The sequence below is a fragment of the Hevea brasiliensis genome, chromosome 13, assembly GCF_030052815.1.
Source record: "Hevea brasiliensis isolate MT/VB/25A 57/8 chromosome 13, ASM3005281v1, whole genome shotgun sequence".
NCBI classification, from domain to species: domain Eukaryota; kingdom Viridiplantae; phylum Streptophyta; class Magnoliopsida; order Malpighiales; family Euphorbiaceae; genus Hevea; species Hevea brasiliensis.
In genome coordinates this window covers 76,584,891-76,656,979 of record NC_079505.1, presented here as the reverse complement: position 1 = coordinate 76,656,979, position 72,089 = coordinate 76,584,891, and the positions used below count along the sequence as shown (strand labels likewise).

Here is a 72,089-nt window from a genome sequence, read left to right as displayed (position 1 = left end):
GGGTGTATGGTGTTAGGTACGCGCCTATAATTTACAGGATCTGTCAAAAGAGGGTTTTCTGTGTGTATCAACTCCAGAAGAGATTAACTCTCTGGGTGGATTGATGGTGATCCTGATATATTCTTGGAAAAGCTTTGCATATCTTGGGTTGATTTTTTATTAAAGACCGATGAACTGGTTTTTAGTTTGCTTATCTTTTATGGTCTGTGTTAACTTCTAAATTACTTTCATTAATTTAAAATTGTACTTGCTGATTTTCTTTATTTATGTTAAATAGTTATTTTTAATTAAAAAATATTTAATTAAAAAAAATTAATTTCTGGATATGGTTATATATATATATATATATATATATATATATACTTTACTTACTGGATCAGTTAAAATTTAAGTGAATTATTTTCAAAATTATTTAAAATCTTTTAAATCATACTATGAATTGAGATTTAAATTTTATAAGAGTCTTACTTTAGCACTCCAAAGTTGAAGCTCTACAACAAAATAACTGCAGAAAAATTAAAAAAAAATTCAGTTTTACTTTTAAGTGGGTTTTTATTTAATAAGGTGAATTATTATTTAATTTTTATATTTTAATAAAAATAATTATTTAATTTTTATATTTTATTTTTATAAAATTTTTTAATCATTCTGTTTATTTTTTTCATTAGTCAAAATTAATTAAGTTATTATTTAATTTATTTATTTAAATAAAATTAATTAATTAATTATTATATTTAAAAAAAATTAATCTTTATAATTTAACTCTTTTAATTATTAAATTTTATAATTATTTTTTATGCTTAAGTTATCTTAATTTTCTCTCGTTTAATTTAATTTTTCTCTTATCTTTTCTTTTATTTCTCTTATCTTTACTTATTTTTATTTATATATATATTTTTTTACACTCGCATACATTAGAAAATTCAAGAATGTAATTAAAAAAAAGAATATTGTAAATGTTAAAAAAAATGAAGTTTATAGATATTTTTCAAGGTATTAGAAGAAAATTAGATGAAATGATATTTTTAAGAGGTTTATTTAATTTTGCATTAGAAATAGAAGATTATGTCAGAAAAATAAATAATATTATAAGAAATTAATAATAATGTTTTATATTTTTATGTGAAAATATGTTTTCATAAATTTAGAACTAAAAAAATAATAAAATAATACTTTTAAAACTCAATTTATTTTTCTTCTAATAATATTTTATTATAATTTTTAATACATAATTATTTATGTAAAATTCATTTAATAATAGTTTTATACTTTATAAAAAAAATTGAGTTCCTTATTATATTTTCGATTTTCTGAGTTAATGTAAAAATAAAATTGACATTAAAAAAATATGATTTATAATATTTTTATTTTTTAACATAAAATTTTCATTTTTGATGCAAAAACACACTTTAAAGTAAAATGGTTATTTTTATTGCAATATTTTCTCTTTCGGAAAAGCTTTCTGTAGTAACTTTTTTGGGAGAGAATTTCTCTTGTTTTTTATTTATAAAATTTATTAAAATATTTTTATAAATTAGAAAATTATTAAAGAAATTATTTTTGGAATCTTTATGATTTTCTTAATTTTTTTAATGTGAAGGTTTTTATTTTTATTAAAAAAACTGAGTATTAAAAATATTATTTTATTATTTTACTTTTGAAGTCATGAAAAAAATACTGCATCTCAAAATTACGAAAAAATTATTTGTAAATTTCTAATAATAGTCTTTGTTTTTCTGACTTAAAATCAAGAAAGTAATAATTTTAATAAGAAAAATTAAGAATGTTATAAGAAATTTAAAAATAATTTTTTATTTTTTTGTGAAGTAAAAATATTTTTTTCTTGATTTTAGAAATAAAATATGATAAAATAATATTGTTTTTAATACTTAGTTTATCCTTTTATTGAAAATAAAAATTTTACGTTAGAAAAATTAAGAAAATTTTGAAAGAGTTTAATAATTATTTTTCATCATTGTTTAACGTGTAAATTTTTTTTTAATAAATTGTACAAGTAAAAAATATTAAATAAAAGCAAAATTACTTTAAAAAGGTGCAGATTGTTTGTCAGTTATTTTGGTTAATAATCTCTCATCTATTGTTTATCGCTATAATTAGCGAACATTAATTAGAAAATCATGATTAAATTAAATTTTTTTTGTTTTTCAAAAATTTTTAAAAGTTTTAAAAAACATATTTCTTTGTTGGGAGGGAAAAAAAAAAGAAGAAGAGAGCAAAATTCATTTTTTTTTTAGTTAATCGGAAAGAAAATAAAAAATTAAAGGGGAAAAATAATTTAATTTTTATGTTTTTTATATTTTATATTTTATTTTTTATTCATGGGAAAAAATAAATAATAAAAAATAAGAATAATTTTTTTCTTTTATTTTTCTTATTGAAAACAGTATAAATTAAAAAAAGATAGTACCGATGAGTATTGTGGGCTAGGCAGATTATATTAGATTCAAATAAAGGCTTAATCAGCCCATTGGAAGGATAGGCCATGACCCAAATTACAAATGGCTTAGCTACTAATACCAATCCCAACCCACAATTAAGTCTAAGCCCATTAAAAGGAAAAAAAAAACCTAGCAGAGGCTGGTATTGTGCCTAGATCCCCAACCCAAAAAGAAGGTGCAACGGCGCCGCTTTTACCATGGACAAATGAGGAGTTGTGCCCCATCGGATTGTCATTCTCCAAGGAAGGTTTAATCTTCTGAAGCGTACCGCCTGGGGCCTACTCAAAGAGAAAACCCCAAGCAACAACCACATCCAAATGATTGAATAAAAGCTAGGCAAAGAGTAGATAAACGGCCATGGAAGAAAGAAGCCACAAGCAAGTCAGCCCATTCAAATGCGGCTGCCATGATAGAGCTCCATAGCCACTTGGCTTGAGGATCTGCTGCCAGAACCAAGTCCACGCAAAGATCCTTGGAGGTGTCATCGCCAAGAAAGGTAAGGCCCTCCCCGTTGAGCAAATCAAAGTAAATCCCAATCTCAAAGCACCAATGGCCAACCCACTGCCCAGATCCACCAAAGAAACTCTGTGTTCTGCTCATGATCTGACAATATATATATATATATACACTCGTACCCAACAGTTGGGGGGGCGGAAGGGGCAGGGGAAGGCTTTGATTGAGGCTGAAGAAATCCAAAGGTAAGCAAACTTGCAAAACCAAGCAGAGAGAACCCTCTCTCTCTCTAGAAACCGAGTGCTACATATTTCTCATTATTGTTATGAGATATATTGTACTGATGTCTTATTTATTTATTTTTTTATCTGAAAATGATATTCATTAAGAGATTAAGCAGATATGGTTGTCCTATCCTTTTCCAGAAGGGAAACTAAAGGAGCTGGGGATTAGTAACCCAGCCAGCATATAAATCACCCTTGCTAGTGTTACAAGCTAACCAGTTGGCACAATGGTTTGCTGAACAGGGAAAGTGACAAACATTCACAACTTGTAATAAGAGAACAGAAACAACTTAACCTCCTGAATAATGGCCATAATCTCTCAAGCAATGGACTCTGGAGAAGAGGAAATAAAATTTTTAAGTTGAAGAGAATCCAATTCAATGTACAATCAACCAAATTCCTACTAGCAGCAAACTAAATCGCCGCCCAAAGACCAATGCCTTCCTCCGCAAGAGGAGAAATTCAAACTTTGCAGAAAAACCATTTCATAAGAGAGCCCGCAGAGTCCCTGATTGAGAAATCAAAAGCAACCTCTGATGAAGAGCCAATAAAAGATACATCAACATTTATCTTTAGTTTATCCGGATCTAAGGGAGACCAAAGAGATTAAGCAAGAGCTCTGGATGAAAATAAAAGCAAAGAATAAGGTTGTGGAATGGTCAAGTGAAGCAGTTCACCAATCCCATTCTTAGCTCTTCTAAGAGTGATAACTGGATCTAGTCACACATCAATGAAAACAGCATTTGATGTCTTACACTACGTGTTTACACAATAGGATTCAATATTCATCATATATTTTTAATAATTAAAAAAATTTTTAAAATAATGTGCACATACATCATTTTTTTAAACTTAAAACTATTAACATAAAAATAGTGTTAGGTTTTTTTTTTCTTAAAACTATATTCTTATATTGTGCAAAAAGTCTGTTCATGATTTTCAAAGTCTCTAGGGCTTTGCCGTGAAGGATATGCTTTGCCAACGTTCTTGTTCCTACGAAAGCCTACCAATGAAAAGATACTAAAACTTGGAGTGGTTTTGTTTGCAAGAATTTTGAGTGCTTAAATAAAAAAAAAAAAATGAATATGTAATGTGTTAGTTGCATTGCATTGGCTTAATGGGTATGAGAATCAATTAATAGTTTGTCAATGCTAAAAAGTAAAGAGTGATTTTCTTACTAATGACTTGAATGAGTTTTATTTTAATAGTAATAAATTTTGAAAGATTTAAATTTTATTTGATAAAAAATAGCTAAGAATATTGAAAAATTAAAGGTATATATTGACATTTGAAGATGCTTGGACATATATAAATGTCCCTTTATTCTTAAGGCTAAACTTTGATGTACAAAGAAAATGAAAAAATTTATCAAATTATTTTTTTAAAGTGATTACTTGTTTTCAATGTTTAAAACTTTTTTAAAAATTAAGTCTACATTTATTTAAAGAAAAATAATTTGCATATATAAAATATTTGAAATATTTTTTATGAAAATATTTTTTAATTATTTAATTATATATATATATATATATATATATATATATATATATCCATTTGACCCTAGATCTTAGAATTGAAATAAATCACAAAATCTTGGTGATTTTCTCTATTTAATAAACAAGAAATTCACTTTGAAAGTATCAACTCTGCAATTATCTCTGAGTATACGCTTTAACAGGAATTTTCCACTATCATCCTGAAAAGTTATGCATGTATAAGACTTTTAAAATCTGAAAATATTTTTAAAAATAACAACTAAAAATAATCAACTACTTTTAGAAAGTAATTAGCAACTTTAACGTTAGTATCAAAGTCAGTCATTTTCTGAGTGCACAGAAGTAAAACTAGCACAATAATTTTGAAAAATAGTTTGTTACCTTTGTGACTTGATAGGCTTCATGGTTGCAGAAAAAAAAAAAGTAAAAAATAATGGCTAGTTTTCTGTCGAATCAAGATCCGTTTGACATGATTTCTCTCTCGAACGGTTATATTTAAAAAACTTTACATATAATTAGTTATTTTATCTATTGTTGGGTTATAAAAGCAAAGAATTTTCAATTCAAAGAGGAGTTTAAAGTTTTCATTTTGTCAAAACCCTAGAATTGATCTTGCATTATCAAACCTTATCTCACATTTTTTTTAGGGTTTCCTTTTGAATTGAGAGATACTCAAAATAAAAGGAAGAATTATAAATTCATCTATTAATAGTCAATAACAAGCAACAATATTAAAGTTTGTGGGTGAGGATTAAGGAAAATACTCAAGCACTAAAAAAAAGTTTGTGAAGACTTAGGTTCTGTTCAATAACAGTTTTAAAACTTTCTTTTATTTATACTATTTAGTAGTATATTATTTATACTAGTGTTTAGAGATTGAAGGAATGATTTATGAAAAGATATTTCTCATAACTTTTAAATGTTGAAATGGTATTTTGATCAGGGTCAACAAGATGTTACTATTATTTTTTTGTTTTCATATGCTTATTTAATCCTTGATTAGTTTGTCATTGAGCTGATTTTTATTTTTCTGGTATACCCTAATTTAAATCACCATTCATTATATTGGTGTTGCACATAATTTAGTTGTTGTACTTGATTGTTGCCTATAATCACTATTTTAACGCACAAAAAAGTATTTAACTAAGGTTTTTAAAAATTTACAGGAGGAGAAAATTTTAGAATTAATTTGTCAAATTCACTTCCTGAAATCTCTAGCAGCTATGTTCAGTTTTCACATTGGGGTTTTGGGGTGTAGGCATGGCGACTGACTTTGTAAAGTTAGGCTTTGGTGACCTTCATAGATTAGTGGTGAGTTTAGCAAAGGAGTTTTGGAGCTCTTAATCCTTTGGATTTGTTGATTTTTTATGCTCTTGATTGTTTATTAATTTCTTGCAGTACTTGGATTTGTTGATTTTCTAAGTTTGATGTTCTTGGCTAGGTTGGTGACCTTTTAAAAAAAAATTGAAACATTTAGAATTTAAAAAACATAAAAATTGTTATTATTATTACTTAATAGATAATTAATAGACTGAGTAATAATTAATGATGTATTATATTTTCAGAGAGGGAGAAATTATGCATTCTATCTAGAAATTTCTTCTTTCCTCTATTTTTTTTCATATTTTCTCCTTTTCCCCCTTTGATCTATTATTTGTGTGATTATCCGTGAATATTTTTACTCATGGCAAAACTCTCTTTTTTTTTTTTTTAATAACTCCTAAATTTTTACTTGTTTGGAATAGATTTTAGATATATCTCCTCAAAATCTATCATTATTAATAGATTTTCAGTATATATATCATCAAATATATCCTTATCGGTAGATCTTGAGTTTTATAGTGTTTTCTATCATTTGATATTGATAGAGTTATTATGTGCATTTGTTATGGAGATTTTTTTAGAGAAGCACCATAGGAGGTGCAAATTTTTCTTTCAAAGAGAGATCTAAATTTGAAGATTATAGAATGGGCTCATAAATTTATGTACATTTTAAGGTTTTATTTAAAATAAATATTTGTAAGAAAAAAATTCAATTAAATTTTCAACCAATTGTATGCTTTATTTTTATTTTTTTTTAAATAAAATTTATTTTAAATTTAATAGAATTGAATTTTTTTTATTTTAAATATATATATAATTAATTAAAATTAAATTCTTATAAAATTTTATTGTCTGAATAGTGGGAAAGATAATGAAACTCGAATTAAATTATCCCTAATTGACAAAAAAATTTAAAAAAAAAAGTTATTTTTTCTAGATTTTTTTTTTTCAAAGCAGTATGTAAGTAAGCTTGGACTTGGAGGGCGATATTACAACTCCTTGAGCCCTCCTCCGTCTCCAATTCCAGCTCTAATCCACCACACGTTTACAGTAGCTCAACGCCTCCCATCCAGACGCTGACCAAAGATTTCCAAGGAAAAAAGGAGAAGGATTAATGTCCAGGTTTGTTAAACCTGCTTATATAATTGATACAATTAATTATTAATTTGTTTTGTATAATGTTTTTGATATGTTCTAGCACTTAATTTTTTTAAATTAATTATAAAATTAAGCCATAATTAACTTTTAAACTATATATTTACACAATCTTAATTTTTTTATTAATTTTTGATAAGAAAAAATGACACAATATTCATTGATGGGTTGTAGGGGTGAGCATTCGGTTCGAACTGAATTAAACCAAACCAAACCGAATTAAATTATAAAAATTGAATTTTAAATTTTAGAAACCGAACCGAACCGAAATGGATAAAAAATCAAATTGAAAAGAACCGCTCTATTTTGATTCGGTTGGGTTTAAACCGATCGGTTTTGATTTTTGGTTATTTTTTAATTTAGACTTAATTTTCAAGTTATTTGGTCTAATTTTGACTTTGGTTTGAATCTACTAACCATTAATCAATGAAATTAAGCAATTAATATATATATAATTAAATATAATTCATAAATTTCCAATAAAAATAAATCAATTCAAAAATCGATTCGATTTGATTTAGTTTGATTTGAATATATAAATTACTATTCGGTTCGGTTTAGTTTAATCGATTTTTTTCTCTTCAAAACCGAATCAATTGAATTTTAAAATCAAACCGATTGAATCGAATTAATTTGATTCGATTTAATTTTTCGATTTGAATCGAATTAGGCTAAGCCTAATGGGTTGTAAGATTTTTTTTAAAATAAAAGCATAAACCCATTCATTTTTTCAGGTTAATCAAAATCTATATACAAGGAGATATCATAAAAGTGCAACAAACCCAATAAAACGGGATAAGATTTACTTGTTGCTGTGTCAATTAGGCTTCATTATGTATATTCCTTTTTTCTTTTTTTAAAAATAAAATATAAAGCTTTCATGAAGATGAGGCTTAATATTAATGTCGAGTAATATAGTTTTACATAAAAAAATTTAAAGTAAATTATTTATATAAAATATGATATATTTATTTGTGCACAACACAATCACATGGGTGTCACTTTAGCACCAACCAACACCCACAGTAAAAAGTAAAAAAATAAATAAAACTCCATGCGGGATCCTATGCCAAGTTCTTGAGAGCATCCGTGTCGTGTAGTCTCGGTCGTTTGCACTTTCCAATTCCCTTTTCCCTGGATAATTATATAAAACTAAAAATTAATATTCCTTATCTTTATAAAAAAAAAAATTAATTTTCAATTATAAAATATAAATTTTATACACATTAGACGCCCAATGATTTTTCTACTTCTTCTTTCTTTTATTTTCTAAATTTTTATTGCTCTGCTAGTTTATTTCACGACTTCAAACGCCTCCAAATGAAAAAAAATTATTTTATATAACCTTTAAATGCCTTAAAATAGAACTCAGAACGGGTCCTCCCCGGTTGCTTTTCTCCCCATGCTGCTATCAGATACGCTTTCGAGACCTCATGCGCCGCTCTCTGTCCACCAATTTGCAGACAAACGATGGCCACCTCATACATTTGGGCATTTCTAGCCACACTTTTCAGCTCGTTGAGTGAGTATCCAATGATTGAAAAGGCCACGGGCCACCGGTACCAACAATTGTTATTTTATCACGGCATAAAATTTTAATTATTATATTATTGTAAAAAATAAATTATTTAATTAATAAAAATGATAATTCACTTTTCCCGTCATTTAGATTAAATCTCTTAATTATATATATATATATATAATCCATATTACATGATGTAAGGTTAAAGAATATACTCAATAATATTTAGAAAATATAATAGAATCACATCAATTTTACTCAAGTATCACAATATTTTTTAGACATGTAATTTATGTAATATTAATAAAATCGAGTCTACCGATAAATATCATCTTTCCATAATGCTATCACAATATTAAATATTTATACTATAAAAGTATAAATAGATAAGAGTAGCCATCCGAATAATAATCGGGATATATTCATTATTTCTTCTGAGAAATATCTGATTGAAGCATCAATTTCTGAGAAGGACAACAGAAGGAACTTTATTAATGCACTCAATTTTTCGATAGGATTGTTAATGACAACTTACTCCTTGCAGAAATTCTACAACCATCATCACCATAACCCAATGTTTAAGTTCGGGATAGTGGGTATGTAAGGAAAAGATATTAAACACCCCTTATACCTGATCTAACATCATTAATTTGAGTACCAGTCATTTATTAATGTTTCTAAAAGTTTTGTTTATTATTCTTTTATTAAACTTTTTATCTAAAAATACAATTTCAAAACCTACACACACAATTAATTCAAATAGAGGTTATTATTTATAAAAAATTTTCATGCATAAGTACTCCCTATATATGGGATTGTTAAATTAAATTAAGTGAAATTTACCGAATAATTAAAATTAATTTATTATTAACAATTTAATTTACAAAAAAAATTCAATTTACAAATAACCCTAAATTTCTAATTAACCTATTTTGTTTATTTACTAAGTTACCCCAGAGATAATTAATAAAATAAATTATATACATGTATAATTTATTCTAACAACTGCATAAAAGCTCAAGTAATTACATCCTAAAAATATTTATTTCTAACATGCTAATTTATTTTATTCCTTATAAATATTTAATTACATTTAATTTATATGCCAAAGTTAGTTTTTTTACACAAACAAGATTTAATTTTAGTTTATCTAATATTTATTTAATTAAATTTCAATACAAAATTGGGTTAAAGATACAAATAAAATTACTTTTATTATTTATTAAGCAAATCATATTATTACTACATATTACATATGAAATTATTATATCAAAAAAAATTAAGGAAACTTACATTTTAATTATTGCAGTTGCCATTAAGGTAAACTTTCCTTAAAAATGAGCTTTCTCTTCTAGTATAACAAGTTAATCATTGTCTTACTTCTGTTAAGTTTCACTAAGCCTCACACAATTATTGCCCTTTTTAGTACTTACCTTTAGGCTACTTACTAATTTATTTTTTAAAATAAAATAAACATTACAAAAATTTAATCACTTATAATATAGGCTTTTAATGGGCTAAAACTATATAATGGTCATGAGTCCATCTAACATAATTCTAACACTTTATAACACTATATCACATCATATACATCATTAAAATTAAAATTAGATAAGATATAGTTTGGAACTTGAACAAAAAATAAAATAAAATAAAATTTTCAGATCTGGCAGATTCACTTTATTTTTGTATTTGAATTTCTAAAAATATCCAAATAAGTATAAAAATTATAAGAGCAAGATCAAATATCATATTAAATTCTAAAATTAATAACCAGGTTAAAATTATTAACAAATAATTTACAAAAATATGAACTTTTGACAGTGATAGATTTACACTACTTTTTTAAAATTGTGATATCTCTCAAACTATAAAATATTTTTTGTGAAACCAATGGGAAAAGTTAGATAAGATCTTGAATTTAATTTTAGACCAAAGAATCGCATAAAAAGATGAAGAATTGAGGGAGATATGGGTCTTGAAAATTGGCTACACTGCAAATTGTGATATGTAGATACCCTAAATTTGGACAATTATAAATTACTCAATTTAACAGCTTTTTTCACGATTCTTGAGGTTAAAATTATTAGAATTTCATAAAAATTACAAATATAATTTTTATACAATTTTTACAGAAACATAAGCACACGAAAATTAATTAAAAACGAAGTGGCAACAACAAGAATATGTGCAGAGTTATTATGACCCTCAAATTTATCACATATACATGAATGAATGTTTTGAACATATAATATCATTTAAAGGCACGTAAATATGAAAGAACAAATGTATGACATATTTCTTTAATATTTATAATAAGAACACATACTTTAAAGGAATTTTGAAGGTTTCTTGAAGAAAAAGAAAGAAACTAAGAAGAAGAAGAAAAAAGTGAGATGAGAAAGTTTATCGAATTGGAGAGACAGAGTGAGAGTTTTTCCTTGTGTTGCACTGTTATCTCCTCCTCTCCCTCTCTTTAACTTTGTTTTTTCTTTTCTATGAAATATTTATAGGTTTTAAGTCAAAAAATTATATAAGAAGTTTATGTAATTCATAAATAAGAAGATTTAAGGAGTCTTAAAGAGAAAACTTTCTATTTAATTTTTATTTTTCTTTAAAAATAAAAAAATTGTGGACTTTTATTTATTTAATTAAAATACCTAATTAAGCCTTATTGGGTTGAGAGAGCCTAATTAGATCTATTTTTTTAATAAACAAATTTTTAAAATTAAATTTAAACAAAAAAAATAAATTTTATTTAAATTTAATTAAATATTTTTTACCCTTCAATATTATTTTTTTTCAAAAAAATATACTATACATATAATTATTCATTTTTAATACCTTTAAATATATCTCACAGTCATATATATTTTTCGTCACTGACTTCTTCGTGATATCAATACACATTCTCACATAGAGTAAAAAAATAAGAGTCTTACATATATTATGTGTTCTCTCGTTATTCCAATGCGCTAGTTTTCTGCGTGGTTATGGAGATAATCAGTAGTTGACGCATGAACGGCATCATGATGACGTGAAACAAATTGGGACTGTATCCAAATCGAAATCACAATAACCATCAATCTTAAGGGACGGCTAAAATTCAGTTCACATAGTAATTGTAAGTGGAGAACCCCACTTGAGTCATTTCCATTGTCGATATATACAGCATGGAATTAGAAATTACAAACAAAAGTCAACTTTCAACAGAATGGTGTCACTCCTGCAACCCTTCGATCAAGATCAGATGGCCGTATGCATGATAAACTAAAGAAAGCAAATTCAGCTATCATTGGACTAATTCTGGTAATATGATCACTCTACTGTAAATTAGAAGAGAATATGAGCCGCTGACTTATGTAATAAGCTTTATAAGAGTGCTTTTATTATGATGGTGAGGACAGATCTATGATAAAGTGATTACAGTCTCCATCTTCCCCTATCAAACCCTAAAAGCTTGTCTCCATTTATCAAATCTGCATCACTGTCCTACCACAAAGATTAGTGCAATTATTTCTTGGAAATCCAAGGCATCTGTCCCACCCCATTTTCACAAAGTCTTGTGTTTTTACTTTTCTTGTTCTTTCTTCAATTTTCAAACACCATTACAAAATGTCTTTCCCCTCCATAGTGGGGAGACTTTTGCGAATGAAACGTATTTTACTTGCACAGCAGAGTCTAAAGTTGCATGATCTGATTAATTTTTCGTTGGCCTTTTTCAAGTGGAGGATTATAAAACCTCCAAGCCTTTTTATTATGTCCCACCCCAAGAATTATTTCAAGTAAAGCCAAATTAAGCAATCCGACATTATTATTAGACAATATTGGTCCATTCTCAATTATACTTGGCTCATCTATCAAAATCAATAAGCATATGATAAGTCCCATAATCCTCTTAATTAGTCTTGGTTTAGCTCAACGGTCGACACACCAGGTACACATGCATCCACACATGAATGGTTTATTCTTCTGTAAATTTAGAATATAGCTAGGGTTTAATTATATTCTTGCTGGTGTACATTCATAAGTTAAAATTTACCTGAATTTAATCAAACATCTATGGGAATGAAACATGTTTATTAGTGGCATAGTGACTAACGCGCAGATTTATCATAATTATCGCGAATGAAACATAAAAGGTGCCTGATTGATTAGCTCAATTTGCCGACTAATTATATTCGTAATCTTTATGGCCTTTCTCAAGGATCTAGTCAAGTTCTTCTTGACATTAGTGGGGTAACGCTTCCTCCTCTGTGTCTTCTTTAGCTTTATTTTAGCCTTTTTAATCAGTAGAAAAAGAAATGCCTTCAGACTTGATTAGCTTTTCCAAATACGTGAATTAAACCTAACAATTTTGACTTAAAAGTCTATAGCCAACCTAATCACCACCTAATACCCATAACTATGAGTTCAGAACTTTTGATAAACATAAAACTAGAAATCAAATCCATCAACATAAGCCTACTTTTCAATTTTGCTGATGGGATCGATGAAGCTAATTGGGTTTTCAAACCAATGGTTTTGCAGGCATGCTAATATCATGGTGCCCAAAAGATAGCCATGATTGTCATATACAAGTTCTTATCTAATAAATAAATTAGTTAATAGTGCTATTTAATTAATCTTACAACGTGAACAATCCAATGGCTTAAATGATTTGATGAACAGTAATCCAATGCTCAATAATCCTGCCATATTTGACACTTCAAGCAATGGGAGTAAAGTTGATTTCTTTTTGGCCCAATTGACTGTTTCCGATATCCATGCACATCCTTCCATGCAAGGACTAGTAGGAAAGTAGCTAAAGCTGGCCATGAAAAATAGCCATTCAATCCATCAAACCCAACTCTCAATAATAGGGTAATTAAAATAAAAAGTTGGCCTTCAGCACTTCAGTCTTGAGCTTAGTGATCCTCTTTACTCCTTGCCTATTTTATAAAATAATTTGCACTGACCAAAGCCACGTTCACATACGCAGACAAATAAACCCCATCAATGTCCACTTTTCCCTTCCTCCATGAGAAGAATATGAAAACTCCAAGACCCTTGAAAATCGAGTTAGTGGAGTTATTTGCATTGCCCACAAACATGCCCTTAACCGGCCAGCTTAGACCAAGAATTTCGACATCAAAATTTTCCCTTTCCTTTTTTTTTTAAAAAAGAAAAATGAAGCAAAAGAGGAAAAAAAATGTACTTTTTCTCACTCACGTTCAAGAAAAAGCTACAATCTCGCCTTTATATATGACCCATCATGTCCCTCTTGCCCTGTATCTAACTCTCTCTTTTCTACTTTTTCTTAGCTAGCTAGCTTCTTAGCAACTATGCTTCTAGCAAAAATATTTTAGCAATAGCATTTCTTTCTCTTGGTAGTAGTATTCAGGATGACAAGCACCCACCGGCGGAGGTCCAGAAACTATGGCATCGACTACAAAGGAAGTGCTGGGTGGTTGTGGTCGTGGTGGCACCGCAAAGGAGGGTTCTTTTGTAAATAAGGACGAAACATGATGTCAACAGAACAAAAGAAAAAAAACAGAAACAAGGCTTTGCAATTGCACTCTCCTGAGTATCTTGCCCTAGTGAAAAGGGCAGAATTGGGAGAGTGACATTATTGCATCGCGGGGAATTGAGGGTACCGGTCCGATTTACCTTAACGTTAGGTCTTTTTAATTTTCTTTTTATTCCTTGTTTAACCTTACGTCTTTCTATTTATTTACATCTTTGCGTTTTTCCCCTTTGCCTGGTTCTTGTAATAAAACATGGGATGTAAGAGATGCATACGAGGCAGCTAGCTAGGGTAAGTTTTGGTAGAAGGGTGTTGAATGTGAGGTTGAATTTCGGGGTGCGAAATGTTTAATGCCGCTGGGCATGCATCGCTTACACCTGCCATGTATTTGCTTTGTTTTATGTTTGGTGATCAAAGAAAATGATTGCAGTTTCCCTTTCCTTTTCTTCCTAATTATATCAAGAAAGTTTAAAAGAAATAATGCTACCAGGGGGTTGATTGAGGGGGTAAGAGAGATTCATTCAATTTGACAGGTCTCAAATTTGACTCCCAACACTCACTTCTAGTGTTATGCATATCTACTTTAATTAACCCTATCAACAGAAATATTATGAACTTTAGTATCGACATAAGTGTGGTGGAGTGTTTCGATATTTATATAGGTATAAAAGGTATAAAATTTTCTATAAGTATGTGATCAATTTATTTACACTTTCATTTTATTATATATAAAAGAAAATTAAAAGAAATAAGATTGTAGGAAATGAATCTCAGATACACATTCAATTATTGGATTGGTCTATCAACCATAAACTAGATAAAAGTTGGCAGCCTGCAAAGTCTACGATTTAGATTATGATTCTATTGCGCCCTTTTGATCCCTCATCACTCCAGTTTTGATCTTTTATTATAATTAAAAGAAAAGTGAATATCTTTTTTTTCCAAAAAAAAAAAAAAAGAAAAGTGAATATGTTGTGAGTTATAGGGAAAAGAAATATCAGTGAAATGTCCATTATTTCAACTTCAGACTTGATGGATCATATGATGCTTGCAATTCAAGAATTTTTACTTTGATCCTTCAAAAATTGTGGCTTATGGAACTGGCCTGGACTTTACTCAAATATATATCTGTGCCTCGTTAAACTGTGACTGGACCCAACTTGTTATTGCCTAGCTGCTCTCCTTGTTTATTCAAAGAAAAAAAACAAGAAAAATGAATGATTTAACAGATCAAATCATGGCTTCACAACATTTCTTATTATTTATCTTATTTAATGCTAAAATTGCAATAGAGGAAACCCAAACTTGTATAATGGACTTAAAACAAAATAAAAAGAAAGAAGGAAAAAGATTGATATCATCAATCTAGTTATATTAAGAGTAAGATTTTATATTATTAAAACTCTATTTGTTTCATAAAAAATAATTTATATAAAAAAATATTTAAAGCATAATATACTTTTAATAGTTAAAGCAAGTCAGGCAGGGGCAACATATCCAACCATTAAAAAAAAAAATTGCATTACCATTATGTTCAATTAGCATCGGATTGATGAAAAAGGCAAATTTCAGCTTTTAGAAAAATATAAAAAGTATGGTGTATCTTTTTCTTAAGAAAAGGAGCATTAGAGCATCATTGCCGGTTGCTACCACACCCTCTCCTACTGATTTAGTGGATGATCACAAATTGTTAATCGCTCATGATAACCAAATAATGAAATTAAGCCATGCAACAGTAGAAATTCTTTGAAGAAATCATTACTATTTCAACACACTACCACTTAAGCTTAACATGCAATAATTGCTCAATAAAAGGCATATCTTTGGGAAATATAACTTGGGAGTAGAAACCTACTCGTCTGTGTGAAAAAAGAAAAAGGCCCATCTTCTATTATTACCACCTCTTCTCAAGTAAATGGTCACCTTAATCTGTATATATATGTTTTTTCTTTTTCTTTTTCTCAGGAGAGATTTTGCAGCTTTGTGAAAGAAAAGAAATAACAGATGTGAAGAACATGGGTCTCCTTTGCTTTATAGCATTGGGCAAAAACAGAGACATATCTGTTGCATATGAACATTCACTTCATGATGAATGTGTTCTGAAACTTTACTGATAATATTATTTCAGCAGTAACGTACAGGCACTAGGTAGAGCTAAAGAATTTGGCCGGTTAACAAATATACAAGAAAAGAAAAACACATTACTTCAGATTTTGTCACCTACATGCAGTGCCTTGACAAAATTATGTAGCTATTATTTCTTCATTACCCTTTTTTTTCCCCTTTTCAAAATCTTTTCTAGCTAACAACAGTCATTCTACGGGCTTTGCTCCACTGTTTCAGATATTAACAACTCTGTAGCAATGTAATCGGTGAAGGACAGAGGACTGACAAGGCAATACCTCGAAATAAGCAACACTGCCAAAGATCATGCACAACCAATGCAAATCTTCCGTTTGGACTTTTCTGTTACTGTATTATACTCCATAATCAGGGACTTTGTCTATTCTTTGGATCTTGTGATATCGTCAATACATTAAAGCCTATTTATGCTCTCATTTGATCAATGAAAAGACAGAGCCATTCATACATTTTATCAATACTTTTATAAGGACTAGGTGGCAATTGCAGATCATCAATGCTTCCATTAACAGCCTTTCACTAACATTGTCAAGCTCTAAATCCAAGTTTCTTTGATATCAAATCAGGAGCAATGTAGCAGATAGTTCCTCTTGTAGTATTAACAGACACAGTCATTCTTTGGGACAAAGTTTTGCAAAGCCAAAATCTGAAACTGTTTAGGGATGAAATTATGTTCAAGAAGGACATTATGAGCCTTGATATCAAAATGAAGAATGCACACATTACATCCCACATGTAAATTCTCAATCCCTGGAGCTGTCCCTATAGCAATTTGGAGGAGTCTCTCCCAACTCAATGGCTGAAGTTCTGTTACTTTTGAAAATATTTACTCACCAGAAGACCTCTATTGGCCATGTACTTAAATACTAGCACGATAAGATCTCTCAGACCTATAGCAATTTGAGACTCAAATTCAAAACCTGGAATACTACACTGGATGAGTATGTAAGTGTGCTTTAACTTGGTTGGTTGCAATTCCACATAGAAGAGGAGTATGTAGTTCTGTTGAAAGACGATACAGAGCACAAGGATGAAATGCAAGCCCCATTTAAAACATAAGAAGCAAATGGTTCTCTCTTGCCCTGGAATTCTTGACATTTTTCTTCTTCGTTTTTAACCTTGGAAAAGCCATGGCCTTTCCATTTCCTAAAATTCATCATTGTCCATTCTGCAAATCACTTTCTTTCTTTTTTTTTTTCATATAATCTTTCTTGTTGATTTAAATTATGAAAAAAGCATAAATTAACAAAAATAATACAAAAATATAAATGCATAAAAAATTAAAATTTTATTTAATTCAAGGATAAGTAATTAAAAAATTAAAGATTAAAATTTAAATTCAATTAATAATAATTAACAGCTCTCATTCAAATAAACGAAATAATAAGTCCAAATATCCTGATAAGCACCATCACAGACTGTACTCCTTCCCTCTCACAACAAACACTCAAATTTAAAAATTTACAAAAAAAAAAAAAAAAGAAAGAACCCTCAAGAGCTCTAAAAAAAAAAAAAGAGAAAAAATTGGAGAAAAGATTAAAAAGAGAGTCCATGGTCAAAACTGCCATAAAACTTCCAATTTAAGAAAAAAAAAATTTCTCCAGTCATCTTCCACCGCTGATAACAACCATCTAACGCCGCATCAGAACACACGCATCACCTCATAGAGAACCAATCCACTAAATCGCCACCTACGCGCCTCTGCGTGAATTCCACGTGCTGAATGGAGACGAGTGGCGAGCGGCACAGTGGGCAATTGAAATTGCGATGATCAAGCCATCCATCAAAGCATTCCTTGTGAAAGACATGGCGGCAATCAAGCTTCCTGACCTGGTCCCCATCTCTTAGCGTGCACAAGCACACCACACAATCCGATCCTCCCTTATTGCTATCATCGCCTCCTCCACAACAGTACTTGTAAGAGAAAACGCGGTTGATATTGAGCTGCTCGGCTAGGACGATGAGGCCACCAAGGCCAGAACCCGTTGAGCCAAGGAGTCCATCATCGATTACGCCATGGGAAGAACCTAATCGGGAAAGACCCAAGGAGTGGAAGAGGGTGAAAAATAAAGAGCGGAGATGATCGACGTATTTGGCTATGAGTGCTAGGAGCAATAAGGGGATAGAATCAGACGATACGTCGTTTAGCTGGTTCTGTAAGCCCATCTTGTTGCTCTGTTTTATGCGTGTGGAAAGGAAAGGAAAGATGAATTTTTATTTTATTTTTTTCTTATAAAAAGAGAAGGCCGTGTATATTTATAAGCAGAGAGTTTAAAAGGAGAGAGAGAGAGAGAGAGAGAGAGAGAGAGAGAGGCTCTCACGCTTGGTGTTTGGGATGTTTGGCATAAGGGACGCGGACGTTGAAGTTGCCTAAAGAGTTGGGGGATATTGGTTCGCATCAACCGCCATGTGTGGTGGGCCCTAAAGCAAATTGTCTTTTTATGGAGGAGCGAATGAGATGTAATTTCTACACGCCATTTTATTGTATGCATGTATTTTCAATGATAAAGTTTATTTATTTATTTTTTTTAAACTTATTTAATTTTTAGTCTTAATAATTAAATTTAATAATTAATGATATATAACATATCTTCGATTTTTTAATTTAATATTTTTTTTCATTCATTTAAAATTAAATTTTTAACGTCATTTTTATTAATTTTTCTTTAGTTTAATGAATTATTTTAGTTTAAAATTATAAGAATATATCCATTAATAAAAATAAAGTTGGTTGTCTATGCAGTTTTTCAAAAGCCATCGGTGGCCAACCTTCTGACCGGCGACTTCAGGGCCACTCCAGTCAGCTATGCAACACTATCAATCACCATAAATCCAGCTTGCAAAAGCCAAATCGTTTAAAAGCTATATACGAAGAAAAGGAGAGCTGGAGAGGGCAGCGGTGCAACTCAGTGGATTAGGTGAAAAAGGAGAGAGAAAGTTTAGAGAGACACATCGAGAGAGAAAAAAGGCACTTTTTCATTCATTAATTATATAATTTTATAAATCATTAACTATAAAATTGATTAATAATAATAATAAAATACATATATATTAAACTGAGTAATAATAATAATAATAATAAAATTAATTATTTAAAAATTCTAATAAAAATAATTAAAATTATTAATAAATTTTAATTTAATAATATTAAAATAATTTTTAAAGTTACCCAATCTTCAGTACATGTTTTGATCATGTTCTTTCAATTTTCCTAATTATCTTGTAATTTATAAACATATATATGGGGCTTACGTTACCACGTCTTTAGTAAAGATTAATTTTTTTTTTTGAATGAATCATACATGAATTAGTAGATTAATTAAACATTTAGTTGTTAGAGATAGATATATATATAATTTCATTAATGAATATTCAGAGTGATTTTGGCTTATGGTGGTGGCTATGAAGTAACAACTAAGGGACCACAGCCATGTGCGGAGACGAAGCAAATTATGTAAAGCAGAGTCCATTCATTAATTCTCTTCTTATTTACTTTCATTTTCAATAGGGACCACGCCCTTCATGGTTCCACCATTTTCAATTCTATATATCGAATTTTTATAAATCTAAAAATTAATCAATTAAATACTTACCATAGGTAACTCTAATTTTTTATAATATAATAACTCAAACGAAATAAATTAAAGGGGTTTAAGTAGAATATTAGCTTACTGAATTATTTCATTCTGTATTAACAATAAATATATATAATTAATTAATTTTAAAAATATTATTATATATATTTATTTTTATTGTTCTTATTATTATTATTATATAAAATTATATAGAGTAAAATTTTGAAATTAAGTCTTACAACATGAAGCACATCACATGATGATTACTGAAATAATTTTGAAGACATATACATGCATGTGATGTGAACACGATATATGTGAAGCTAAATATTCAACTTGTCATAATCTCATATTTAATTGTTTCATTTGGAATAAATTATTTATAAAAAAAAATAAATTTAAATAAATTTTTATATATGTTTGATTTTTATTTTTTTAAAAATAAATTTTTTAATTAAAAAATATTATTATTTTTATTTTAAATATGAGAGTTGATTAAGAAAAATCAATTGAATTAAATTTTTATAAAATTTTAAATTGATATGAAAATTTTTCTTATTTAAACGAGGGATTTAGATTTCATTGATTTTTTTTAAAATTGTTTATTTATTTGGTTAGATTTATGAATAAATATAAGATTCATGAATCTAGTTTTGAACTAAACTTAATTAACTGAATTTTTAAATGACATATTTTATTGGATATATTATGCACGACTTGATAAATGCGGAGTTTAATGATTTCGAAATCGATTTTAAGATTATAAATTTTTAAATTTTAATTTTAATTAAAACTAAATGAAAAAAAAATAGAAAATAAAAGAAAAAGAGAGTTAATTTGGGTGCACTAATTACAAAAAGAAGTGTTTAATTAATGAAAAATAAAAAATAAAGTGTGAGCATAATGATATGCAACAGGAAGCATGTGTGTTGAAGCACAAGACGGTTTGGGCGGTGGGAGAGATTTCTGCTAAGACAAAGGCAATATTAAGCGCTGACTCTCAAAGATATTCCGTGATCTTCGCTCTTTAGTTTACAATTTAATCCTTAAACTATATCATTAGCGTTTGTGGTTATTCAGATTTGCGTATCCACCGTTCACACCACACCGTCTTCCTTATTTCCTTTATTTAATTACTCCTAACCATATCATTATCATTATACCCAATTTGTAATCTTTAATTTAATCTAATTATTTATTATCTAAATTTATTTATTTTATTATTTAACTTAACTTGACTCAATAATTAAAAAGCATATTACTCAGATTTAAATCTTAAATCTTAACTTTTATTTAAAAAAAAAAATTATCATGATTCTAATTGGTCTACTCACAATCAAGCCAATTAGTTTTTATATAATAAATTTGCCTACAGAATGCAATGAATTTGAATTTAAAAAATAATATCTATGATAAATTTAAGATTAGATTTGAATTTTATATATTGAGTATTTGTTGTCTTAACATGTTTATATAAATAAATAATTAAATATAAAATATGTTTTTTGTATAATAATATTTAGAAATTATATATTTTTATTTTAAATAAAATAGAATTTAAATATTTATGAAATTGTTAAATTTTTAAAATATAAATTATGAATCAAAAATATTTTTTATATAGATTATTAATTAAAATATATAAAATTAAACAAGCTTGTGTATTTCTCGAATAATAATAATCAAATTTAAAATAAATTTAAGTAATTAAAAATAATAAAATGTATTCAGATTTTAAAAATATAATCAAATTGGGTTTCAGGTAGGGTATTTTCATGCATGCCATACCTGTTGCCATCCTAGATCTGTCACACACTTATAATCAAAAGATTTTAATTTTCTTTTTTATATTTACTCTTCATTTAGTTGTTTTAATTTTTTTAATTTACTTTCTATTTGAAAATTAAAATATTTGTAAGAATTTAATTTAATTTTTTTTTTATCACTTCTCATGTTTAGTCAATAATTTTTTTTTAATTTAAAAAATTTATTAAAAAAAATAAAACATAATTATGTGAGAATTTAATTAGAATTTATTATTTTAAATAATTTATTTCAATTGAAATCTTAGATATCGACATATTAATTTACCCATGTCAAAAATAAATTTTCCACCTATTAATTTGGTGCGTTTATTATAACTTTTTTGAAATAATTTAAAAATTATACAGTATCATGTCAAAATTTTAGTTACCAAAAAACTTTTAATATTAAAAGAAACTTTATAAGTCTGCAATTTTTTTTTTCCTTTAAAGTTCTTTCATTAGATGACATTTCAAGTGTATTGAATTGATATTATTCAAGCACCAAATGAAGTTTTCTTTGATTGCATGATTATACAAAAAGATCCATAATATTAAAATAATTTAAAAATAAAATTATATCTTGTATAATAAAATGAAGAGGAATTTCATCAATCTTATTTGAATTTAAGAATTTGTAATAGCGTGATATTAAATTTTAATTGGTAAATATAAAAATTTAAGAGTTTGTATAGTCTTTCAATTTTTTAAAATTTAATTAAGATTTGAAAAACCGTTTTAAGTTATTTTTCACTATTTTTCTTTGTAAAAAAAATGTTATTTTTCTATTGTTTTCCAGGTGCAAAACAATGACTTTTTATAATCAAAATTATACTATAAATTTTTTATAATTTAAATTGAGTAATTATTTTAAAATATTTACTTACAAAGATAAAAAAAAACTAATCATATTATTATAAAATAAATGAATAATTCATATTAAAAAAATTTTAAAATAAAATAATTTTTTAAATATATTTTAAAATGATTTTTTAATTATGAAGAATATATGAATACCTGTTTTAATTAGAAAATCATTTTCTATTATTTATAGCTAAACATGTTTTTCCTATTTTCTCTTATTTTTCATAAAAAATAAAAACTGAAATTTTCTTAGAAAATGGAAAATAAAAAACAGAAAACAAAATGGAAAACTGTTTCCCATAAGTAAAAAATTGACGTTAAATTGTTTTTCACTAGTTTCCTTTATAACAAAAGTTTTGTTTTTCAATTGCTTTCCGTATAGAAAATAATGACTTCTTTATAATTAACCAAAATTATACCGTAACTTTTTTATAACTTAATTTAATCATATTACTATAAAATAAATGAATGACACAACAACAACTAAGCATTAATCCAAACTATATTTTATTAAACTCACATAGGAGGAGTTGCTACATAAATGAATAACACATATTAAAAAAATTAAATAAAATAAAATTTTAAATATATTCATAATGATTATTCTTTTATTTATAAAAGATATAAATAATTTTAATTTTTAAATAAAACTTGAAATTTTCTTAAAAAATTAAAAATTAAAAACAATTTTCTATAAATAATATGTTTCTTGAAGAAGGAAGAGCTCTAGCGTTGGATGAGAGAGAGAGAGAGAGAGAAAGGTATATATGTGACATCCTTACTTTAGATAGTCCGTACGTTCTACTGTTCCGGTGACCAATGGCTGTCCGGACCGTCAGAATATATGGAATTATATTTAAACTAAAGTGAGGAGTCATAAACAACTCAAATAATTACAAGAAAAAATTTTAAAAATAAAATACATTAAGGTTAAACGAGCCGAAGCTGCAGCAATGGGTGACCTAACGGAAAGCGATTGCAAAAGACAATTGGCAACTCTAGACCCATGGAGAACCCTGTGAAATAATTTTTTAAACTCCATAGAAGGATTATTAAGGTTTCGATGGCAATAGAATGCCAAGAAAATACTCAGAGAATTTTATTAATCGGTACAGACGAATTTAGCTCAATAAGCTAAACGGAGGGCATTTTGGTCATTTCGCCTTTAGAGACGATTTTTGACCAACTTATCCATTTAAGTAAGTGAATTATATAACATAAAATGTGAATTAATATTGATGAGAAATTAATTAAAAATGAATAAAAGAAAGGAGAAAAGATAATGAAATAAAACTTAATTATTGCATAAGCATGACATGGGGTGATGTCATTAAAAGCCTTTAAGCCAATCATAAATCAACAAGCCTTATTATAAAAGTAAAAAATGAGATTTAGTTTACCAAAAATCTGCTCCTTCTTCTCTTCTTCTCTTTATGGCCGAATTCAACTTTCTTCTTCCTCTATAGATTTCCTTTTATCAACGTTGCTAATCTCTTGAATTCTTTCCACAAAATCCATAGCTTCCTTCATTAAACTTTAACATTTCACCTTGGGCAAGCTAGAGGTACCAAAAAGAAGAGGAGAAAAGGAAGAATTGGAAGCTTGGGATCTTACCATAAAAGGTTAGTGCTATTTCTCTTTACTTTCTCTTTAGATTTCATGTTGGGAGCATGAATTGAGTTGGAAATTTAAGGAATTGAAAGAAAATAATCATGTATGGATCAACTTAAATTTTTAGCAGCCTTGATGATTGAAGTGTTTGATGAGTTTTGAATGAGTTAAAATTATTTATGGGTGGCTTTGAATGTGAATAGGAGACATATAACATCAATTGATATGTTTGAAGTAAGATTTAAGAATTTGGGAATTTAGGGTTAGGACTTTGAACCAAAAATTGGGGGTTTATGCAATTGAGGATGAATTGATGTTTTAATGGTCAATTAGTGACCATTTGGTGTAGTTTGAACTGAATTTGGAGTGAATTGTGACATTAAATAGGGGAATGGTTAGGCTGCCTCATTTTTTGAACTCTGGACCCTTTGAGTCCAGTGTATTCATGTGGTTATATCTTCAGCTATGTTGCTCCAATTGGTGAAAGGCCAATTGAAGATGAAACTAGACACATAATGACACAACTTTGATGACTTGCCCTGAAAACAGAATTAGGATGACCTAAAAATTAGCCAAATCTGGGTAACTAATTCTGGACCTGGTAAAAGTGACCAAATGAATATTGTTTGTTCATTTGGCCATAACTCAGTGTGGAAATATCCAATTGACCTAAATTTTATATCAATGGAAAGCTTAGACCATTTAGAACAATTTTCATGGAGAACACAAGCTCAAATTCTGACTATAATTTATCCGAAATGCTAGCCAAAGTCAGGACCCTTGACTTGCCAGAACCAGTTTTGCCCATAAATTTTGGATAGAGACTAATCCGGCTAGTTATGGTAATTTGGCCATAACTTGAGTTACAAAACTCTAAATGGAGTGATTCAAAAAGGAAATTAAAGAAGACACAATAAGGAACAACTTTGATGAAGACAAGTTAGCTAAATTCTCACTGTAGTTTAGACCAATAAAACAGTAAACATAAGACATAAAAACTGAATTTTTGAAAATAATTCTAGGAGGCTTTGAATTGCAATTGGCAATCAATGCTAACAAACTTATAACCCAAAATATGGTATAATTATGTATCAAACATTTGTATACATATTATGTATGAAAAAGTCAAGAATTTGAGTGAATAGTAATGTGTGAATAGTAATCCCAAAGACATAAGAAATAATAATAGAACTTAAAGAAGCCATTATAATTTCTAATATATATTGTGATTAGTGAATTAAAATTTTTTGAATTTGAGTGACTCTAGGACATATGAGAACAACTCCTATAAAAGACCATAGGTTAAATTTATGACTATAATATGTCCAACCATTTAGACAAATTTGGGATTCTAGAATATGCCTAGTTCTGGAATCAAAAGGAGACAATGAACCCGTTATGGTTATTTGACTATAACTGGAGTTCTAAAGTTTTAATTGACATAATTTAAAATAGTATGCACAACTAAGATGAAGACTTAGAACTTTATTTTAGGAACTTAAAATCAATTCTAAGCCGAAGTGCTTAGAATTGTATGACCAAAGAAAATAGAAAACCTTAAAATTTGTGGACTTACAAGGTTTAGTACCCTGGATAGTCATTAATTATTTGTTTAAATCTAGAGTTATACTACTTCAAAGTGAATGATTTAACAAGGGAAATTTAAGTTAATACAGAAAGAGACAACTTTTGTGAATGTAAGTATGGCCAAGTGGAATATACGTCTTGGCTAAATTTGTTAAAAGAAAATTTAGGGAATAAAATCTAAAATCCATGAAATATTCATGGATTACTTGGAATATGATTGATAATACATATAAATATTATAATGAATAAAAGAATCATATGGATGTATGAATTTGACATTATTTCTCATCATGAGAGCAAGAAAAATATTTCGATGTACAAATGGTACATGAAAAATTGATTAATGTGAATTGAAATTATCATAAATGATATGATGAATTGCATAAATTGGGTAGGATTGAACTTTTTGTATCTATGCTTCTGCTATGAATAAAATTAAACTACTATAAATTATAATTAGAATTTATAATAAAATAATAAAACTTATGGACATTCAATGGTACTATGTGCCCATATATTGCCTAGACACGTGTGTCAGATTGGATAGATTGACATACCAATAGGGTATTATTTGAGCAGTACTGCATAAGGCTTTATGCCTGTATTTATAGTTTTATGCTCGCATTTATGGCTTTTATGCCCGATTATCTGTTTATCTGTTTTCATGGCTTTTTAGCCATATTGATTGCATACGTGGTTGACATTCTGAGCTTACACGTCCCATGGTATGACAGCCCGAGGCACTGCGGTGCCCAGTACCCAGGACCCGCTTATCCAGTTTAGTCAGCCTGTCATAGGTTACTTGAGTAGTGAAATTTGTTAAGTATGGTCAGAATTATATAAATGAATAAAGAAAGAGACTGGATTAGTTTTCAAAATTTATTTATTATAAAGTGATTCAAAAATATATATATTAGAAATTGTTAAATAAAGTGATAAAAAGATTGACAAAATAAATATAACTTAAATAAATAGTGTAAATGCATCTTCCATAATCATATAAATATAACTTTAATATTTTTATTAATTTGGTATCTTATCTATGATTATGGCCAAGTTATGAACTAAGTACTTCCAAAATGGAGTGAATTATAATAAAAGATAGTTGATATTAGAAATTTTATATGAAATTGAATTAATTCTTGATCATTCAAATTATGCCTCATTTCTATCATTGTTTGTATATGGTATTTCTTTATTATATTATCGCACTACTAAGCAGTAATGCTTAGCACGATGGATTTGTTTCCTTGCGCAAGTATTGAAGATAAAGCCCAGTGGATCTTAGACTGGAATTTTGGAGTCTGGATCTGCAGAAGTGTCAAGGTTGTCACCTCCTCAGCAATGCATGTAGATAGGGCCCATATGAGTTATGTAGTGTATTTTGCATATTACAAATATTCCTTATGTTGTAATACAAATTAAGAATTGTGTTTAATAAGTATGTGATGTAAATTTATAAATTAGCTCATCTATATGTAATTAATTTGTATATCATGTAAACTATGAATTTATGTAATTGGATTGTAAATTATGTGAATTAATGAAATTTCAGTTATTTTGATATATGAGTTGAGTATGAATGAAAGTGGATGGAAATGAATGTGAGAATTAAAATACATTGACATATGAAATGATGAGTTAATATGAATGAAATTGAGTTTGAGAATGTTGGGAGTGTTTGTTTTTCAGGTTCAGAAGAACTGTTTTCTAATTTATAGTCGGCACTCTACCGGATTTTCTATAAAATTTGTGAACATTCAAATTAATCAAAATTTTAAAGGAATGACCAATATGGTATGAAATTTATATAAAAGCATTTTTATCAAGAAACTAAAAACTAGAATTTGGAATAAGATAAGATAAGGTGCTCCGGCACACTATGTGACATGCCTCGCTCGGCTACGCTGTAGACGGGTGAGGGGTGTTACAATATATATTGTAACTTGATGCTACATCAACAAGAAAATCTATAATAGGATATTATAGTTCATAAGTAATTTAATGTTAGTTCAATTGATGTTAAAAGAAGTTTTATATTATAAATTAAAGTTATGTGATTTTATGGTACACTTTAAATTTAAATACGCGATTCCAACTTGACTCCAAATTTTTTTTATGGCCTAATGGCGCCATAAATCTAAACCCTTACGACTTTTGGGTTTTCAATCCAAATTTTTTAATTTTGGATCAATTGGCCAGATTTTGAACTTTTGGTTAAATTTTATCCAATTTTAAAATTGGGATTAAAGGGAGTATGTCCCCTGCTTATGTGGCATCTAATGTGGCTTTTTTTTATTATAAATGGTTGAAATTAGTTGACACATAGAATTAGTTGACAATAAACATGGTTAGAATGGGTGAGTTAATTAGCTTAACTAAACTAGAGTTGATAAACCTAACTTGAGTTAACGCAAATAAAACAAATAAGAAAGTTTATTTACTAATCCCCAAATCGTGTGTGCAGAAAGGAAATGTGAAATCTCTAAATCCCCAACCTTTTTCCTTTAACGAATGAGAGAGAAAGAGAGAAATCAAAAGAGGGAGAGATGGGTAAGGGACAATAAGAGTAAGTGTGAAGGAATCTACATCGAAAGCTAACAGACATGATGGACCCAACTAAGCAAAAGGTGGAATCTGGAGTTTGTATCATTAGTATTATCTCGACGTGTCATGCGAGGTGGTCCACATGATAGTGATATAGAGGGAAAGGAAAGTGGTCCTGACTTTTGTGCTGCACAATGATGAAAAATCTTAGTGATTGGAGAGAACTTTTGAACAAAAAGAAAAAGAGATATTTCATCTGTTACCCTAGCACAAGTACATCTGATATAATTGAATTTTTATATTGAGTATGATAGTTGGTGATAATATTTAATGAATTTTGTTTGTTATTGATATTGATATGAATGCAAACATACATTACATGTTCATTGTTTGCGTGCAAAAGTTATTGTTACTATTTATTGTTAGTGTTTTTACTTGTTATAGGCATAATTAAAATTGATATATGTACTAATTGGTTTGTGATGAGTAACGGTGATTATTATTATTTTTTATATATTTTTACTATGATTACAGATGTCCTGTTGAGGTGCATATAGGTGGGAAATTTACTGAAGGTCTACTTTATACTTCTGTTGGTGGGATTGTAGTTTTAGGTGGTTGGAGTAATTGCCATGAGATAGGTTATAGGGATATTGTTAATAAGTGCGAGGATGATAAGTATGGTGAGGTTTGTAAGATAGGATATTTTAAACCTAGGGAGTCATGGGACTTTTAAAGACTTGTTTGCAATGATACTGAAGTTAGAAAGATGTGGGGGGAAGGAAATGAATTTGATTTTCTTAAAATTTCCATTGAGTTCACAAATGACAAAGGGGAGAGTTCAAATACTGTTACAAGCTACCTGGAGAGAAATGAAAATGAATTTTATGGCCCGCACTATGGTTCTGGTAGTAGGAAAGTTGTCAATCATGGGAGTGGAGTAAATGTTGAGCCTAATTGCCAAATACAATTAGAAATGCCACTAAATGATGCTTTTATGTTCAATTAAAGTAGTGATGACACAGATGATGAGGACTTTCAACTAATAGTTAACAGCGAAGAAAAAAACTCAATTGATGAGAGTTTAGTTGATGAATATGAGATAGAGGATGAGGAATTTCTAATAGCTTTGAAAAAGAGGAAGGAATTTAAGGAAACACCAGCCTGTGATGGAATAAATGCTGAGTCAATTGATGCGTTAGGCAGTTCACATCCTGTTAGTACTAGAAATGTGAATCTTACTAATGATATATGTGTTGAAACTAATAATGTCAGTGAGTATCAAGAATTTGATGATGAGGGGTTTGAAACTCCTTATACAAGTGATGAGAATGATTTAGGTGACTCCAATAAGAAGAAAAAGAAGAGGCAAGTTGCGTACAATCCAAGTTATGATCACACTTCACTTGAGTTTGTAATAGGAATGCTTTTTGAGAATGGACATAATTAAGGGACTGTGTGCAAAAGTATAGAGTATGTAATGGGTTTAATATAGGGTGGAAGAGAACTTGTGAGTTAAGGATGGAGGCTAGATGTGAAGGAAGGTGCCCATGGACAATATATGCTGCTAAAAGGACAGGTTAAAGGACCTATCAAGTTAAGAGATATAATGGGGTACATAAGTGTTATAGGAGCTTATCTAATAGGTAGGCAACATTAAATTGGATTGCAAAGGAGTTGTTGCATAAATTTAAAAGGAACCGAGATTATAGAGTTGATGAAATGGCAAGTGATTTGCAAAAAATGTACTCTTTAAGGGTATCCAAATAGGTCTATTATAGAGTAAGAACTATTATACCTAGAGGTCTTAATCTATATTTTGATGATAATAAATAATTAGTGTGCTACTAATCACCTTGAAAGTATTTGTATTAAGATTGTAGGTCCCAAGTTAAAAATTGAGAAATTGCTTCAAATCAAGATTAAAAGAGAGTAAGAAATTGAAGCAAAGATCAAGAACACACTACAATGTAAATTTTTTTTTTTTTTAAATCTTGTGAATCTCAAATGGTTAGTTATGTTGGCTCAAGTCTAGGTTTCTCTAAATTTCTTAGTGTCTTTATTTTCAACTTTTTCTTGATCAAAGGGAGTAAATTGAAATTTTTACTTTTGAGAAATGAAAATTTATCTTTGAAAGTTTTCATTGAAAAATTTATCAAATTAGCTTTCCAACGGTTTAAACGGATCGAAAATCCGAGTTCGAATAAAAAAGTTATTAGTTTTTAACTTTTTCTTGACCAAGGGAGATTAAAATGAAATTTTCACTTTTGAGAAATGCAAATTTATCTTTGAAAGTATTTTCATTGAAAAGCTTATCAAATTAGCTTTCCAACGGTTTAAACATATTGAAAATGCGAGTTCGAGTTAAAAAGTTATGAGTTTTTAAAGCTTAAATACTCTTTTGAGCCTTTTTGTCCAGATAGCACTTTGGCAGCCCAAAGTGGAAACTTTGGCAGCCGAAGTTCACTCTTTAAAATAATGTTTTTTAAGTTTTTAAAGCCTAAATGCCCTTTTTATCCAGAGAGCATTTCGGCAGTCAAAAGCGGAAACTTCAGCAACTGAAAGTGAGAACTTTGACAGCCGAAGTTCACTTTTTAAATGATGTTTTTAGTGCTTCAATTTTCAGCAGCCAAACTTGGGTTTCTGCAACTCAATAAAATGGGGTTTTGGATAGTTGAACGGCTATATTTGTATTTAATACACTCCCAACAATCATTTTCTTGCCAAAACTATAAATAGAGACTATTTATGACAAAAAGAAAGGAACAAAAACTAGTTCTTTGAGAATTTATTGTGTTTAAAAGATTTTCTTCTTCTCTCTCTTTAGAATTTGAGCTAACATAATTGATTATTGAGATCTTGATATTTTGAGCTATAATTTCTTTGTTCTGAGAGTTAGTTCAAGGTTGTTGTGAACATTTATTGTTACTTGAGTGTAATAGAGTTTTAAATTGCTCTTGAGTATAAAGGGATTTGTAAAAGAGCAAGGGTTTGCTCTTGTGATAATTGTAAGGGGTTTATTCTTCGTCCAAAGAAGAATTTTAGTGGAGTTAACTCTTAAGAAGGGCTTTGAGGGGAGGACGTAGGCTTAGGATAGTCGAACCTTTATAAAGTCTCTTGTGTTCTTTATTTCCTTCCTTTTTTTGTGCATTTCACTTAAAAATCTCCACCTACCCTTCAAATTTTTTTAATCAATACCCAATTCACCCCCTCCCCCCTCTTGGGTTGCTATAAGGGACAACAAGATCCAAAGCAAGGAACATACTAAGAGGCTGTTTTAAGGAACATTATGCAAAGTTGGAATCTTACAAAGTTGAGTTAGAAAAAGTTGACAAAGAAAGGAAGTTTGAGTTGCTTACTGATGCATCTGGGCCAAATGGAAAGCTAGTTTCAAAAGGTTTTATGTAGGATTCAGTTGTTTGAGGAAAGATTACTTAGAGGGTTACAGGCCTTGTGTATGCTTGGATGGTTGTTTTCTAAAAACAATTATTGGTTGTGCATTACTAAGTGCAGTGGCAAGAGATGGAAACAATCAAATGTTTCTAATAGCTTGGTGTATTGTTGAAGTTGAAAATGAGAATAGGTGGAGGTGGTTTTTAGAAAGGTTATTTGAGGATTTAAATTTAGTTGATGGACTTGGTTTGACACTAGTCAGTGATCAACAGAAAGTAGCTCTTTTTTGCTTTACTCATTTTCATATTATCTTAAAAATTTAATTACTAGCATTTTATCAAATATTAAATGTAGGGACTAGCAAAGGCAATTAGAGAGCTGGTACCTAATACAGAGTGCAAGAATTGTGCTAGGCATATCTATGCTAACTGGAAGAATATTCATAGGGGGTAAGAATTCAAATCAGTCTTTTGGAAGGCTATCAATGCTCCACATGTTCAAGCATTCAATAAGCACATGGAGAAGTTAAACTAGATATCATCATTTGCATTTGAAGATTTTTTGAAGCAAGACCCCAAGGTATTTTGCAAAGCATTTATTAACACCTGGCCAAAGTGTAATGTTATTACAAGTAATTTAGTTGAGACTTTCAATTCTTATATTTGTAAGTCTAGGACCATGCTTTGTGTTTCCATGTTAGAGGATATAAGGACAAGTCTTATGGAAATGTATTTTACAAAACATGTTTCAATGACTAAATGCGAAGATACAATTTGTCCTAGGATATGGAAAAAGATAGAGGATGCTAAATTGAGGACAAAATACTGCATTGTTAAACCTATAGTAGCCAACAGATTTTAGGTGTCAGTAGGTGAAGATGGATTTATGGTTTTGTTGGATGGTAAATCTTGCACATGTAGAGCATGAGATTTGTCTGGTGTCCTTTATTCACATGCACTTGCTTGTATTTATTGCATGAGGTAGAAAGATATGTAGATCCTTATTTTAGCAAAGAAGTTTACAATCATTCTATTGAAGCATTAAATGGTTCTAACATGTGGCCCCAAGTTCAAGACACACCCATTCTACCACCTGGATACAAGAGGATGCCTAGTAGACCTAAAAAGAATAGAAAGAAAGACCATACTAAAAAAGAAGGGTCCTCTCAAGCTAAATTGAGTAGAGTTAGATTAGAAATGACTTGCCAATATTGCATGCAAACTGGACACAACAGAAGAGGTTGTCTAAACCTAGACAAACCAACAACTGAAAGGCCACCAAAGGTAATATGAATTTTACTTTTTTTTTATGCTATTGTATAACATTTTATGATGTTATTATATTAACATATGCTTATGTAATTGACAGAATAAGAGGGGTAGACCGAGGAAAAACCCAATTATAATAAAGCCATCAATTGGAAGTGTGCCATTTGGTGGGAATGTGCCAACTGGAAACCTACCACCTTGTGGGAGTGTGCTAACTGGAAGTGTGCCTTTGGTGGGAGGGTGCCAACTGAAAACACTATGCCATATGGTGAGAATTTGCCAATAATTCCAACTATGCAAAATAATCAAGAATGTGAAGTGTCAAAGAGAAACAAAGCAAAAGAGAGGAAAATGGTACTAATTAATTTTTCTTACTTAAATTTTGAGAGGAAAATGGTACTAATTAATTTTTCTTACTTAAATTTTTTACGATTTAGTTTATTAACTAACAAATACTTCATGTTAATTTTCTAATGTTAGGCAAGAAGCGGATATTATGTCATGATTTCAGAGAATCTAGGATTTATGTATGCAAGGGTAAAGATGCAAAACTTTTCGTGCATGACATACTTGTAATCTAATTTGTAATATTGCATGAGATTATATTTATACTATGTAATGTTCATAGATGCCAGGAGAAAGGGCAGTTGAGGTTGTATGTAGACCATCAGCAATTGCAAAGGCAGCTAGAAGAATACAAACTCATAGCCAACCATCACAAGAGTCTTCATCCTAGCCTATTGGATCTCAAGCACCATTAGAGCCTTCATCCCAGCAAAATGAATCTCAACATGGATTTCAAAAATTAGCACAATATACTGCTCCTCGTACAAGATCAAAGACTACTATAAAACATACTAGCAAAAGGAAACAAAAGTGCAAATGATGCTAACTTAGAGGAAGGCTTATTATGACTAATATTGTGACTAGTTTTGGGATATATTTTGGTATTATTTTATATAAGAATCTTCAACTAGCACTTTGTTTATGTAATTACACAACTTTTGGTTATTTTGATTATGAAACACCTTTAGGAAAGGTGTATGGATTGTAATTAAATAGCATTTGGTTTTCCTTTGGTTGACTTGGTTATGAAAGTGCAATAAAATAGCTTTTGGTTTTATGAATATATCACATATTTCATGCAATCTTTAATGTTCCATTAACCATATATTATTTATACTAGTTTTTTGTAAATTAATGAACATGAATAGTGGACACGTCACTTATGATCACGTAATGGGCAAGTTACGGATTAGCACAATTTGCCAAGTTACATAAGAATACATTTTCATCATTTGGGCAATATATATCTTTGTATGATATGATTTACTCTTCTAATGGTAAACTTGTCACAAACACACTGCATATATATAAATAGAAATTTTCATTAACAATAAACATAGTCTTCATTACAAAATAGCATTTTCCATTACCCATAAACATAGTTTTCATTACACACTAGGTTAAGCAAAATATAACTTGTTGCTAACTTTCTCCTTTATGACATTGATAATAATAAAAAAATCACAAGCATTGAAACAACATATAGTAGCCTCATTCTCCATTTTTCATTGTGCATTTTCTATAATATTGAATGCAGCAGTAAATGGTCTTCCTTCAGCCTCCTCACTTTATCTTTTTTCTTCACCAAATTTGCCTTAGCAGCCTTCAAGTTTCTTTCCAACTCAACTTCATTTTGCTTCTTACTTGAAATTACAGCTTGCAACCTCTATGTTTCATCAAAGATAACATCAAAGACACACCATTCTCTAGAACCAAGTACAACTTCATCATCGTACCAAGGAAGAATCACAATTATTGGCCTGTTAAACCACCCATTAATATTTTCCTAACAAAATCACCGTCACTACAAAATAATACACAATTAACTTCCTTAGAGGATAACAGAAGAACCTTCTTCCTGAGTTCTTGCGAGTGAAAGAGGTGAGCAATACATCAACCTCATTATGCATAGGCTAACACACTCGAGCAGTAGTAGCTGTCGTCCAATCCTTTCGCATTAAATACACAATTAGAGAAAAGATAGTAATGTTGGCAAAAGAAGGTTGACAATGGTGTTCAACAACTCTCATTTGGTAGAGAGAAGTTTTAATTTAGGGATTTGTTTAATTGTGATTTTACAACATTACCCATCTATAAATAATAAAATATACAAGGTGTCATGCCACATAAGTAGGGGACACGCTCCCCCCAATCTCAATTTCAAAATTGGATAAAATTTAATCAAAAATTCAAAATTCGGTCAATTGATCCAAAATTAAAAGATTTGGATTAAAACGTCAAAAGTCGCAAAGGTTTGGATTTACAGAGCCATTAGGCCTTTTTTTATTCATTTCAAATTTAATAATTTTTTTCTATAAAAAGTTCCATTGCCCTTTTTAAGCTTTTTCCTTTCATTGATTAGGGTTCAACCATAAATTGTTTAAGTCAAATTTAAGTTAACATTTGGAATAAATTTATTTTCAGATAATACTAGAATATATGAAAATAAAATTTTATTATTAACAAAAATGTAATGTCATAATAATAATAATAATAATAATAATAATAATAATAATAATAATAATAATAATAATAATAATAATAATAATAATAATAATAGATGGTTATTCAGAGCTTGGATAATTAATTTATGATTGTAAGTTTCTTTTATCATAAGAGTCTAATTAGACCTTAATTTAGATTCAACAACAAGCAAATGTAACATGTAATAACCCAGCCTTGGAGTCATTACCAGCGCTAAGGATCGGGTCAGCTTAAGGTTGTCAGAACCCATAGCAAACCTAAAGACCTGTTAAACATAAATGTATCCCTGCATTTTACAATCTAAGCATACTCAAATCCATTACACTTTAGTTTTCTCATTCATAACTTAACATAAAATGGGCTCAAAATTTGAATCTTTACATACATAAAATCACTAAAGTGTAATTAGATCATGCATACACATTTACATGAGGAGTTATCTTAGATTTCTGATATACATAATTACATCACTCATATATAAAATAAAATATTTATCAAAACTTGAATACCAACACAATAATTATTCCTTTACGTATTACTTGTCTACTAATCATACAACATACACAAAAACACTCTACAGCTATTCTTGCTGCTCAAGCTCCAAAGACTCTTCTATTCCTACGCTCTTGCACTTGAGGTTAGGTGAAAGGGGTGAGCTTACACAAGCTCAGTGAGTAAATTAGCTAATAATATTTAATTATAATATTCATTTCATACATATGCAATGCATCATCCATATGAGTTTTTACGTCATAAATATTTCATATAAGATAGACTTATCACCAGTGACTCCCCAAATCCAATGTACCCTGCTCATATAGAAGCTCCTCAGGATTTTCGCTTAAAACATGACCTGTGTCATGTACCAGGGGCATCATAAAGATCTTTTCTTGGATTTTATGGATCCATAACATACAAAACATAACATAACATAGTCATAATCATGGGGGGAGTCAGTGGGTCATCCATAGTCTATCATGCACCAATAACAGTTATGCAAAAATGCAACATATTCATGCTCTACCCTAGTAAACAATGAAATGATACATGTGGATAATCATGAATCATATTTAAAGAATTTACATTTATTAGGGTTAGAGTTACTTACCTCTTGTAACCTATTAACCACCTAACATGAATGGTAGTTAACCTCGGATTCTTAGCTTCCTGAATTCCTCAAGTCTGATCCTATAACCATAAGAACCTAATGAGTTATTTGAAACTCTAGAACTCTATACACATAACAAACATCTTATTCTAGGCCTTTAGGAACCATAAAATTATATTTTAGAACCTTGGAATCAAAGGAGAAATAAGGCTGACAGAACTAATTCGATTGTCAAAGTCTTAAACTCCGACCGCCGAACCTTTAGACATCAGGTGTCTAATTCAAGCAGTAGCCACTACAACTATCGAAGGATTAGACTTCAATTGCTGAACCTATAATTTCTTCAAATTTTCCTGAGAAACTATATGCTTTAACTGTCGAAACAGTGGTCTTGGGCAATTGAACCTAGGAATTTCTTGAATTTTGAAGTTAAAAACTAGCAGAAATTCCCTCCCAAAACATACCATAAGGCTCCAAAACACAATTCGAGCACATATACACATTCCCAAAGCCTAAAAGAACTTGAATTCATACTCAAGCTCACATGCAACAGCAATTTGAACTTGAATTTAAGATTCAATCAAAACTCATCATATCATTAAGAAATTCTTGAATCTAACAAAAAAAACTTCCCATTTAAGGCCTAAGGAACTTGAAATCAAGTTTAACTCACATGCAAACACTAAAAGCCAAAATTCAAAGTTTTATTAACTTCACACATCACATGTAACAAAAAAAAACCCCAAAAGCTCGACATGTAACCCCATTTCAACCTTTTCATGCTCTAAGCATATATGCATTTGAAAAACCAACTGTTTAACGCACCTAAAAATGCTTAGATTCCTCTAAAAGATCAAAAGGAAAAGGGTATTTACCTCTTTCTCTTGAATTGGAGAAGGAAGTGAATTTGCGATATAAGCTCCAATCCACTTTCACCAAGCTTTCCTTTAGAAGAATCGAGCTTCCAAGAATGAAATGGCAAGGAAAATCTCCCCAAATTAAAACTTGTATGTCACAATAGCTTAGAGAGAGAGAGAGAAAAGAGTGTTCAATATTTTTTGAATAGAAAAATGGGTCGTTGGCCATTTATACCCTTACTGTCGATAAACTTTTGGTTGCCGAAAGTCATAACTCCGGTTGCCCAAAATGAAAGTGAATAGTGAAAAGGGACTTCAGCTGTTGAAAGTCCATGCTTCAGCTGTTGAAGTCCTTTTGTCCAAAGAAAAACTACAAAATTTTTTAGGATTAAAACCTTTAAAACATTTTCATTTTTAAATACATTTTGAAAACATCACACATACAAACATATGCACTTCTTACCACCCCTTCCTTATCTGTGAAATCTTCGAATTCGTCAAAATATTCCATCAATGACAGAAACTCCGACATCGAGAAATGTGAGTGTTACATAACAATTCATTCTATGACTAGGATAACTACTTGTTCAAAAAAATCAATATAGTCCTAACCATATTAGAACATGCCTATAAACTCATAACCATCCTTATATCTAGTCCATAGTTAATCATGTGTTACTCACAAATTAAATATATATTTCACAGTCTAGATGTACTTGGATTGCAAAAAATTTTCACATAAAATATTGATAAAGAAATCAACAAAAAGATACTGACGCTTTGATTTTACCAATTTGCACCAATTGGAACCACTCGAAGAAGAACAATATCTTCTTATTGCAATCAAAGTATACAGCTTAAGCGAGCACCACATAACACTCTTGTTTCCCGTATATTCCATTGGTTAAAAACCTGAAAAAAAATTAAAGCCATCCTTTTTTTTCTTTTTGCCAAAAACTTCTTCAAGGTGTAAGAATGGGAAGTTATCCTCATCTCCTGCACATCTCATAATTTAAAGAGAATTTAAATTCTCTTAAGTGGGCTTTCTGTACAACAAAAACAAGAAGACAATCAAGTTTAAAGGGTTGGTGCTAGTGGGCTTACTTATGAGCTCAATAATGGGTGGACCAATTTTTCTTCACTACTTTTCACGCTAGTTTCACTTTTTAGTCTGAGCCTTCGAATTCTCTTTGTTATTATATACTTTTGTATGATGTTGCCCCAAATTTTTTTTACTTAACATTTTAGGTTCTGAGGCCTGTTGACTTAGGTTTAGTTTGAACTTAATATTTTAAAATTTTCCTAAATTTTATTAATAAAATTATTTATTTTAAAAGTCATAATAATAATAATTTTGAGAATATTGATACTGCAAATTAAATAATAAGTGTTAATTAAGGTAGTTTAAATTATTTTTTTGTATATTTTAAATTTATATGGAGTAAGGAGATGCTAAATTCGAATTTCTCCGCCAAATTATTTTAAACTTATTCATCTTTCTACACAGGGAAAGAGAGACTTATCTATTTTATATAATTTATTCATTATTATCAATTCGAAAAATTTCCATTAAATAAAAAAATTAAAAAAATAAAAAAATAAAAAGCAATAGGTGGCCTTCAAAAACAAATCCATAACAATTCAACCTTAAAATAATCTGGCAAATAAAAGACAGATGAAGATTCAAGAAAAACAAAGCTTTCTCAAAAGATGGAAACTAAATCTCTAAATTTTTTTTAATAGAAGTTTCTTCAAGGATGAAGCAACCAAGATTAAAAAAAAATTAAACAGGTAGCTCAAAAGGGTAAGCTCAGTTGAAAATGGAAAGATAAAGAATGTCTTGAAGAAAGAGAAATCCAACTCCCACCCCATTTGTCTTACCCTAACAATTATTTTTTTTTTTAAATCCATTTCTTTAGTGGTGTTGCAGCATCTCAAGTAAGATAAAATTATTTGTCTATCAATTAAAGGACCTTGGAAGAGTCCAGATAGAATTTGATTGATTAAAATGGTGATAGGAAATTGATAATGACATGTAGGTTTTTACAATTATTATTGGACCAAACAAAAGTGATACCTTAATAGCTTGAATTTTCAACAATCAGTCATTCTGTGGATGAGGGAACTGATTGGTACTTGGCACCTAAATCACCCATAGCTGTATGATTTTGGGTGTGATGCACAGTAAATAATGAATTGAGCCAATCTAATAATTTCTATTGATTGACTCACATTCATTGATTGTTGTGTTGGCTTTGATTATGTTGACGCCTTGTGATTAGAGATAAGAAGATTACAAAGTTGTAATTGAGAAGTTCATGCACTAAGATAAGTCCCAATTCTAGGGGAAAGGTTCTTGATATGATAAATTTCTCTTTGGATATTTTTCTTTTGAATTTATCCTTTCTTTAATAAGTATAAGAAATTAGGTTTTAATCTTTCTTATCACTAGTCATTATAGCAAAGCTATGCAAAAGCCCATTACTTTGGGTTTCAACTATGAACCAGTAGTGCTGCCACAGGTTGAAAACTTTCATAGGAAGTCCATTATAAAATTACTTATCCAAATAGGGAAATCCTTACTTAAATTTGATTTACTATTAATTCAAAATATGAATATATAAAATCTATATTTTTAATAAATAAATCTCACCATATATTATGTATCTTGAGTCTATAATAGACCGGGTGTAGATAGGGAAAATTCACCCAAACAAACATTCAAGGTGACTTCTGAATCATCCACATGGAAACCTATAAAGAAAAGGTGCATAGCTTTAAAAGCTGGGATTGAAGGTGGACAAACAGAAAAGGAAATAACTGCAGTTTGAATTAATAATAAAAAGGGAAACATGAAAAATGTAATTAACAATCCTAAATCCAGAAAATGAAATTGTTGTCCGTAAATAAATAATATCACCATCCATTTAAAAAACTAACAGGCAATGTTTTTCTAGATATAAAATCTAGAAAACCGAAAGGTCATAAAAATGAGATAAAACTTATTTCCTGCTAAGCTCTCACAAAAGAAGAATTGAAAGCAAGAAGAATGTGCTGAAACTTCTAAGTTTCCACTCACTAGTAGATAATAAAATAGACAATGCTGAGCCCAACATCCCTGTCCACTCCATATTCAACAATATTATCTAATGAATAATAATGAAGGAAAAAATAGCCTATTAGGATTATCAGAATATGCTTAGACCAGTTTGGAGTGGAGACCTTTCCTATCCAAACGGTGAGTAGACTCCTCAAGCTACAATTTTCAGTGCTAGCCAGGAATCACTGCTCAGCAAACTTATTTTTTCTTCATTTCCATAGATAGTCAAACATTTAAAACATCACAGCCTTAGAAATATCTCCAAAACCACTAAATTAAAGTTCATTGATACTTAACAAAGTTGAATCCACTGACTAAACAAAAACCAACCATTTTGAAATTTCAAGAACGGATGTTTTACACAGCACTAGTCTAGGCAACAACAACAAAAGACGCAAGGCCAGGAACACTTTCCTGTATGTTTGTATGTCATCTATTTGGGTATTTACATCACACTCCCAATTCATGCACCCCATATTGTCATATGGTAAGAGTCCTACCGTCCACGCCAAAACATGATATTTTTCATTCAGGAACTACCATTGGCACAAGGCATTCCCATCATTAGTCCCCTGTACTGCTGATTTGGTGCTCCATTGCAGGGTGCCAATTTGCTGTAGTTGATCAAATTGTTGTAGGTTAACCTGACCTAAGGGTGAACTCACATGCTCAGCAAGTCTACCTGCTTGCTGTTGTGAATATGGCATTTGCAACTGCTGCTGTACCTGTGGCTGTGGCAGTGGTTGATTTTGCGAAAGAAAAGCCATGTCTGGAATAGTTGGTCTCTGCATTTGTACCCCTCCACTGCTTCTTTGGATTGGAATTCGATTCATCATAGCTCCCCCAACAGCTTCTGGCGCCCCCAGCCCCAGCTTTGCCAGAAGTGAAGAAGGGTGATCAGACATCATGCCAAAGCATTTTTTCCTCTCATTCAAACTGGATATATTGCTGCCAAGATTATTAAACTGCCCCAAGTTGCCAATCCAGGGAACTTGTCCCCTTTGTGGTGAATTCATGGGCCCTTCCAAGGCCATAACAGCATCTCCTATCCTGTGAATATTACCATCCAATTGCATTATATCTGGACTGCCCATAGCTGCATCCAATCCTCCCAACAATGTCTTCTTTTGCATGAGTTGCTCCTGTTGTCTCTGCCTTTGCATCATCTGAAACTGTAAATGGGCATGTTTGTTCAAAATCTCTGGCCATTGTGGATTCATTGGGCTCACTTGTGCAGCAATGTCAAGCTGTGGTTTGGATAAATTATTGGACAAGCTTTGGAAGGGCAACTGGAAGTTTACAGGGGGTAGCAGAGGGCTTCTAGATTGAATATTTTGGGACGATAGCTGCCAGGAGCTACGGGCTGACATTCTGCTCTTCATGGGACGAAGTGTGGAAGCTGACGGTCCTGGGATTAATGTTGGAGATGACTGTAGAACGGATCCACATGCTGCAGTGTCACACTGGAAAACAGCTGGATGTTGACTACTTGACTGGCCATCAGAATTAAGAACCATAGGTTGTATGTGATCTCTAGCTATGCGGTATCCTTCCTTCTCCAACTACACAATAAAGAATGTCACAGACCAGTAGAAGTACAAAAGAATACAATAAAAAATAATTACTGCAATAAACCTACCAATGACTGGAACTGAGCAGCAAAGAGATCTGCAAAATGCTGCCAAATGAATGCACATACACATCAGAATTTTACTCCAACCAGCTCATTTTTAAGCTCTAATAAATCCAGAATTTGAATAAAAAAAATTCCCATAAAGTCCCAAACAAAAAATTATTCTTTTTTCTTCATCATTTCATAAGTAACATGATTAAAACAAAAAATGGCTTCCTTAAATCTGAGACAGTAAACAACTTTTCCCCTCTTAAATGGTCACAATGAAGAAAATGTTACATCTTGTAGTTCCATAATTGAAGGTCATACAAACATAGAAGCCTTCAAGAAACGATTGGTCATTAATGAAAAGGCGCGTATGATTTGGGAGTTTATTTCAAGATTCAAAGGTATCATGATTTCCAATCCAATGACACAAGAAGGCAACTGTAAAATGAAGATTAAAGGACTCACAGTACTAGGACAGTTTGGTGAAAGAGGCAAACTGATGGAATCTCTCCCTTCTTGTTCATAAACAAGAGTTATTTCCACATTTCCCTCATTGACCATCTCTGACATGACCAGTTTAATCTGGGCCCCGCTAACATCCTGGAAAATTCCATTTCCTGGATGGCAGAAAATCATTTAGCAATGGAAAGATTAGCATTCATTGTGAAAACAAAAATAAATGTGAGGCAAAATACATACTTTGACAAACATAAGCTTCATGTACAAACGTCAATGTCCTGGTCTTGGAAACATTAAGTTTCCTATCTATGAAGCATTTTGATAAAGGAATCCCATTAGTGGTAGCATCTTTCAACATTCTGTCCTCAGAATTAGCAAGATGGAAAGCAACAAGGGCAGTATGAAAAAATGGTTTACTTGGCAACCGTTGATCCACTTTGTGCTCATCATTCATTCTGTACCTGAACGCATAAAAGAAAATATTAGAGAATTTTCTGTGCACCAAAATGTGACTATAGTTTCGATCACACCTTTGGGTCACCCCTCCAATCTTCAAAAACCTTTCAAGGTAGGGGTTACATTCGACATCTGAAACCATGTTTGAATGAAGATTCCCTGAAGCAGCAATTGCATCAGCTGTACTCATATTTCTGGTGCTGGCAAGTGAATCAATCATCTTTATACTTGAGCCTCTGGGACAAATATTCTTCTTTTGCTTTGTAGGTACAGATGCCTCTCCTAGCAAGGACTCACCATGTAACAATCTTAATGATGCAGCTCTAACATCAGAAGTTACTTGAGGACTAGGCAAGACTTTCCGGGTAACATTTTCATTTCTCAAATTTTTTCCAACAGTGACAGAAGGATGACTATTAGCTTTTAATGACAATGGACTCTTATTTCTGGTGCCGGCAAGTGAATCAATCATCTTTATTCTTGAGCCTCTGGGACAAATATTCTTCTTTTGCTTTGTAGGTACAGAGGCCTCTCCTGGCAAGGACTCACCATGTAACAATCTTAATGATGCAGCTCTAACATCAGAAGTTACTTGAGGACTAGGCAAAAGTTTCTGGGTAACATTTTCATTTCTCAAATTTTTGTCAACAGCAACAGCAGGATGACTATTAGCTTTTAATGATAATGTTGATTTTTGCAATAGTTGCTGAAGATCAGATTGATTACTTCTCAAATCCATTATAATGGATTTATCTTTGACCTTCCTAACATCTGAATTGGGAAAATCAGTAGTTTCAAGAGGCTCTTGTTTCACAGTAACATTGGGCATTCCAGTAGGCAGCTTTGGGTTTCCTTCTAGAATTTCATGCTGACCTTTATTTGTCAATGACAAAGATCCTCTCAGGTCATGATATCTTTCAAGAATACTTTTCTCTGCTCCAACTTGTTGATACATCAGATTATTTTTCCTCAGTAATTCAGGTGACAGACCAATTTCAGCTAGATTCCCAAGAAGCTGCTCCAATGTGAAGTCAGGTTCTTGCCTAGGTTTCTTAAGGATAAGTCTTTCAACTGTTTCTGTTTCACATTCGCTCCTCTCAGAAGGAACTAATGAAGGAGGTTCTCTCTTATCTCTGCCAATGCTTGCAGTAGGTGAAGACAAATCCGCTGCAGCATATTTGTTGCACCCATCCACTGATTGATAGTTATGAATATTATCTTGTGCAACCTTACCCGCTTGTAAACTGGGGACAACTCTTGAAATATTCTTCTGTGAAGTTGGGACTTCTATACCATGATATGCTAAACCAAATTGAAAATTGGATTCCTGGGTGCTCCCTATACTTGGCAAGCAGATCCCACTTTGTGAGTCGGAGTTAGGTACACAACTTAGCTTTCTCTTTTTCCAACCCCAGGTGATTCCCAAATTAATCTGCAAGAAATTCCAACAGTTACCAAGTATTATCCCCAAAATTTATTATACATGAATAAAGACTATCTTTATGTTGCAACCACAAATTCAAACAATCCAAAATAATGTAGGAAAGGAAAAGAACTCACAACTCTGAACATGTTGAGATTAAGGCTCATATTTAGAGAAGAAACTACACACTAAAATAAAGCCCCAAGTAAAATCTCTAGGGACAATAATGGGATGTTGAACTCATAATTTTGAGTTTCCCATATTCCTGCTTGTACAAGGAATCTCTATAAATAAGCACTTGTAAGCTTCTCCTTCTCATAGTGAAAAATCGCAAGTGGCTCTTCATGGACATAGTCATAGGCACATTGCCGAACCATGTCAAATTTCCTTTGTTTTGTTTCTGCATTTCTGTTCTAATATGTGTGCAACTTGCATTTGTTAATATTTAACAGACAATTCCCAAAAAACAAAATAATAATAATAATAATAATAATAATAATAATAATAATAATAATAATAATAATAATAAAGTCTATTTAGCAAGAAAGCATTAGAAAGAGCAAAGCAGAACCAATGTAGTCAGTCTAGAATCATTATTAACAATTCAGAAGCCTAACATATGATTAGATGCAATAGGCAAACCACACTTGATGACAATGGCTGTGGACCTCTGGAATCCAACAACATATTTCAATCTTCACAACAACTTTGGCGCGATAAATACCTTCTTAGTTGGAGTTTCTTCACAAAACCTATCCAACAATGGGTTTGGATTCAGATGAAGATCAGGTTGCAAAGCCTTAAGAATGCGGGACTCAACTTCCTGAACAAGAACTAGATAATAAATATAAGATCAAGACAATACGCTGGAAATAAAAGGAAAACACCCCAAGCATATATACTAACCAATAGATCTCCATATGACCAAGATTCATTTGACATAGATAAAATGTCCTTTACAACATTCTCCATACACATCTGTAGAAGCACTTTATGAATAGTTGGAGAGCTTTCAGCTGCGGCAGTGCCTGCCTTCTGGGACAAACAATTACGATAATCTTGAATCTGCAAATAGATTATCTAAATTAGGTGACTTGCATTGGGCCAAAAAAAAAACACACAGGTGCTCAGACATTCTATGGAGATAAAACCTCATCATGTGCTTTTATATATCACCAAGACAGTATAGATGCACATATAAATATCAGATATTCTATAGAGTCCAAGGGAAGACGCCAATGAGAAAGGGTGTCCCAATGCATAAGATTTTCTGCATTGCAATCTTCTCCTTTGTAACCAGGCTGTTGTTTCCCTGGTTTGTACCACCACCTCACTTTCTAATAGAACAACCTCACTATTGCACAAGGGCATCCTCAAAGACACTTTTAACACGCTGATATAATTTTTTAGACGCTTCATGCAACAACTCCATTTGCTACAAATACTATAGGATAGATTCTTAAGGAGAATTTGTAGATTAATTTTAAGATAGACACAGAGACAATCTCAATGGATCTGACAATAAAAAAGAAGAAGAAAAGGAAGTCTGTCAGATGTTCTGACACACCTTTCCTTTAAAAGAAACAAATAAAGCAGACAAGAAAATTTTTGTAAGACACTTTATTTGATGTTGACAAATAGCTTAAAATGACATCCCAAAAATAGAAAGAGAAACCAAACAAAATTCTAACAGATCAAATCAACAACCACATCCCTAAACAACCAGAATTTGTGAAAGGAGAGCATTAATCCATTCCAAGGTCCGCTCGTTGTGAAATAATGATTGGAGACAGAAAAGCCATTGGCAACTTGTAGTAACCCACCACTTACTAATAATAATAATAATAATAATAATAATAGCAACAATAACAATATGTGATAAAAATCAAAGTTAGCAAGGTTATCATTGAAAATTAAAAAAAACAAATACACAAGGTCCTAGTGACAAGTTAATTTAGCTTTGTATTATAAAATTGTCAATAGTCAGAACTGAAAACAAGGATGGATATAGTTTATGTCTTTCTGTCTAGAGATAGTCGCATAGACAGACAAGTAAATGCTATGGAAAGAACAGGACAGAATGGCATATAACTGAGTATAAACCATCATAAATAGGACAAAAGCAATAGAAGCAAACAGAAATTTGATAAAATTTCACATCCATGATACAGTGACCACATAAGTTCCTCCAGTAACGACCAAATTCAGCAATACACAGAACAACATTGTAAGCACAAAACCCACAAGTAATCCATAACTTTTACCTCACCTCACAAAGAACTGCTCCATTGACATACTTGCAAGGTATTTGATCAAAAACGTCTCCAGGTAACCATCCATACTCAATGGCCTAATGCAAGTAACAAACATGGAAGAAGATAACAGAAGCAAAATAGAAAACCAAGAATCTGCAACTTGCTTTTTAGAGCATTGGGTACAAGTATTCATAATATGCCACATGCTGTAAGCAAGTGTTTAATCATTGGTTGCTCCAGAAGCAACAAAGCATATAAAAAAAAAATTGGGGGTAAAAAAGCATATTCTGTCAGTCAATATAATGCAATAATCCTAGATGTTTGCCTCGGTAGAAAGGAACAGAAAAGGCTGTAAAAGTGGACAAGTTATTTGTTCCACGTAAAAAAAAAAAAATAAAAATGAATATTACTATAATACTTGCACTCCAGTTAAGCATAAAGGCGAAAATCATACTATATTTGCAAATGATAATGGAACACCCTTACAGTGAAAAGTGTCTCTGAGGCTCTATCATAAGGAACCAACTGCTTTGGTACATCATTGAAAACCTGCAATAAGTTTTAGAGAGCAGTGGAAATGTTCAGACAATTAATACAAAATATGCCAAGTGTGAAAGTTTTTCTTCTTATGATTGCTAACCTCTGCAGGCTTTCCAAAAGAAAAGCCATTTTCAAATAGATTCAGTGAAAAGGACACCTCAGGATCTGCACTAAACAAACTGTCAAACAAAGACCTTTAAGCTCATGGAACACTGAAAAATGGCCCAAATTACCTTCCAACACTCGGTGCAGTGCAGGTTCAGCCAATTCCTTTGAATGGCCAGCAACCTTATCTTCTATGAGATCAAATCTACCCTGCATTAGAATCACCTGTGTTTAATTATGTTTCCAGTACCACACCTATTAATTCGATAAAAATCTTCAGGTCACAAACTCCATTGGGGTGTACAGATGTTAAATAAAATAATTTTAGTAGCAGATGATTTCAAATGTAATCAGAAATGTCAAAATCAGCAACTTATTGTTACCCAAAAGTGACTTATCTTTTATCTACAATTATTTGATACAATGAGCAACATTAAAAAATTACCCAAGAAATTAGGATAAACAAGTCATTTTGCATAGAAAGAGGTCAGAAAATAAAGGGATTATTGTCATTACATTGCACTAAACAGGACTTGCAACAGACCAAACTATTTTGGACACTCAAGTTTTGCATAGCTGAGCTAATAATAGTACACAGAATTAGAAGATTTACCCCCCCCCCCCCCCTTCCCCCAACTCAACTCAACTCTTATCCCAAACATTTATTGGAGTCGGCTATATGGATTCTCTTTCTCCACTCTAAAAGATTTTGGTTAAATCCTCGGAATTGTGTAATGCTCCTAGGTCATGTTGTACTGCTCTTCTCCAAGTCAGTTTATGTCTACCCCTTCTTTTCTTTCTATCCTCTAACCCAATGTGCTTTACTTGTCTAATTGAAGACTACGTATGTCTACACTTCACATGACCAAACCACCTCAATCTCCCTTCTTTCAACTTATCTTCAATTGGCACCACTCCTACCTTTTCTCTAATACTCTCATTAGTCATTACAGAATTTATTTAGTCTAGTATGGTCACTCATCCACCTTAACATTCTCATCTCTCCAACTCTCATCTTAGACACATACGGCTCATTTATTGCCCAACACTCACTACCTTATAACATAACCGGTCGTATATCTGTACAGTAAAATTTTCCTTTCAACTTATTGGAAATCTTGCGATTACATAAAACTCTCGTAGCCCGTCTCCACTTTCACATAAAACTCTCATTACCCGTCTCCACTTCAACCATCCTACTTTAATTCTATGACTAACATCCTCTTCACATTCCCCATCTACTAGAAGGATTGAGCAGAGATATTTAAAGTGATTACTTTGGGGTAATAACACTCCATCTAAACTAACTCCTTCCCTATCACCAGTTTGGCCTTCACTAAACTTGCAATGCATGTATTCTATTTTCGTTCTACTTAACTTAAAGCCCTTTGACTCTAGAGTACTTCTCCAAAGTTCTAACTTTCTATTAACTCCTTCTCGCGTCTTATCTATCAGAACTATATCCCCTCCCCCCTCAATAAAAAGCCTTCAGCTCAAGCAACGTGGAGGCAACACCAAGGAAATATCCAAGTTTTGTGTATGCAAATGATGATAAAATAAAAGTTCACGCATAATTAAAAGCATCAACTAAAGGTGAAAAAATTTCTTGGTTGTTTGTGAAAGGAGGCATCAGCCTTCGCATGACGAAACTATGTAAGTTATGATAGATTTTGAGCTCGTAAACACTCCCTAAAGGTTTTATTTGTGAAGTCTATATATATATATATATATAAGAAAAAAGAAAAGTGGGGGCCTGCGTTTTGTAAATAAAAGGCTTCTTAGAAATTGCTTCAATTAACATTTAAAATAATAACAACCTACCTCACTAAAAAACATAAAAGTTTCAGGTCAAAAGAGAATAAACTGAAAAAATAAAATTATATACATACATATATATATATATATATATATATATATATATAGAGAGAGAGAGAGAGAGAGAGAGAGAGAGAGAGAGAGGACACAAGCATCATGGTTGCATTCGGATAGCTTCGAAATCGGATTCAATGTGCTAAGTATTAGAATCTTTTTTTGCTTTATTCTACTCGATTTAAGAACTCCAAATGCAAACTAATTTCTTATTATTTCCACCAACTAAGGCATGCACTTTTCAACGAAAAGCTTTTGCTCAATCAGTGAGTCGCCGCTCATATGCTGCCTTTCTTTAAAAGATAATCAAAGGCTTACTACCAATAGACCATTCAACTTCCTCCAAGTACAACCACGAAACAGTACCAATAAACATTGCCCTATTTCATCCATAACGTCGCCCAAAACAAAAACGAAACCACAGTGCTCGCAGTTGCACCAACGAGCCAAAAAAAAAAAAACTACAGTTTCACATGCAAAATGAACCGTCAATTCAAAAAACACAAAGAGGCAAATTTATGCGCAAGAAAAAAAAACCGTTCTGCAATACTGCACATACCTCATTAAGCCTATCTTGGTGATCATTTCCATAGCCATTTTCAATTTCATTGTCCTCTTCAATCTGAAGCAACTTAGGCTTATATCTCGAACCCACCCTGGCAACCTTGAAAGAAACACCCATTTCTTTCACTTCACTCAGGAATTTCACCAAACACCTTGTTAATGAAGCTATAGAGAAAAAGAAACAAATAAGAAAGAGAGAAAGGCACTGCGCCCTAAGATTGACTAAAACTGTGGGGATTGCTGCAGTGAGAGGTTCCAAATTTATAGCTTGCCAAGTTTGCCATGAAGGTCGAACACGTAGAGACGTAGTGTTTGTGGGTTTCTATTTTGCCCTTTGCTTCTTACTAATTTACCTCTTATTAAATGGGTTTTGGTTTTTCTATTTTATTGCTATTTGACCTTTCGGGATTTTGCTTTCCATTTTTGAGAGAAAATTCCAAAGCCTCTTTTGGCACTTTTATTTTGTATGCTTGAAATGTGTTGGAGATTTGTTTAAAGGTTGGATTTGGATCTTATCTTTATTTTAATTGCTAAGAAAACTATGATATCCTCATGCTTACTGTACTTTAATATGTTTTCTGCATATTATAACTAGATTATTGTCCACTTTATGGATGAGGGATTTTATTTATATTTATAATAAATTAATTAATTTTATAATATCAATAGATCTATCAAATTTTTTTTATGATCATATAATACTTTATAAAATAGCATATAAAAGAAAAAAAAATCTCATTAGTTTAGGTTATATATATATATATATATTATCAATGTGTGTTTTATTATATTTGATAATATATAATTTTATGTTTAATATGAATATAATTGAAATAAAATAAGATATAAAGAAATAAATTTTCAATTAATTAATTGATGAATGTAAGATGTTTTGATTAAAAATTAAAAATAATCAAAAGACATTTTAAATGATATATTACATAGACGATATATCAACTTAAGAATATATAATAATAAAATATTTAAATTTTAATTTGTAATGTAAAATTTTTATTTTTTTGAAATTTAATTAATATAAAACTCTTTTATGGTATATAATAGTTAATTTCTAAATTATTTTATATTAACATGTCATTTATCAAATTAAAAACTAATATTTTTAGAGATTAACAGTTTCGAGTAAATAGAAGAATTATTGAAATATCGATATATATTGAGGCTGTGAGTAGAGAGAGAACAAAAGAGATAAAAATGAATCATAAAATATTATTTTTTTAAATTAATTAAAAGTTTTTCCTAACAAGTAGTAAATTAATATATTTTTTTAATTTGACAAGTTTAGAAAGAAAAGTTAAAGAAGGAAAAATGAGTGGAATTGTAAGGAAATGAAAATTATTATTTTTCTTATAAATATTTTTTATATGGAAAGGAAAGGAAAAAAAGTGATTTATTTATTTTTTATGTTATGATAATAAAAAAATTTATTACATTTTTATTAGTATATCCATATTAAATAAATAAAATTATATAAAAAAATAATTATTTAAATAAAAAAAAGGCATAAAGAAAAAAAAAATAACACTGCCTTTCAGTCTTTTCACGCAATAGAGGCAGAAAGAAAATGGCTAAAAAGTGCTATTTAAGCATTTTTTATACAAATCTTTATTGTTTTTCCTTTTTCCTTTTCCTTTCTTATAAAATATGGGAATTAAATTTTCAATTTTTTTTCTTTTTTCTTTTCAACAAAATAAGAAAAATATATATATTAGTTAAAAATAAGAATTAAATTATGTAATATGTCAAAAATAGAAGACAGATTGTATAATAGGTCAAAATAAAAGACTTGCTAAATCAAACTTTTCCTAAATGGTTCAGTGGCTATCTTATGTATTAAGCCAACGGCTATTTAAGCCAATGGCCATTATGGGCAACAATGCATGCATGCATCTTTGTCGAAAAGCCTACGTTCATGCATGTAGGATAATGGTCTTAAATCATCATTATGCATTGTTATGTGAAATTATTAGGTGCATCCGATACACATGTATCACTTCTCATAATCATGTGTGACTCAGTCTCTATATTATAGGAATGATCCACTTTTCTGTGAAATAGAGAGCACTATTTTTTAGTATTCATGGTGCATCTAATAATTAGCCCATTGTTATTTTTCATTTTCACACATTGAGGCTTTAGGTGTGATGCATATGCAATGTAAGCATTATTATTAAAAGGTTGAGCATTATCATTATTATTAATATTATTATTGGATGTGCAGCAAGATTAATTTCTTTGAAGTTTAAGGTTGCCATTCTTAATAATGTTTTTTTTAAATATTAAGTTTGAGTTTTTTTTTTTTTAAAGCCCAATGAGTTTTACCATTGTATTCAATTTATTAGCACGTGAAGCATTATTCTAGTCAACACATAGAACGAAGAAAATTGTTAATATAACAATAGAAGTATCTTGCTCAGCATGGCATAGTTTAGTAGCCAAAAACTTATTACTCACTTGATAAATTCAGGTTTAAATTTTCATTTCCTCAATTTCTTACTTAAAAAAAATGCCAAATATCTTCAATGGAACTATGGAAGCCTCTCAAACTCATTAGAAAAAAAAAAAAAGCCTTAATTTTCAGATCAATTGGTATAATCAAGACTATTCAGTTTGAATAAAAAACGAGCTTGACTGCAAACTTCGTTGATTCTTAGTTAAGAGTGCGACAACTTGGTGTTCATTAAACAATTAATCATCATTGATCCATATCATGACTCGTGGGTGCTGTCACGACCCAACCTATGGGCCGGACCGACACTAGGACCTGGGCCAGCCTAAAGCCCCCGAGGCCCGTAGTAAGCCTAACTATTCACTTAACCCAACTCTAAGGCCCATTTGGGCCCAATTTCAAGAAATCAATCGGACGGAGTCCGGCCATAAAGTGAACCTTTCAACGGGGAGTTTTTGACTCACCCGACCTGTAATCAAAATATATCATCACTTGGGGAGCTCAGCTCACCCTCCACATACTCAAATCAACATAAAGATAAATGGGAGCTTAGCTCCCTCATCCAGTCCATCAAACATGCATATAATAATTTTACAGGTCCACATAATAATTATATTACAGACCCAAATCATTTAAATATTTTTAACACATGCGAAAAATCTAGGAGTAAATAAAATTACACAAATATTGAATAACAACCTGCGAATAAGAAAAGCAGGTTAACCACAATAAAATCCTCCTGTAGCCTGGAAAAAAATATTGAACATGAGTGAGCGTTCGACTCAGAGAGTAAAATATCAATTTTAACCATAATCTCTATAACTATCTAGAACTAGTGCACCCTGTAGAGTGAAATGCAGCATCAGCAATAAATTCACATCGTAACATCAAAAAGGTACTTTGGAGCACTCACGCACCCAGCAATATCAATCATATATATATGGTAGCTGATCCCCTATATAGCTCTCTTAATTCCAACTGTGCCAGCGAAGAACTCAGCTCGGACTTCCACTTAATAACCAAATCGGGGTCCCAGCGAAGAACTCAAGCCGTGTCTACCCCGAAGGACCGGGTCCCAGCGAAGATCTCAAGCCGTGTCTACCCGTCCTATCCATAGTCCACACCACATCACACGCACGCCAACGCACGCACACTGTTCCAAATTACCACAGCAACATACATGGCACTTTCACAGTTATGAATGCAACATAAATCGTGCCTAAAGTTTATCTACATAGATATATGCATATAAGTGATGCATGGGCATGCTTGAACATATAATAATAGTGAAATTACAATTAAAATTAATATTTTACTCACAGACTTGACAACGGTTACTGTGGCGACTGGGCGGAGGAAGAAGGCTGTCCCGGCTCACCTGATAATTACATTATAATTATTTAATACAAATGACTCAATACAATCAAGAAAAGACCAAATACGTCCTAAGTCGTGCCGAAAATCCGGCAGAGTCTCCCCTATATTTAGGACCTACCCAACCTGCAAAATGGCTCAAAACACACTTCTATATTCACAATCCATATATCCACAACTCAATCACATCACACAGCCCCTCCTGGGCTCATCAAATCAGTCATCCATCACAATATATAAAATTTCAATTTAGTCCTTATAATTGACCATTTTTGCAAAAACTATCCAAACAAGCTCTAAAAATTCTAAAACATTGCCCCGCGGTCCTTAGCAATATTACTAGGCTATTGCAAAAAGAATCATAATTTTCTGAGTTACCACGAATATTTTATGAATTTTTAATCCTACTTAAGCACCAGATGATACGGTGTGTCCGCAAGTGCACGGGTCACAGTAGTATAGTTTTAAAAAAAAATGATATCGATCCCACAGGGAATTGTGCTTAAATTGGAAATAAAAGTATAAGCTAATTAGAATGACAAAAATTAAAGATGTAAAATGAAATTTCAAATTAAGACAAAAATTAAAGATGTAAAATGAAATTTGGAATTAAAATTGGTATTTGAGGAATTAAAACTAAATCAATCAATTAACTAAAATTAATTAAACTAGATTACCAAAAATTAATTTGAAATTTCTATTTATGAAATTTGAGAGGAATTAAATCTAAATTCAATAAAAATAAAGTGATTCTAGAGATTAGATTTAAATTGGATTTAAATTTAAATTGGATTTAAATTGAAATTGCTATTTATGAGATTTGGAGGATTTAAATCTAAATTCAATGAAAATTAAATTGATTCTAGAGATTGGATTTTCAATATTGTTTGCATGTGGTTTATCCCTAATTTAGCCAAATACATGAGAATTGCAATTTTGAGGGAAATCAATTCTTAAATTTTTGAAACCCTTTTCAAGCATCTCAAAGTTAGTTTTCATTAAATCAAACCCTGTTTTCACGGTATTTCAAACCTAACAAAAACCCAATTAATGCTCTAATTGATTTTTGGAAAGTTCCCCTTAATCTTCTTAGCTTATTTCTAACACCAAGAAAATAAAGTTTATTGCAAGATTATCCATCCCCAATGTTCACTTTTCAGTCCATCTATTAAGGATTAAAACTTAACTTAATGAGGGCCCATTCATCAAGCAAGGCAACAAGCTCACAAGCAATAAATCAAAATGTAACAAATCCCATTTAAATGGCTAAATCAGTTCAAAAACACAAAACAAATCAATATTTACAAACCCATCTCTAGAATCTCAATAAACTACTCACAAATCATTGTTTAAAGACAAACCCAAATAAAGAAATGAAGAAATAATAGAAATGTAAGCTAAAGGGGTAGAAAAACCCCAGAAATATGCTGCAGATTCTGCTGCACAAAAGTGCAGAAAACGTGATCTGCAGCTGCTGGAAAAAGAATGCAGAAAGTGCTCCTCCTTCACTCTTTCTAACTTTTCCGAATTTGCCTCCCTTGCTCTCTATGCCAAGATAATGATAAAATGAGGCTTTATATAGGCTAAGGGTCTGCCCTAGAATGGGTAAAAGGGGGAAGGTTCCAGAGAAAGTGAGGTAAAAAGCTGGAGTAACGGAAATGCCACGTCAATTATTTCTAGTAAAAATGACACAAGCCGAGTCAGTTGTGTCGCGGGTTGTGTTGCTCTCGGCGTGAATATCTGACGATCGACACAACCTGCGACATAAGCTAATTCGGTTGTGCTGCAGGTTGTGTCGCTCTCGGCCATTTTTTTACTCAACTTCAAAATTTTTGCAATTCGACTTTAATCTCCTCCAAATGGCTACTCTGATCAAAATACATCAAATTTCTCCAAATTTAACCTACAAAATAAATAAATTCCAAAAATTAAACTAAGAAAAGTGAAAATTGCAAAATTGACTAAATATACACTAATATCTATAATAATGGCTATGAACAAGGGTAAATAATGTGCAAAAATTACACCTAAATGATGATATAAAATGCATGCATCAAATTCCCCCATACTCAAACTCTTGCTTGTCCTCAAGCAAAATTTCATTAAAACTCATTTGGAAGGGAATAGAATCAGTCTTTGAAAACACAAAATTCACTAATCCAAACCACCAACTTACCTCTAGCCACCAACATTCCAAATTCCCACCAGCAAAAGCACAAAGAATGAAGCAAGCACTCTCAACAATTACAGAATAGCTAAGAATTAACCAATCAACCCAAGCAACAAATACCAACCAGCTACAAGAGTCAATTGTGCCAAAACAAACCTAAATGAAATAGATAGCCAATGTGTCTCAAATAGATGGTGAGTAATGTATGGAAGATTATATTGCCAAACCCATATGCAAGCATAAAAGATCTAACTCTACTAATGTAACAAGTATTTTTCAAAGAATCATTAGGTCTTTTTAAGGGTTGTAATGGGGTCAAATAGGGTAAGATTGTGGTTAACAAAGAAAGGGAATAAGGTAAACAAAATATGAGAATAATATTAATCATGAAACTCAAAGTGCATCCATTTTTTTTTTTTTTAAATCAAGAGGAAAGAAATTCACAATGAATTTTAAGTGCTAACACAATAAAGGGACTACTTTTATAATATATTTTTTTATTTTGTATGTGTCCCTATTTCACGTCACACCCAAAATTACCTTTGGGATATTTTGGTGACCTTTTCAACTTTTCACAATTACTCTAGCACTTTTCAAGATGTTTCAATCCTCCATTTTTATTTTATTTTATTTTATTTTATTTTATTTTTTTATTTTTATATCATTATCATTTTTTTATGCACTTAATTGCTAAAATATTATTCTCATAGATAGGTGGTAGTGTTTAGGTTTAATGGCTTGGTAAATGATTTGGGTTCCAAAGAAATTAGGGAATTAAGGTTCAAGGGGGTTTACAAGGGTTGAAATGAAATTAAGGTAGGTTAAGGCTAAATGTGAGGTTTAAAATATGAAGGAATGCCTAAATCATATTCTTATCAAATGCAAGTTAAAAATTTCGCTTTGAAAGATCTAAAATGCTTGTTCTAGGAATGGTGAGACAACAATGACCATTTTCTTCCTTAAAGGCTTATCCAGACACTCAAAACTCAAAATAACTAATCAGAATCTGCATACCTAGATGAATGTATTAATTTTAAGCTATTAAGTAAGAGAAAGAATAATGCTTAAGACTTTGTACCCAGCTGGAACTTTCATTCCACTAACCATCTAAAGGCAAGTTGGATTGCTTGAATAAGTGGCTTATGGAATTCAGAGACTGGTTTAAAAATCCAAAAATTTTAAATGAATGAATGAAATGCATGAGTGTAAATGTCAAGTCAACCTATATGTAACTAAGTATGCATAACTAAGTGTATGAAGCTATATGCAAGTGTATGTATGTACAAATATGAAGTAATGAATGAGTATGTCACTATATGCAAGTGAAAAAGGAAAAATAATTTTTGCAAAAAATTTACCCTCTCCCCCATACTCAGAATGAACATTGTCCTCAATGTTAAAAGAGTGCATGGAATGGGATAATGTGCAAAAAATGGGTAGCTCATATGTGCATAAAGAATTATTACCCTGTTGCATAAGCGATAGCACAACTTGTGTTGAAAATGACACAAGCTGAGATAAGAAGTGTTACCTCATTGAAGTGCAGCCAATTTAATTAGATAAAATTTGGATAGCTGCTGCACTCATTGCAAAAGAAACAGTGCGATGGAATCCATTAAATCAATTAAACTCGAAAAGTTGAAATAGGAAGTTAAGCTCAAAAATGTAACCATCAAGTGTAAATCCGAAGTAGCACATAAAAGCAAGTGAGCAATGTACTAGAGATATAAAAGAAAAATGTATTTTATGAGGAACTAAAAAAAAACAACACAAGCAAAATATTAACTAAACAAGTTAAAAACACTAATGAATTAAGCAACTAAATTTTTTTTTTTTTTTTTTAGCATGGGGAGCTAACACAATTTTTTTTTTATGCTCATTTGCTTGCAATGAATTGCATCCCATCTGCACAAGGAAATTAGAACAATGTTAAACTCTGAATAAGGAGTATAGAAAAACTTAAAAACAAATATATATATGAAAGAAATAAAGAATCAATGAAAAATTGGGAGTTATGCACAAAAATGCTAAGTTTAGGTCTTTAGCTTGACCATACTCACTCAAGATGTTATGGAGAATGAGAAAGATAGCAAGTTGCTATCTTCTCAATTGGCTCACCAACTGAATAGTGCCTCAACCTTTGCCCATTTACCTTGAAATTACCAGATTTTTCACCAAAAATTTCCACAGCACCATGAGGTAAAACTTTCATAATTTTGAATGGACCTGACCACCTTGATTTTAATTTTCCTGGAAAAAATTTCAACCTTGAATTGAATAAGAGAACCAAATCTCCTTCTTTAAAGTCCTTTTTCTTGATATGCTTATCATGCCATTTTTTTGTTCTTTCTTTATAGATCTTAGCATTTTCATAAGCATCAAGTCTCAATTCTTCTAATTCATCAAGTTACAAAAGTCTTTTATGTCCAGCAGCTTGTAAATCAAAATTGATTACTCTAAAAACCCAATAAGCTTTATGTTCTAACTCTACGGGCAAATGGCATGATTTCCCAAAAACTAACCTATAAGGTGTAGTTCCTATGGGGGTTTTAAATGCTGTTCTATATGCCCAAAGAGTGTCATCTAATTTAAGGGACCAATCTTTTCTGGACTTATTGACAGTTTTCTCCAAGATTTGCTTGATTTCTCTATTTGTGATTTCTACTTGGCCATTTGTTTGAGGGTGATATAGTGTGGCAATCCTATGCTTTACCCCATATTTTCTCATCAATTTTTCAAATTGGTGGTTGCAAAAATGGCTACCACCATCACTGATTATGGCACGTGGGGCACCAAATCTGGTTAAAACAAATTTTTTCAGAAATTTTATCACAACTTTTGCATCATTGGTAGGTGTAGCAATAGCTTCTACCCATTTGGATACATAGTCCACCCCTACCAAGATATATTTATTTCCATAAGAAGATGGAAATGGCCCCATGAAATCAATTCCCCACACATCAAATAATTCAACTTCTAATATGGACTGTTGGGGCATCTCATCTCTCTTGGAAATGTTGCCTACTCTTTGACACCTATCACACCTGCTTACAAAGTCTCTCACATGTTTAAACATATTAGGCCAATAGAAACCTGATGTTAAGACCTTTTCAACAGTTTTTGAGACACTAAAATGACCACCATATTCAGAGGAATGACAATGGTAAATAACATCATTTATTTCTTCCTCTGGTATACATCTCCTAATTATTCCATCATTACATCTTCTAAACAAAAGAGGTTCTTCCCAGGAATAAAATTTAACATCATGCAAGAATCTTTTCTTTTGCTGCCAAGATAAATCAGGTGGCAAGACACCACAAGACAAGAAATTCACAATATCAGCAAACCATGGAAGTGCAGATTTCAACACATACAACTGCTCATTCATGAAAAATTCATCAATTGGCACAATATCATCATCTTTATTTTCAGCTTTTATCCTAGAAAGGTGATCAGCCACCACATTCTCAACACCCTTTTTATCTCTTATTTCCAAATCAAATTCTTGAAGTAATAAAATCCATCTAATCAACCTAGATTTAGCTTCTTTCTTGCTCATTAAGTACCTTATTGCTGCATGATCAGTGAAAACTATTACCTTTGAGTTGACCAAATAAGAACGGAATTTATTGAGTGCAAATACTACCGCAAGGAACTCCTTTTCAGTTGTGGCATAATTAACTTGAGCTTCATCAAGGGTTCGGCTTGCATAGTAAATGGCATAAGGTTTCCTATCTTTCCGCTGGCCAAGGACAGCTCCAACAGCAAACTCGCTTGCATCACACATAATTTCGAATGGCAAAGTCCAATCCGGGGGTTGCATGATAGGAGCTGTTGTTAAGGCCATTTTTAACCTGCAAAAAGCAACCATACAATCTTGATTAAAATCAAATTTAACATCATGATTCAAAAGATTTGTTAAGGGTTTAGTAAGTTTAGAAAAATCCTGAATAAATCGCCGGTAAAACCCGGCATGTCCAAGAAAACTCCGCACTCCTTTGACAGTGGTTGGAGGGGGCATTTTTTCAATAATTTCTATTTTAGCTCTATCCACTTCAATTCCCCTATTTGAGATCAAATGCCCTAAAACGATCCCCTCTTGGACCATAAAGTGGCATTTCTCCCAATTCAACACCAAATCATTATCAGCACACCTCTGCAAGATTTTAGACAAATTAGTCAAGCATGAATCAAAATTAGACCTCCATAATTTCTTCAATAAAATCAGAGAAAATGGCCATCATGCACCTTTGAAATGTGCCAGGCGCATTACACAATCCGAATGGCATCCTTCGATAGGCAAAGGTGCCATAGGGACATGTAAAGGTAGTTTTCTCTTGGTCATCAGGATGTATTGGAATTTGAAAGAAACCAGAATATCCATCTAAGTAACAAAAGAATGAATGCTTGGCTAATCTTTCTAACATTTGGTCCATGAAAGGAAGGAGAAAATGGTCTTTTCTTGTAGCATTGTTCAACTTCCTGTAGTCTATGCACATTCTCCAACTTGTAACAGTTCTAGTGGGTATCAATTCATTATTCTCATTTTTAACAACTGTCACCCCACCTTTTTTTGGTACAACATGCACAGGACTAACCCACTCACTGTCAGAAATAGGGTAAATAATTCCAGCAGCTAGTAATTTTAGGATTTCCTTTTTCACAACATCCTTCATTGTAGGATTCAATCTTCTTTGGTGTTCAATGGAAGGTTTACTATTTGGCTCAAGGAAAATCCTATGCATACAAACTGTTGGACTAATTCCCTTTATATCATCAATTGCATAACCCAAAACTCTTCTATATTCTCTCAAAACTCTCAACAATTTTTCATTCTCAATATTAGTCAATGATGCATTAATTATAACTGGATATGTTTCATTCGGTCCAAGAAAAGCATACCTGAGGTTGGAAGGAAGAGGTTTAAGATCTACCTTTGGGGCATCCTCTACCTTTAATGATGGTTGTTTGATCTCCAAGGTTTGCACTTCTTCAAGTTGAGAAATTGTGGCTTCAGGATGTGGTGGAGAACTCTCCAAGTGTTGTGCAAAAGTAGCCATGTTATGATTATCATCATCAATGCTCCCACCATGGACTAAGCAATTTTCAAGTGGGTCTTGTGGATAGCTTTTTCTAAAATACTCTTGAACAATCTCATCAATAATGTCTACCCGCAAACAAGACTCAACTTCTTCATGTTTCCTTTTCATGGCTGGATTGATGTTGAATATCATTTGATCATCTCCCACTCTAAGTGTCAATTGCTCACCCTTCACATCAATTAATGCACCAGCTGTTGCCAAAAAGGGTCTTCCCAATAAGATAGGAACTTTTGTGTCTTCTTCCATATCTAAAATGACAAAGTCCACCGGAATGTAGAATTTCCCAACCTTGATAGGCATATTTTCTAGAATGCCTTCTGGATACTTAATTGAACGGTCAGCCAATGATAGATACATGTTTGTGGGCTTCAATTCTCCCATATTCAACTTCTCATATATTGAAAGTGGCATTAGGCTGACGTTAGCTCCAAGGTCACATAAGGCATTTGCCACACAATTATCACCAATATGACAAGGGATGGAAAACACACCCGGATCTTTGAGTTTGGGAGGTAACTTCTTCTGGATTATAGCACTGCATTGCTCTCCCAAGTTGATGGTGTCATAATCTTCTAGCCTTCTTTTGTTGGAAAGAATCTCCTTCAAAAACTTGGCATAACTTGGCATTTGGGATAGTGCCTCAGTGAATGGCACATTGATATACAACTTCTTTAGCACTTCAAGGAATTTGCCAAATTGTTTGTCTAGCTTGTGCTTGATGAATCTTTGAGGGTAGGGAAGGGTGGGTTTGTAAGGTTCAGGTGGGATATATGGTTTCTCTCCTTCATCTTGCTCACTTTTGCTTTCTTCTTCTTTTTCATTTTTCTTACTCTCAATTGAATTTTCTTCTTTTGTGCTCTCTTTTTCTTCTCTCTTGTTTTCACTCTCTTGACCAACTTTTTTACCACTTCTTAAGGTTACAACCTTACATTGTTCATGAGGGTTTTGTGGTTGGCTAGGTAGTTTCCCATAGGAATTGCTTCCTGATGAGCTTGCTTGTTGCGCCAATTGAGTCTCCAACATGCGGTTGTGGACTTGTAATTGATCCATGGTTTGTCTCATGTGTTGCATTTCTTCCTCCAATTTGCTATTCATTTTGCTTTGTTCAGCAAAAAATTTCTCCATCATGCTCTCCAAGGTTGGCTTCGGTTCATGAGGTGGGAGGGATTGTTGTGCTCTTCCTTGATATCCAGGTTGTGGCTGCCTTGTGGGCTGAAATTGAGGCTGAAATTGAGGTCTATTCTGCTGCACATACTGCTGGTTATGAGGATAATTTGAGCTTTGACTTTGTTGAGAAAAAGTTGCTTGTGGTCTCCATGTTGAGTTGTTCACATTAGAGTAAGCATTTCCCATAGGTTTTTGTTGATAACCTCCTGCATAAGCAGCTTGTTCTTGCAAATAATCATCACCATAAGAAGAATAATCAACTCCACAACTTTGAGTTCCATCTGTGAAGGCAACTTGTTGCATAGTTGTAGGAGTTGAGGTTGTTGCCTTTGTGCAAAAATCACTAAGAAGTTGAGTCAACTGGTCAAATCTTGCGTTCATGTAGCTAACTGAGTCAAGTTCATAGATCCCAGCTTTCTTTGGCTCAAGTGCTCTAGGATTTCCCCACAAATGGGTATTATGAGCAATCTTCTCTAATAAATCATAGCATTCTTCACTTGTCATTTTCATGAAATCTCCTCCTGCTTGTGAATCAATGGTGTTTCTTATGGCTGGAGTAACTCTGGTGTAGAAATTCTGAACAATCATCCATTTCGGTATTTCATGATGAGGACATTGCCTTTCAAGCTCCTTAAATCTCATCCAAGATTCATACAAAGTTTCATCATCTCTTGGTTTAAAAACTACCATCAAATTCCTCAAATGAGTGGTTTTCCCAGGTGGGAAAAATTGAGACAGAAAGGCTTGAGATAGCTGCTCCCAAGTAGCTATAATAGCTTGTGGAAGTGAGTCATACCACTCCAATGCTGAATCCCGAAGAGAGAATGGAAATAAGGTGAGCCGAATAACTTCATCTGAAACTCCAGGTTGTCTTTGTGTACCACATATCATTAAAAATTTCTTCAAATGAGAATGAGGATTTTCAAGTGGACTACCTCCAAATTGTGAATTCTGAACCATTTGAATGAGACCAGTTTTTAATTCAAATTGATTAGCTCCAATAATAGGTCTGTTATCTCTCACATCAGTACATCTAGGAAAAGCATAGTCTAACATGGATCTTCTTTGAGGATCATTTTGATTAACCACAGCATTTTGCCCGTTTTGCTCATCTCCTCCATTGTTTCCACCAATAGCTCTATTTTGATTCTCCATATTTTCAATTGTCTCCTCTTGCTCAAATCTTTGTTGTTTTTCTTTTTCTGCTTCTTTTCTTCTCTTGTATTCCTTTTTGTTAGCTCGACAGAATTTTTCAATTTCAGGATTGAACAACAATTCAGTGTCGCTTGCGCTTTTCGATCGTCTCATAAACAAGAAAAGTACCTGAAAAACACAAGGAATAATAGTGAAAATAAAAGAAAATAAAAATTCTAATTAGCTTAAAACAATTAAAATCCAACTTAAAAACAAACAATTCCCCGGCAACGGCGCCAAAAAACTTGATACGGTGTGTTCGCAAGTGCACGGGTCACAGTAGTATAGTTTTAAAAAAAAATGATATCGATCCCATAGGGAATTGTGCTTAAATTGGAAATAAAAGTATAAGCTAATTAGAATGACAAAAATTAAAGATGTAAAATGAAATTTCAAATTAAGACAAAAATTAAAGATGTAAAATGAAATTTGGAATTAAAATTGGTATTTGAGGAATTAAAACTAAATCAATCAATTAACTAAAATTAATTAAACTAGATTACCAAAAATTAATTTGAAATTTCTATTTATGAAATTTGAGAGGAATTAAATCTAAATTCAATAAAAATAAAGTGATTCTAGAGATTGGATTTAAATTGGATTTAAATTTAAATTGGATTTAAATTGAAATTGCTATTTATGAGATTTGGAGGATTTAAATCTAAATTCAATGAAAATTAAATTGATTCTAGAGATTGGATTTTCAATATTGTTTGCATGTGGTTTATCCCTAATTTAGCCAAACACATGAGAATTGCAATTTTGAGGGAAATCAATTCTTAAATTTTTGAAACCCTTTTCAAGCATCTCAAAGTTGGTTTTCATTAAATCAAACCCTGTTTTCACGGTATTTCAAACCTAACAAAAACCCAATTAATGCTCTAATTGATTTTTGGAAAGTTCCCCTTAATCTTCTTAGCTTATTTCTAACACCAAGAAAATAAAGTTTATTGCAAGATTATCCATCCCCAATATTCACTTTTCAGTCCATCTATTAAGGATTAAAACTTAACTTAATGAGGGCCCATTCATCAAGCAAGGCAACAAGCTCACAAGCAATAAATCAAAATGTAACAAATCCCATTTAAATGGCTAAATCAGTTCAAAAACACAAAACAAATCAATATTTACAAACCCATCTCTAGAATCTCAATAAACTACTCACAAATCATTGTTTAAAGACAAACCCAAATGAAGAAATGAAGAAATAATAGAAATGTAAGCTAAAGGGGTAGAAAAACCCCAGAAATATGCTGCAGATTCTGCTGCACAAAAGTCTGCACGTGATCTGCATTTCTTTGGAAAAAGAATGCAGAAAGTGCTCCTCCTTCACTCTTTCTAACTTTTCCGAATTTGCCTCCCTTGCTCTCTATGCCAAGATAATGATAAAATGAGGCTTTATATAGGCTAAGGGTCTGCCCTAGAATGGGTAAAAGGGGGAAGGTTCCAGAGAAAGTGAGGTAAAAAGCTGGAGTAACGGAAATGCCACGTCAATTATTTCCAGTAAAAATGACACAAGCCGAGTCAGTTGTGTCGCGGGTTGTGTTGCTCTCGGCGTGAATATCTGACGATCGACACAACCTGCGACATAAGCTAATTCGGTTGTGCTGCAGGTTGTGTCGCTCTCGGCCATTTTTTTACTCAACTTCAAAATTTTTGCAATTCGACTTTAATCCCCTCCAAATGGCTACTCTAATCAAAATACATCAAATTTCTCCAGATTTAACCTACAAAACAAATAAATTCCAAAAATTAAACTAAGAAAAGTGAAAATTGCAAAATTGACTAAATATACACTAATATCTATAATAATGGCTATGAACAAGGGTAAATAATGTGCAAAAATTACACCTAAATGATGATATAAAATGCATGCATCACCAGAAAATTACGAAAAAGCAAGGTTCGGGTTTACCTTTGCCGATTCCGACTTCAGGAACGCGCTCGGGATGTCTGACAATGGGGATGTAGCCAAAACCTCGGTCCAATTCGGATACTTTTCCGATAACGGGTCTGTCTGGCCGAAAATTCAAAGACCTGGACAACTGTCGAATTTCCGCGAATTGAGGATGCCTACAAGAAGCCCACAACACGGGGGTTAGTACATAAATTTTTTGGAATTTTCTAAGCTCATTTAATGCTCGGAAAAATACTGCGAAGTTTCGTGGGACCCACCGAAAAACGGTGTCGAAAAATTTTGAAATTTATATCCCCGCGAAGCTCTCGACGAGTGGAGCGCTCTGATACTCTCGGTTTTCTCGTGGGATTCACGATTTGTGAGAAATTTAGCCCGAAAGTCAAAATGGGCTAAAACTTCCCGGGCAAAAATTGGACAAACCGCTCGATAGATTTCGGTGTTCTTGGTGTCTATGGAAAGCTCTTGACGAGTAGATGAGTTTAGACACAAGACCCGATCCGATTGGTGGCCGGATCAGCTGGATTTTGGCGGGGAAGGTGAACGGTCGCGCGCGCGCTGCGCGTCGCTTCTGGAGCCGTTTTCCGGCGTTCTAGGCGGCGGCCGGCCGTGGGGGAGGGCTGAGGCGGCGCGCCGGCGAGGTGGGGAGGTGGCGGCGCTGCAAGAGGAGGAGGGAGGAGAGAGAAAAGAGAGAGAGAAGGGGAGGAGGTCGGACGCGCGCGGGGAAGGGAAAAAGAAAAAGAAAAGGCCGGTCCGATTCGACTGGTCCGATCCGGTCAGGTTCGATTCGGCAGGTTCGATTCAGGATACAAAATTTTGAATTTTTACTCTGCCTCGGGACTGAAAACGAGGTCCAAAAATTCCGAAAAATTTCCAGAAAACTCAGAAAAATACGTAGACTCCAAATATATTTTTAGTTTTGCCACGTGATCTTTAAATTAATTTTTAAAAATCATCAAAGTTTATATTTTCGGAAAATCGAACCCGATTTTTAAAATCCGAAAAATCTCAAAAAAAATCCTAAAATTTAAATAAAATTAAAATACTAAAAATGCTCATAAAATAATAAAATTTAAAATTTTGGGGTGTTACAGGTGCAGTTTGTCAGACATTTTAATCACATTTGAGTTGGCTTTTGTTTTTAAGGCAGCAAGTAGTTTGGCACATAATCTCATGAAGTTTTGGTATAATCTAGTGAGAAATTCATTTGAATAGAAGATGTCTCCATCATTTAGTTCGCCTGATTTTTATGGATATTTCCCATTTTTATTGGCTTTGAATGAAATGCTTCCGTTATATATATATATATAAACGTGGATTAACAATGAATTTTTATACTGGATTTTAATTTGTTACTAATAACAATAATTTCTACGATTAATTTTTGATTTCTTGCAATTTTAAAATAAAATTAAATAAAATTTTTTTATTAAAGTCGTTATTAGTAACAAATTTATATTCGTTGCTAAAACTTATTGTAAATTGATATTATAAAAATATTTGAATATAAATTTAACAACAGATTTGAAACCCATTGCTTATAGCAATGGGATTTCTAATTCATTGTTATTTTTATAAAATTAAAAAAATAATTATATAAATTTTATTAACAATAATTAAAATTGTTTTGTCAAATTATGGATTAAAATCCATTGCTAATTAACCATACATTCTAAAATATGTTGCTAATTTTACAAGGAAAAATTTTTATCATTAAAATTTTAAAAGTGTGTATAATTATAATTAACAACAAATTTAACTACACATTTAGGATTTCATTGCTATTTTATAGAAAAAAATCCCACAATTAAAAATTTAAAAATGTATATAATTATATTTAGCAATAGATTTTGGAATCTATTAATATTTTTAGGAGAAAAAATAAATTTTGATATTTAAATTTAGCAACGGATTTTAAATCCGTTATTAATTTGCATATGTATTTCTTCATAAATTTTATTTTCCTTCTTTATATCATTCAATTACTTATTTTCTTTTTTTCATTACAATCTTTCTTCTCTCTTTTTTTTTATATTTTTTTCTCAATTCTATAAATTTTCTTTTTTTTTATTCTTTTCTTTTTATATTGATTTTCTATGATCAATTTTTCCTTTTATTTCATTTTCTTTCCAAATCTCTAATTATTTTTCTACCTTTTCTTTCATTTTTTTCCTTTTTATTTCATTTTCTATCATTAATTTCTTTCTTTTTTTTTTCTCATTTTCTTCCCTTTTTATCCTATTTCTCTCATAATTTTCTCACTTTTCCTCTCACATTCTTTCATTTTATCTTATCATTTTCTTTATCATTTCTCTCATTTTCTCACTTTTCCTTTTATTTTATTCATTTTTACTATTTACATTTTATTTTCCATTTTCATTAATATAATTTTTCCTCAATTCATTTTTTTACCATAATTTTTTTGAAATAGTACTTGTTACCCTCATTATAATGTATTTATAATAACTATTGATGACAATTTATGTATCAATTAAAATTTGTAAATAAGTTATAATAATAAAATTTTAATATTAAAATTTATAATTTATAATATTAAATAATAGTTAAATTATCAATGGAGAAGTCCATTACTAAATCAATTGCAAATAGCAATAAATTATTTTTTTGTGATTTTTTTTAAATTAATTAAATTAGCAACTAAAAATGTTGTTGGCAACGGAATCATTGATTGCTAATTACAAGGGAAGTTAAAATCCATTGCTAATCTCTCTCTCTCTCTCTATATATATATATACACACACATATATATGAAAACAAATAATAAATAATTTCCTATATTTTTAGTCGAGAGTCAAATAAGTTTAAAATTAAATTTTTGACCAAATGAAGAAATAATTTTATTATTAAGATCAAATAGCCTAATTTTTAGAAAAAAAAACATTATTCTCTATTTTTCTTAAAAAAAATAAAAATATTAAATTTAATATTAAGTAAATTTTTAATAATTTTAATATTAAATAATTTTTTATCATATATTTTTATTTTTATATTATTTTAAATAAACATAATAAATAAATTTTAATTTTAAAAATTAAAAAATAAAATTTTATTAATAACTTATTTAACCTTAATTAAAAAGTTTAGTTCAATATATATATACATACATATATATATATATATATATATATATATATATATATATATATATATATATATATATTACATGGAATTATTAATTTATATTTTTAAAATAAAAATTCTATTCTTATACTCATATTAAGTTTTTTTTTTAAATTGATAAAAAAAAATCATATAAAAGATTAATACTATGATCATGAGGTGAAAAGAAAATAAAAAGAGAAAGAAAGTTTTTTATTAAGAAGAGAGAAAAGAAATCAAAGAAAGATAAATTATTCGACTTTTTTTAAAAATGAGAAATTATTCAATTTGAGTTAAAAAGTATTTAGTAAATAGAAAAAGAGGGAAAATAATTTTATTGTATTTGAATAAGAAAAGGATAAAAAATAAATATAAATTTAATTGTAAAATGTCAAAAAATCATTAATAATAAAGAAGTCATTAACAAAATAAGGGAAAAAAATGACAATACAAAAAGATAATTTAATTTTGGTTTCCTAAAATTGAAAATTTTTTTATAATTTGATATAGGATATAATCAATTTCAACTTATATATATATAAAAAAAGTCTATACTCCATGTTGCAAGGGTTTTGAGGTCGTCAGACAATTCTAATCAAAGTAGAAAGTGAGGAGTCACCACTTTAATTTTAAAGAAACTTTTAATCCAGAGATTCAGGGTTAATGGTCCTTTTACATGTGGGAAATGTATTACGCACCTCACATCGTCCCTCAATAAAGATAAGTAGATTTAACAATAATTTAATGCCAATAATTTTAGTGGAGTTTAAATTATGATATTCATTCCTTGTATTTAATTTGAAACATAAATGTCGAAACATATAAATGTCTTACTATTAGGTTAAGTCAAATACAAAAGTAAGTAAAGCTATCCTACAAGTAAATTTTGATTCCATTTATTTTATTTTATTTTATTTTTAAAACAATTTAAACAAAAGAGTAGCCGGTTTTTTTATATTGAATTTCATATAGAAAGGTAAAAGAATGCAAAAAAGAGGCTTTCAAATTTCATAATCGGCGAATTTTGATGGAAATGAATTATAATTCAAAAATATTTTTTAAAGAGAATCTAAGAGGTAATTTTATAGAAAAATGAAATTGGATCTAGAATCCATTGCTTTAAATTAGATTTGCCAAAATTTAAAAAAATGAGTATAAAAAAAAAAGGACAATGAGTTGCTAGATAAAAGATAAATTTTGCTCAAAATTAAAAGGGGTGAATTTTGAAAAAGGGACCATATTGTTAAAAGTGAAAGCCATTGTAGAAGAATAAAAAATATATATTAAATTTAAGTATTATAATAAATACATTGAATTAACTTGGACTAAAAATATGTTAATCAATGCATACACTGTAACACCCCTAATTTTTAAATTTATTATTTTTGGGTAAATATTGATATTTTATTTTATTTGAATTTGAGGAAATTATTTGAAATTTTTCTGATTTTAGAAATCGGGTTCGATTTTCTGAAAATAAAAACTTTGATGATTTTTAAAAATTAATTTAAAGACCACGTGGTAAAACTAAAAATATATTTGGAGTCTACGAATTTTTATGAGTTTTCTAGAATTTTTTCAGAATTTTTGAGCCTCGTTTTCAGTTTCAAGGCAGAGTAAAAATTCAAAATTTTATAGCCTGAATTGAACCAGCCGAATCGAACCGGACTGGATCGGACCGGCCGAATTGGGCCGGCTCCTTCTCCTTCTTCTTTTTCTTCCTGCGTCGCCTCTCTCTCTTTCTCTCTTTTTTTCTCTCTCCTCTCACCTCCCCACCTCGCTGGCGCGCCACCCCAGCCTCCTCCCACCACCAGCCGCCGCCTGGAACGCCGGGAAACGTAGCGCGAAGCGACGCTACGCGCAGCCCGCCGCTTCGTCTTCCATGCCGAAATCCGGCCGATCCGGCCACCGATTGGGCCGGGTCTTGTGTCTAAACCCATCTACACCTTGAGAGCTTTCCATAGACACTAAGAACACCAAAATCCATCGAGCAGTTTGTCCAATTTTTGTCCGGAAAGTTTTAGCCTATTTTGACTTTTGGGCTAGATTTCTCGTAAACCGTGAACCCCACGAGAAAATCGAGAGTACCAGAGCACTCCACTCGTCGAGAGCTTCGCGGCAATATAAATTTCAAATTTTTCTGACACCGTTTTTCGGTGGGTCCCACGAAACTTCATAGTATTTTTCCGAATATTAAAAGAGCTTAGAAAATTTCCGTAAAAATTTTATACTAACCCCCGTGTTATGGGCTTCGTGTAGGTATCTTCAATTAGCGGGAATTCGACAGTTGTCCGAGTCTGTGAAATTCTGGCCAGACAGACCGGTTACCGGAAAATTCTTGGAATTGGATCGGGATTTTGGCTAACCCACCGTTATCAGACGTTCCGAGTGCGTCCCCGAATTCGAAATCTGCATAGGTAAACCCGAACCTTGCTTTTTCGTAATTTTCTAGTGCTTAAATAGGATTAAAAATCCATAAAATATTCTTGGTAGCTCAGAAAATTATGATTCTTTTTGCATTAGCCTAGTAATATTGCTAAGGACCGCGGGGCAAAGTTTTAGAATTTTTAGAGTTCATTTGGGTAGTTTCGCAAAAAGGGTCGATTATAAGGACTAAACTGTAATTTTACATATTGTGATTGATGACTGTTTGGATGGGCCCAGGAGGGGTTGTGTGACGTGATTGAGTTATGGATATATGGGTTGTGAATATAGAAGTGTGTTTTAAGCCTTTTTGCAGGTTGGGTAGGTTCTAGGTATAGGGGAGACTCTGCCAGATTTTCGGCACGACTTAGGACGTATTTGGTCTTTTTCTTAGTTTGTATTAAGTCAAATTTATTAAAGGATTGTAATAAAATTGTCAAGTTAGCCGGGACAGCCTTCTTTCTTCGCCCAGCCGCCACAGTGACTTCGATTGAGTCTGTGAGTAAAATATTAATTTTAATTATAATTTCACTATTATTATATATTCAAGCATGCCCATGCATCACTTATATGTATATATCTATGTAGTTAAACTCTAGGCATGTTTGATGTTGCATTCACAACTGTTAAAGTGTCATGTATGTTGTTGTGGTAATTTGGAGCAGTGTGCGTGCGTTGGCGTGCGTGTGATGTGATGCTGGCTATGGATAGGACGGGTAAACACGGCTTGAGATCTTCGCTGGGACCCGGTCCTTCGGGGTAGACACGACTTGAGTTCTTCGCTGGGACTCCGATTTGGTTATTAAGTGGAAGTCCGAGCTGAGTTCTTCGCTGGTACATGTTGGATTAAGAGAGCTGTATAGGGGATCAGCTCCCATATATGTATTGTTTGACATTACTGGGTATGTGAGTGCTCCAAATTACCTTTTTGCTGTTATGATGTGAAAATATTACCGATATTGCATTTCACTCCACAGGATACATTAGCTTTAGATAGTTATAGAGATTATGGTTAAAATTGATATTTTACTCTCTGAATCGAACACTCACTCTTATTCAATATTTTTCCAGGCCACAGGAGGATATTTTTGAGGTTAACCTGCTTTTCTCCCTCGCAGGTCGTTTATTAATGTTTGTATAAATCTATTAACTCTTAGAATCTCTGTATGTATTAGAAATATTTATTTGATTTGAGTCTGTAATATAAATTATTATTTTGGACCTGTAAACTTATTATTTTATGCATGTTTGATGGACTG

The 72,089-nt window shown here is 31.3% G+C and overlaps 2 protein-coding genes, 2 long non-coding RNA genes and 1 other non-coding gene across 5 annotated transcripts; 3 read left to right on the top strand and 2 right to left on the bottom strand.

The window, feature by feature from the left end:
- The first annotated feature begins 3,121 nt into the window (after nucleotides 1-3,121).
- On the top strand, nucleotides 3,122-3,950 carry LOC131171727 (uncharacterized). The gene is made up of 2 exons (XR_009142372.1): nucleotides 3,122-3,157; nucleotides 3,440-3,950. It is a non-coding gene; the product is annotated as an uncharacterized LOC131171727 (long non-coding RNA).
- Nucleotides 3,951-17,651: 13,701 nt separating this feature from the next.
- On the bottom strand, nucleotides 17,652-18,685 carry LOC110647865 (E3 ubiquitin-protein ligase RHA2A). Its single transcript, XM_021801885.2, has one exon. It carries the CDS (start codon nucleotides 18,504-18,506, stop codon nucleotides 17,997-17,999), a length of 510 nt encoding a protein of 169 aa, XP_021657577.2. The 5' UTR covers nucleotides 18,507-18,685; the 3' UTR covers nucleotides 17,652-17,996.
- Nucleotides 18,686-23,996: 5,311 nt separating this feature from the next.
- On the top strand, nucleotides 23,997-27,345 carry LOC131171726 (uncharacterized). The gene is made up of 2 exons (XR_009142371.1): nucleotides 23,997-24,203; nucleotides 27,039-27,345. It is a non-coding gene; the product is annotated as an uncharacterized LOC131171726 (long non-coding RNA).
- A 13,513-nt stretch (nucleotides 27,346-40,858) lies between these two features.
- LOC110647870 (protein PHYTOCHROME-DEPENDENT LATE-FLOWERING) lies at nucleotides 40,859-50,428 on the bottom strand. Its single transcript, XM_058132245.1, has 12 exons — nucleotides 49,890-50,428; nucleotides 47,590-47,671; nucleotides 47,457-47,521; nucleotides 47,303-47,365; nucleotides 46,831-46,911; nucleotides 45,468-45,626; nucleotides 45,286-45,384; nucleotides 43,213-44,570; nucleotides 42,923-43,143; nucleotides 42,689-42,840; nucleotides 42,242-42,280; nucleotides 40,859-42,164 (listed from the first exon to the last, which is right to left on the bottom strand). Exons 1-12 carry the CDS (start codon nucleotides 50,010-50,012, stop codon nucleotides 41,139-41,141), a joined length of 3,468 nt encoding a protein of 1,155 aa, XP_057988228.1. The 5' UTR covers nucleotides 50,013-50,428; the 3' UTR covers nucleotides 40,859-41,138.
- Nucleotides 50,429-62,775: 12,347 nt separating this feature from the next.
- Nucleotides 62,776-62,882, top strand: LOC131172314 (small nucleolar RNA R71). Its single transcript, XR_009142796.1, has one exon. It is a non-coding gene; the product is annotated as a small nucleolar RNA R71 (small nucleolar RNA).
- The last annotated feature ends 9,207 nt before the right edge of the window (nucleotides 62,883-72,089 follow it).

Excerpts from the sequence above, each read along its gene's own strand:
- LOC110647865 (XM_021801885.2), bottom strand. The coding sequence starts at position 18,506 with ATGGGCTTACAGAACCAGCTAAACGACGTATCGTCTGATTCTATCCCC.
- LOC110647870 (XM_058132245.1), bottom strand. The coding sequence starts at position 50,012 with ATGGGTGTTTCTTTCAAGGTTGCCAGGGTGGGTTCGAGATATAAGCCT. Across the intron at positions 45,385-45,467 it reads GGTCATATGGAGATCTATTG|GAAGTTGAGTCCCGCATTCT; the intron begins GTTAGTATATAT and ends GTTCTTGTTCAG. Across the intron at positions 42,841-42,922 it reads TGAAGCTTATGTTTGTCAAA|GAAATGGAATTTTCCAGGAT; the intron begins GTATGTATTTTG and ends TCTGCCATCCAG.